At 46.7% G+C, this 70,677-nt stretch overlaps 5 protein-coding genes across 6 annotated transcripts; 2 read left to right on the plus strand and 3 right to left on the minus strand.

The window, feature by feature from the left end:
• Nucleotides 1–16,420: 16,420 nt before the first annotated feature.
• LOC120688692 (nascent polypeptide-associated complex subunit alpha, muscle-specific form-like) lies at nucleotides 16,421–20,299 on the plus strand. The gene is made up of 4 exons (XM_039971081.1): nucleotides 16,421–16,839; nucleotides 18,343–18,912; nucleotides 20,109–20,184; nucleotides 20,288–20,299. Exons 1-4 carry the CDS (start codon nucleotides 16,421–16,423, stop codon nucleotides 20,297–20,299), a joined length of 1,077 nt encoding a protein of 358 aa, XP_039827015.1.
• Nucleotides 20,300–22,963: 2,664 nt separating this feature from the next.
• On the plus strand, nucleotides 22,964–25,474 carry LOC120692430 (transcription factor bHLH18-like). Of its 2 annotated transcripts, XM_039975727.1 has the most exons (5): nucleotides 22,964–23,083; nucleotides 23,296–23,423; nucleotides 23,519–24,079; nucleotides 24,172–24,549; nucleotides 24,638–25,474. In XM_039975727.1, the coding sequence occupies exons 2-5, from the start codon at nucleotides 23,397–23,399 to the stop codon at nucleotides 24,710–24,712; spliced, it is 1,041 nt and encodes a 346-aa protein (XP_039831661.1). In that variant the 5' UTR covers nucleotides 22,964–23,083; nucleotides 23,296–23,396; the 3' UTR covers nucleotides 24,713–25,474. The 2 variants fall into 2 exon arrangements, with proteins under 2 accessions (XP_039831661.1, XP_039831660.1); XM_039975726.1 differs by having other exon boundaries at nucleotides 23,073–23,423.
• A 1,607-nt stretch (nucleotides 25,475–27,081) lies between these two features.
• On the minus strand, nucleotides 27,082–31,095 carry LOC120691279 (lariat debranching enzyme-like). The gene is made up of 10 exons (XM_039974319.1): nucleotides 30,943–31,095; nucleotides 30,672–30,788; nucleotides 30,310–30,467; nucleotides 29,729–29,850; nucleotides 29,389–29,582; nucleotides 28,551–28,733; nucleotides 28,346–28,464; nucleotides 28,101–28,240; nucleotides 27,710–27,808; nucleotides 27,082–27,536 (listed from the first exon to the last, which is right to left on the minus strand). The coding sequence occupies exons 1-10, from the start codon at nucleotides 30,946–30,948 to the stop codon at nucleotides 27,439–27,441; spliced, it is 1,236 nt and encodes a 411-aa protein (XP_039830253.1). The 5' UTR covers nucleotides 30,949–31,095; the 3' UTR covers nucleotides 27,082–27,438.
• Nucleotides 31,096–31,407: 312 nt separating this feature from the next.
• On the minus strand, nucleotides 31,408–32,077 carry LOC120691280. Its single transcript, XM_039974320.1, has one exon. It carries the CDS (start codon nucleotides 31,975–31,977, stop codon nucleotides 31,657–31,659), a length of 321 nt encoding a protein of 106 aa, XP_039830254.1. The 5' UTR covers nucleotides 31,978–32,077; the 3' UTR covers nucleotides 31,408–31,656.
• A 1,472-nt stretch (nucleotides 32,078–33,549) lies between these two features.
• LOC120692682 (FIP1[V]-like protein) lies at nucleotides 33,550–47,692 on the minus strand. The gene is made up of 9 exons (XM_039976058.1): nucleotides 46,842–47,692; nucleotides 44,859–45,091; nucleotides 42,015–42,144; nucleotides 41,863–41,931; nucleotides 41,637–41,780; nucleotides 41,095–41,196; nucleotides 40,721–40,992; nucleotides 38,175–39,804; nucleotides 33,550–34,917 (listed from the first exon to the last, which is right to left on the minus strand). Exons 1-9 carry the CDS (start codon nucleotides 47,562–47,564, stop codon nucleotides 34,345–34,347), a joined length of 3,876 nt encoding a protein of 1,291 aa, XP_039831992.1. The 5' UTR covers nucleotides 47,565–47,692; the 3' UTR covers nucleotides 33,550–34,344.
• Nucleotides 47,693–70,677: the final 22,985 nt, after the last annotated feature.

Here is a 70,677-nt window from a genome sequence, read left to right on the forward strand (position 1 = left end):
CCCACGGGTCCAGGCCTTTGACGAATCCATGCAGGAGCAGCTGCGGTGCGATGACGTGGACTTCGTTGACGAGCGAAGGTGGCGAGCAGCAATCCGAAATGCACGTTACAACCAGGCGCTCCGGCGCTATCATCAACGGTTCATGCACAGTAGGGAGCTCCGGGCTGGCGACCTCGTCCTCAGGCGGATCCTGAACCGAGCGGGGCTCCACAAACTCTCCCCCAGCTGGGAGGGGCCTTTCAAGGTTACGGAGGTATGCCGGCCCGGATGCGTTCGCCTCGCCACAGAAGACGGAGTGCCGCTGCCCAACCCGTGGAACATAGAGCATCTGCGTAAGTTTTACACCTAGGCAGAGCAGGGAAATAACTTTTCCTTTGTAATAAGATAGAGTCAGCGTGCGGCCCAGAGCGGTTGAGGGCCACCCTCGTAAACCCGACCTCTGGCACCCATCGCACCATCGGCTAACGCGCGACTCAGAGCGGTAGAGGTCCGACCTCATAAACCCGGCCTCTGATATCCATCGTGCAAGCCATGAACATCGAGATTGCAAAGGAAAGAATTTCTCCTAGTTCTATCTTTGTGTCAAAGCTAAATTACGTATTTCGATTCTCGGAATTTTCGCCTTTTTCTAACCCCCGCGGGACCTCCACTCTTGCTGCTGCAACTAAGATCCGCATTGAGCTGCTGGACTACCGTACAGGTCCGGACCCTCTTGCTGCTGGAGAAGGGTCCGGGCCCCTAGAGACCTACTCTGGGAGCGGGTACTTGTTTCCTGGGGCGGTTCGGAGCCCAGTGTAGCCGCTTAGCTGGTTCCGTACCCAAAAGCCTGCACTCTCCACTACCCTGTAACGAGTGCTCTAGTACCTGGAGCCGGGTAATTAGGGGCCCGGACCTCGTCCCAACTCAAGAGCTGGCTTCCTAAGTCCAACACGGCATGTCCAGCACTATATCTCAAAGCATCGAGCACAGCAAAGTGGCCTCACCCACTGCTGCGAAGGGTCTGGGACAGTGGAGCCAGGTCCGGAAAGATCGTGCTGTTTCCTGGAATGGTCCGGAGCCCTGCGTAGCGCTTTAGCCTGGTTCCGACCCTAAGCCTACGCACTCCACCACTCTGTAACAAGCACTGACCAACCTGGACCTGCGCATCTTGAGCCCCGGACCCTGTACCAGCTTGGCACTGGTCAGGGATAAGTCCCGCGGGCCTGCTACTAAGCTGTGAATTTGAAGTGGTACACAGGTTAAGCCGCCTCTAGGGTGGTAGCCAGCCTCAAACCATTGAACCTACCTACCAGGGGGTCCTGGCATCCGCTTCAAAGCCTTCATGCAGACCAAGGTCTGGTTTCAATGGTAGACAGACTCAAAACAACTAAGTCTATCTCCCAGGGGGCCCGAGCATCCACCTTGTCCCAGACACCATGAATGGATTCTGCATGCGCCAAACAGCTAAGTTGCAGTGTCATTGCTACCATATAAGCAAATTTGATTCTTCTCTCTGTAGTTCTGTATGCTACGCAGGGAACAAGACGCTTGCTCGTCTTACAAACTATGTGACACCTGTGCCCAAGGAGGTCCGGAGTATCTTCTACGGCTCACGTGGCAGACAGGTCCAAACAACTGAACCTATCCGCCAGGGGGCCAGGGGCGCCAGGATGCCGCATACCGCAAATCAACAATCGACAAACAGCTAAGTTGAAGTTTCTTCTATTTCAAAAACTTTCAACTAATACAATGTTTGTTACATAATGCAAAGGAAAAAAGATACAATCCCCAGCCTAAGGGTCCGCAGGCTCTCGCTTGAAGTAGGCGGCGACGAAGTCAACGACCTCCCGCACGCTGTCCTGAGCGGCGGCCTCCGTCTCTGCTACAGGGCCATCGACCACGGGCGCCAGCGAGATGGCCGGGTCGTGGCTCCGGAGGCAGGTCAGGATGTGCTCCGCCACCATCCGGATCAGCTCGCGGCCCTCGGTTTCAAGCTGTCCAGTAAGGACCGGCCCCAGGCGCTGGAGCCTGTCCGAAGCAGAGCTCAATACTGGGAGGGCGTCAGCTATCGAAGCTGGCGGCTCCGCCACCTGGATCGGGCTCATTCCAAATGGCACCAGTGCGAGGCTCGCTTCGGCCGCCCAGTCAGCAATCCGCTGAGCTCCAGCGCGCTGGTCTTCCTGGTGCTTCTGGACCACCTCCCGGACAGCCTCTTGCACCCGGGTGTCCAGGGTCGCTTTGGCCACCTCCACCTCGCGGGACCTCTCCTCGAGCTCGCGGGACCTCTCCTCGAGCTTGGCCTCCCTCTGCTCCACCGATGCCTTCTGCTTCTTGAGCGAGTCTCGCTGGCGCCCGAGCTCCTTCTCTATGCCGGTGGCGTGAGCCTCCCGCTTAGCGAGGGACTTCCGGCCCTCCTCCAGATCCGCCTCGTCGGCAGCCAGCTGGCTGGCTCTCTCCTGCAGTTGCTCGCGCCATCCCTGCAGAGTCGCAGAGAAGACGTCGAGCTCCTGCCTCCGGAACTCGAGGTCCTCGCTGCGAGTCTCCAGCTCGGACTGTTGAACTGCGAGTTGAGCCTCGAGGTCGGACCGCTGAGCAGCGAAGCCAACAACCTCCAGGGTGAAGTCCTGCTCCCGCTGCGCCAAGGATTTCTCCCGGGTCGACACTGCGAGCTCTCGGTCAAACACCTTCTTAAGGCTGGCTCGGTAGGCCTCTTGGTCCGACTTGAGCTTCGACCGAGCTTCCGCAGCGCGGGAGGCTTCTGCTTTCGTGTGCGCTTCCAGGCGGGTGTGCCAGTCGGAGAGGCGCTGGCGCTCGCTCTCCAGTGCAGACCACTCCCGCCGGAAGGCCGCCTCGGCGGAGGAGGTTGCCTCTTCGATCGACCGCCGAACTCGCAACAGCACCTGAGGAAGCGGAGTCGCATCCTCCTCCGGGGATTGGAGCTGCAGGAGCCGTCTGCCAAACACCACCTCCAACTCCTCCTCCGCAACAGGACCGGAGCTGGAGGTAGGGGCTTCCGCTGCGGCACTTGTCTCCGGCGCCTCCGCCGCCGCCGAATCGGGCGCGGCCGGACCCAGCTCCGGCGCCCCCGCTGCTGCCAAGTCGGGAGCGGCCGAGCCCAGCTCCGGCGCCCCTGCTGCTGCCGAGTCGGGAGCGGCCGAGCCCAGCTCCGGCGCCCCTGCTGCTGCCGAGTCGGGCGCGGCCGGACCCAGCTCCGGCGCTCCTGCTGCTGCCGAGTCGGGCGCGGCCGGACCCAGCTCCGGCGCCCCCGCTGCTGCTGCCGAGTCGGGCGCGGCCGGACCCAGCTCCGGCGCCCCCGCTGCTGCTGCCGAGTCGGGCGCGGCCGGACCCAGCTCTGGCGCCCCGCTGCCGCCGAGTCGGGCGCGGCCGAGCCTAACTCCGGCACTCCCGCTGCTGCCGTAGCGGACGCGGCCGCATCGGGTGCCCCCTCCACCGAAGTGTCAGGAGCGGCTGCGCTCTGCACTGGCACCTCCACCACCGTGTCGGGTGCGGCTGCACCCAGCACCGGCGCCACCGCCGCCGCCGCTGCTGCACTGAGCACTGCAGAGTCTGGAAATGGCATGACAGTCAGCATCGCATCATGTGCCACGAAGTAAGCAGCAGGACGCCGTACCTGAGGGTCCCGCACCTGCTGCCACCGTCGCTGTCGATGCCGAGGTCGCCGCCGCCCGGGCACCTGCTGATGTGCCAACGGTGGTAGAAGAACCGCTGGGGCGGGAAGCCCTGGTAGCAAAGCAGAAAAGCCATCAACAAAAACAAACAGAACACCAACACAGGCAAGGAGAGCAGGATGACACTAACCCAACAGTACCGGGTACCCAGCGTCCCCGGAGCCCGGGCCTTTTCTCTTGTGGCTGCTGCTGTTGCTGTTGCTGTTGCTGTTGTTGCCCGTGCAGCTGCAATACAGGCGCAACCCGGGCCTGCACCCGTTGCTGCTGTTCCTGCGGCTGCGGCATGGGCGCAACCCGGGGTCGCACCTGTTGTTGCTGCTGCCGTCCGTGCGCCTGCTGCCGCTGCTCTTGCGGCTGCTCCTGCTGCTGCTGCTCTCGCTGCCGGCGCGATGAGCTCCTCGGCGGCGATGGTGGTGGTCCAGTTGCGCTAGAGGACCCGTGGGGGCCGGCAGCCCGGGAGCTACCTTGGCCTGCGCCTTCAGAAGATCTCTGGCGCTTCGCGGCGGGCTCCGAGACCAGGGTCCCGTCGCCCCGGAGTAGCCTCCGCCGGCCTGCGTCCCCCGACGACGCACCGGAGCTGCTCTGAGCCTGGCTAGAACCGGCCGCGGCCGCGCTGCTAGCCGCGGCCTGTTTCCCCTTCGTAGTGACGCCGGACCCCGCAGCGCCCAGCGTAGCCTGATCCCCGGACGTGCCAGGGATCCGGAGCCCGCGGTTCGCGTCGCCTCCGGTCTGGCGTGGGGCCAGTCCCCCGTCGTCCAGAGTCGGCAGGGTTGCCAGCACTGCCACCCTCGCGGAGTCCTCGCAGAGGGGGACTATGCCCTGCGGGGGGATCAGGTTCTCCGGGATGAAGGTGTCTCCCGTCACGTTCCGCACCAAGACCTCCAAGGCCTCCTGGGTCAGGTCGCTTCCCTCCCCGCGGTGGGTCCTGCTGCAGTCGTTGAGGCCGGTGAAGCTCCACGCCGGTCGTGGCCGCTGCTTCAGGGGGGCGATCCGCCGCTTCACGAAGTCGCCGAGCACGTGCCATGAGGTGAGGCCGCTCTCCGCCAGCGACCTGATCTTGTCCAGCACGGAGTCGAACTCCGGCTGCAGTGACGGCTTGGCCCTCCAAGATGCTTTGTCGGTGGCGGGCCCCGCGGTCGGCAGGGCAAGGCGCTCGTTGGCTTCGGTGGTGGCGATCACCCAATCCCTACGCCACTCCTCCCACCTTCCGCCAGCAAGGCCGGGAATGTAAGGAGTCGGCAGGTCGCTCCTTATCTGGAAGTAGTACCCTCCCACTTCGTCCCTGCTCCTTCCGGACCTCACCAGAATGAAGAAGTAGCGGAAGAGGATGACGCAGGGCCGAACTCCTACGAACATCTCGCATAGGTGCACGAAGATGGACGTCAGGAGGAGGGAGTGCGGTGTCAGATGCTGAAGTTGGAGGCCGAAGTCTTCCAGCAGCAGCAGCAAGAATGAAGAAATCGGCAGTCCCACGCCGGCGGAGATGTGCGAGGTGAATAGCACGAACTCCCCGGCGCGGAGGTTGCCAAGGGGAACCGAGCCTGCTCGCACGCCCCAGCCGGTCTCCTGAGCACTCCACCCAAGCAGGCGGCGCACTGTGTTCAGTTCTCCCTCTGTCTGGAAGCGACGGGGATGAACAAGGGACGCCATCTCTTGGTGGGTGAGGAAGGAGCTTGTGTAGGGGGGAGAGAAGAGCGAGGAAGGCTCGGAGGCAAAGGGGCGCAAAGGCTGGAGGAAGAAGACGAATGCGGGAAAGCAACCGTGGAATGCGGTATGCCCCGCTATAAAGCCTGACTCAACCAGCGCGCCCCGGAACCGTCGCCGGAACTCAAGCGACGCCCGCACCCGGAGTTAGCCGCCCAGTCCATGACGTGGGGGCCCAGGCCCACCTGTCAAGGAGGGTGGGTAATCAACGAGGGTGCGAAAAGGCGGGATCCGAACCGTCGCCCACGCGCGTAAAGCAAGGCGGAAGCCGAGCCGACGTGCGCGCATTAATCGTAGGCGCGGCCGAGCTTTTCGGGAGCTGCGCCGGTGGTAAATGATTCGTTTACTCCGGCCGCAACAATGCCGAGCGTCGCGCGTGTGACTAGGTGAACCACTTATCGTGGGGCCCTTAGTCAGTAATCCGTTGCGACGTGATGAGGCAATATCCAATCCGACGGGTGGTCAAGGCCGGTCGAGACCCCTGCAGAAAGGAGCTTCAAGCTATGCAGAGCCAAATCGCTGAAGTGGCCCCACCTGTGGGTTCGTACCTCTCCCAAGGTGGGCCCGGGGGCCACTGTCGGTACCCTGTAACAGGGATACCCACTCTTACTGCAGCAAGACAGGACCCGCGTAGTTACCCGTAGCTGCGCGGGAAAGATGGAGTAGCCAGGCCCCACAGGCCAGGTTTTTCCCTCACCAGGCCAACGGCCCCGGACCGTTCCCCGCCTGAGGATGGGTCCGGTGACGCCACGTGTCTACACAAAAGGGAAGCTCCGAGCTGACCGCCGGGGCCTCGGACCCCCAGAGGGGTCCGGAGCCTCCTGCGCCCGTCCGGACTCCCCTCACCGTGTAGGGGTCCGGAGCTGCCACGTGTCCCGGAGACGTGGGGTTGTGCGCGAGTCTTCCGCAGGAAGACTCGCCCACCTACCGCATTTAATGCGATGGACAAGGCGTGCTCTGCCACCGCGGTACACAAGACAGCCTTTTGACAGGCCCCGCTACGCGCCGCGTATTACCAAGGAGCACAGTGGAGCCGCCTGAGCCGCGCCGCGCAGAGCCCGTCTGCCGCATTAAATGGATACGACGGCCCGGCACTTTTCCATCATGCCGCCTACGCTGCTCCCTACATAGCCGCTCAGCTACATAACAGGCGATGCTACTAGCTGCGCCGCGCTCCGTCTCGACAAGACAGCGCCAAGACATGATGGACGGAGGGCTCCGGGAGCAGGCGAGCGAATCCAAGAGAGAGATCTCCCTCGCCTACAACGCCATAAGGTGTGAACACCTCGTTATTTTATATCGCATCGTTGGGCCCACCTGTTGGGGATCCAACAGCCGTGTACGCGCCCCCTTGAGATATAAAAGGGAGGTGCCCGCAGTGCACAGGACAATCTCCACAATCCAGACAGGCTGAAACTCTCGCACCTTCTCACTCTCGTGGAAGGCAATACAACACACAGTGGACGTAGGGTATTACGCTCCGGCGGCCCGAACCACTCTAAATCCGGTTGTGTTCATCGAGTTCTTGAGGAAGATTGATCTAAGACTAGCTAACCCCCGAGTACACACCCTCTGGGCTAGGGCGGGTGCCTTCCGCCACCCGGCTGTGGTTTGCAGCACCACGACACAAAGTCAAAAAACTTTCAAAATACAGAATTAAGAATCCATAGTTAGCTGAATTCTCGATTCCAAAGGTCATTGACTTTTAGATTTCCTAAAATCGAGCCTTCGAAATCGGCCAGAAGCTGAAACAAACGGCCTGTTACCGCCAACCCGCCGCCGCCTCGTTCGATGCATCTTTGCGTCGGCTTGCTAGTACTGATCTATCCAGCACTGTCGGACTTGCTAGACCGAGTGAGTGATGCCGGAGGTGCAGCCGGGGCTGGCAGAGCACACGGACACCACGCCTCTGTGTCCAGGCGAGGCGACCATGATGCATGTAAGCATCGTCGTTCAAGTGCCGTAGAGGCACGCAGCTGACTCATCAATTGTGGTCGCCTTCTCTTCTACATGACTCCTCTCCACGTTCATCCTTGTCAGGAGTGGCGCGCGCGCAGCATGTCTGCCTGTGCCTGCACTGCACTGTTCGCCCTGGGCTGGGCGATCTCTCGTCCAAAAGTTCTGCACGGCGCGTGATGGGTGTGTACCCACCCCGCGCCAAACTTGCCGCCGAGATGTCTCGTGATAGATGAACGCTGAGCCAGCCCAGCGGAAAGATCGACCAGCTGATAGAACCAGCGCTAAAAATGAAACAATAATCATTCACACTATAAGTTTCCAGCAACATAAGATAGAACCAGAACTATACCATTGCTCTAATGTGTTTTTTTTAGAGAAAAGGTTCCCCCGCTTTATTTCATAGAAACAAAGCATCCACAGTTTTAAGTTCGAGCAACAGAACACCACAACACAGCGCTGGGTCAAGGGGGTTCAAAAATTCGATCATCATGACAGCTACCTATTACATCCACCATTTGCTCAGCAGTAACCGCTACATCATGCAAAGGTATTGTTAACTGAACACTTCTGGAGGTTGCCATCCCAGCAGATGGAGCCGAAGAAGACACGGTCGCCACCAGGGAGTTCGACTGCTGTGAGCTCATTCCCAGAAGAAGTGGTTGTTGCAGCTTGTTGTACAGGGACTCCAGGACATGGTCCAGCATCGCCAAGTCTCCATCCTTGAACAGAATGCGCCAATTTTTTAACGTGTTCACCATTTTCCTTATCACCACTTATTTGTCCAGCCACTTTTTGCCCTGAAAACACATTTCATTCCGAGTTTTCCATAAGCACCACATAAGCGCGGCCAAGCAACAATTCATAACTTTATATCTGTTATTGCTGACCCACCAACGAGCCATAGGTTCAAAGTTGCTACCCAGATCAATAAGAAAGATATCATTAAGGTAAGGCCAGCAAATTTTTGCCACCACACAATTAAAAAGACCATGCAGACTGATTCATTATCAGTACAGATAACTTTTACTTGAAAAAGCACCATGCCCATGCATAATCTTCACTAGAAAAAGCAACATTTTTTAGTGTCCCATAAAATTTAAACACCACATTAACAAAAGCAAATGATGCACTAATCAATATTCAACAACGAAAGCATAAAAGAAAAGAAAATGCATGAGATGGCTTGGACGCTTGAACCTGCGGCAACATGGCCGAACAAGGTAGAAGGGGCACAGGCTGGGCGTTGGTGATTGGCGCTGCCATCCTCTACTTGCTTGCCAGCACGCTACATTTGGACTTTTTTTATTTAAGCTACATTTGGACTTGGGAGTAGATGGAGCTGAACAGCATGGAAGAGCAGGGGTGCAGGGCGCCAGCGCCGCAACCAAAGGTGCGTCGCCAGTGCCACAGCTTACGCGTCGCGAAAGCCGATCAGAGATTGGGAAATGGAACATTGAGCAACGAATCGCCGGATGAGTGACCGGCCTGATGCAGTTTGAGGATGATTAACCTGGGCTGTAATTATTTTGTAATAGTAGTTGGGTTTAATTTGGGAGTTCTTGGCACGTGGGGGGCTTGTGCAGTCGCACAGTCCGCACGTGCCTCGGGACGGGCCTGGCCCTAATAAGTACCGTCTTGCTTGCATGCCAACTTGTTACCTTCTTGATCAGTCTTTGTTATAGATTCAAGGGTGGTCAGCAATGCATGGTCACTTTTGGCCTGTTCACCTGATTTCCTTTTGGCACATGCATCAATGTTTCACCGGGCAGCAAGCACGAGGAGGGCAACCTCTTGCCAACTTGATCAACCCTGCACTTGCATTAGCTCTGTTGATTGCCATGCTCCCCACTTGCGTTGCCATCCTCATTCCCCAGATCACACTTGAACCCAAAAATCCCCTCCTAATGAGGTGTTCATGTGGTGTTAAATGTCATTGTGTCAACTAGAGCAAAATAGTGCTGCAACTTGGTTAACACAACTAGCCAAATTGCGCTAATAAACAAAACGACCTGCCAAGCCGGCCTGCCAAGCGGAATCGGTACGAAATCCAGTTGGCCTGACACACAAGCATCAGTATCATCGCCGCCAATGGCATACCTATTCCCCGGTTGAATATTGTTTCGCGTATAGATTTATGTGTGGATTCTGACCATAGAACGAACAACAAATCTCGAACGTTGCTGACACTTCAACGAACGATAGATGCTCCAGCTCACCAGCTGTGTACGTGCAGTTAGCACTTCAGCAAATCTGGCATCCACGGGGCGCGCTTAGAAAATGGTTCAGTTGTTAACCAGCGCTCGGAGATCTCCAAGATCTGCTGCACCTCTTGGACTCGCAGGGGGGAATCTTAACCAAGAGCTCTGATGATGCAGCTTTAAACAAGCCAATCTTGGGTCGCCCCGGAGATTAAATTATATCTAATACAGTAAAGCCTCTTGTAACCTTTGCATTCTTTAGTGTCAAGTGGGCTGGTTGAAAGTAGTGCATGTTGCCATTGGAGGTATACAGAAAGCAAGTACAATTATGCTGCTTATACTAGCATATCTGGCTGCGCTTAGAGTAAATGACATGTTACGTGCAGTGTAGATGATGCTTTAGGTTTGAGCGCACATGTTTAGAGATGCCTCGTGCATTCCATTGTCACCTCACCTTATAGCCGTAGCCAGCATCATGGATCATGTGTGATGGGCTTTCCTAGCTAGCTCCAAAGCATCATGGATCAACTTGGAAGGAAAGCTAACGGAAAATAATGTAGGAATCTAGCTTGGAGATGCGCCTAAATTGTTTTGAACGAGGAAAAAAGAGAGGTACCAATCTTTGTGCATTAAGGGCCTACATAACTAGGAGGAACTGTCCTATTAACCCATGTTGCCGCACATGCTAATTAGAATTAATATAAAAATGAAATTTATAGTTAATATCTATCTCACGCCTCTTTCATCTATTAAATATTATAACACATACTCTCAAACACAAATGTATTATTATCTAGTTGCAATAGATTTTATTTTGCATCCCACCTCTATTTGTATTTGATATATATATTTAATTGAATCATTTATTTGTGAATTGGTATTCTTATATCTTTCATCATACATGAATACATGGTGACACACATCGTGGGTAGTACTTTTATACAAATAATAATATAAATAATATATTTATAAGGATATAAATAGTAATTTAGGATTTTATATAGATGCACTTTTATTATAATTACATAATTTAGATTCAGATTTAAGTGTTACTTTAACTTTTAATGATGACATAATTAGATAATTTATATGCAAATTTATGGGGTTATTTGCATTATTTTTGTAATGGCATATGTGGGTAATTTACACAAAGATTAAGGAATTATTTTAGATTTTTTATAATAGTAGGGGTGGGTAATTTAGATACTTGTTTAGGGAGTTACTTTAATCTATTTTTATAATGACAGAGGTGAGTAATTTATTAGGAAAAATAACAGATCTAATGACTATTATGATTAGAGTTGTCAGATTGATGGCCAGATGCTTCTAATTTTTTTGAGAATTTCACAAACTTCTATATTTTTTGTTCGCAAAATTGAATAGCCAGTCATTTCTCTTCAAGTTGATGGACGGTTCACAGTGGATCTCACATGTTAGCATCGAGAAAGGGGATTATAAAAGCACTTGATGCCACTTTTTAGAGCATCAGCATGTGAGAGTACACTTATTAATCATGTCTCCATACACTACTTTTAATCTTTACGAGCTAAATTTGTTTGGTTTTCTACTCAAATAATTAAACCATCAAGCAATTGCACTCACTCATTAACCTACTTGAAAAGTACTAGTAATGCTATCGTTGCATATTGTAGTACTCGCCACCAGCTTGCTGACATGCAAAACGTTTATCAATTCTACTCTTTGGCCACAGCAGGATCGTCACGTACGTGACCGCATTATAATGGCACTTTCCCTGTACTCATGTGAGAGGTACTCAACTAAAGGACTTATAGATTAAACAAAAAGATCTGCACATGATCCTGTCAATTAACAACTGGGCAGGATTAGCGCTGAAAGCTCCCATTTCCTGGCTGTCTAAGCTACTCCAATCTCTAACCTAATTATGAAGTGGTCCAGCTGGCGAAGGCTACAGCTCGTCGATCACGTCTTGGCCAAGTGCGCGTGGCACATATACGCATATAAATACATGAGAATTGTTAGTTCTCTGGCAGAAATACTAGCAAATTGCTTCCCAGGCATCCATTATTGGATCTCAGAGATTTGACTAGAATTCCAATTGCCAGTTGTTGCTTACGCTAGGCGACAATATCCCGGCTTCGCTATGCTTCAAGGTCTTACTACACAGGTGGAGATATGGAGTTTGTTGTCGTTTGTCCTTTTCGATAATGTGCCGTTCCACGCAACTTCGCATCTATAATGATGTTTATGGGTAATTTAATTAATAAATCAGCTTGATTTCAAAAGAGGTTATGCATATCACCGCAGAAATTAATTTAAAGAAACATCGTTGAAGGATTTACCTTGAAAAATGCACCGCTAGGGGAAACTAAATATATGAAACAATCTAATTTCCAAATTTGAACGGGGGAGAAGCCCGGTTCAGCTCGTCTACGTATGTCTTAGGCTCTTGGCTCATGGTTTTATTGGTCGTCCCATACTCCCATGCATTTCATAGATGTGTGTCTAAATCAAATCATGGTTCATATATATATATATATATATATATATATATATATATATATATATATATATATTGCTTAAGATTTCTTTACATAAGAAAGACACAATTTGTAAATCACATTGGGATTTGCTTCAATCATTCTTGATAATATATACTTGTGCAGGATATGGACATCTAAATTCTCTAATAAGAATACTAATTAAGATGGATATCCCCATGTTGCAATTGAGACTAAAGAACGCTAAAATGTGGAAAGGTTATAAAGTGAAAGTGATGTCTACCCATAACCATCCATCAGATAGCATACAATATGTTGGTTTCCTAGTACAATTTTAAATCAGACCAATAGAATTCCTTTTAATTAGGCCAAAGTTGTTTCTTTTGCATGTATGGATCAACTTTGTCTGCCCTATCAAGAACCATATGTGATCCCAACTTTTGCTAAGCCCTTAAATGACATATATATGGTATCATAAAGTGTAATCTGCATCATGTTTTTGAGCTACAGCTAGATATTTGAAGAGGGCCAGAAATTTTTAAGCAATAACAAAATATGTCCGCATTTTTAATACGGAATTAATATGGAAAAAAGTTCAACTTACTCCCTAAAGTATATATAGACAAAGTCTGAATAACCCCATAAACTATTATTTTGTTCAATTTACCCCCTAAACTATGTCGTTTAGTTCATTTTACCCCATAATACAATCTGTCTTTTTTTTATTACTCCATACACAAGTTGAATTTTAGTTTCAAATTTTGCAGGGTAGTAGTGGATATCACAGCGAATTGTTATAATTTTTCATCATTATTTTTATATAATTTTGAACTATATTGATTTATTTATTATTAAATATCCTAACCTATCAAAATAATGATAAAAATATGATGTATTTTTTTCTAACATGTGTTATGGTGTGTACTACCATCTTGTAAAATTTCGATTTAAAACTTCACATATACATGGAGAAATAAAAAAGATAAATTGTATTAGGGGGTAATTTGAACCAAAGAGCATAGTTTGGGGGTAAAATGAACCAAATGATAGTTTAGAGGTTAACCTGACTTTAGCTATATTTAAGGGGAGTAATTTAGACTTTTTCCATGAATAAACATAAGACTTGGTATATTGTTTCCAGGAAAGAGATGCCAGACATGCCTTAGAAATATGATGTCCACATTTTATTAATAAGGACTAAACATAAGACTTATCCAGAATATTTTTTATTTACAGATAAGAGGTGCCAACAGACATGGTTCAGAACTCCTTATTTTTTGCTTTTCCGTCCAGTGCATTTTTTTTAGGCCAGCACATCCAATTTCACAAAGTGGGTCTCCTTTTGCAAGGAAAAGAAAAGGAAAACATAAACGTGCCAGTACTCGATTTATACCTTGAAAGACCCATTGTTTCCCTATTTTATGAGAATGCCAGAATAGCTACTATAACAAACTAATAGTTGGGGCTCCAAGTCAAATCGCGGCTGTGGCTTCCTTTGACCCCAAGGGATGAAGGGAGCAGCCCCTTGCTGTCCTAACAGCAAGATCGATCGCCGCTTACGTGTGATCTACACCGCACTACAGCAGCCACGTCTCCAGTGCCATGAGAGAGAGTCCCTTCAAGATTGCTCCCTATGAGCTTGCAACGCCCGCTGGTTGCTTCCATCCAAATTTCCCCACGGGTGCCGAGCGCCAACAATTCCACCCGCACATGTGCATCCAACCCAGAATTTCTCCCGGAAATCCCCGACCATGTGGGCACAATCTCCCAACCATTTTTAAGCCGGGAGCCCGGGAGGCATCTCGATCTCTCCCTCCCGCCGGCACGGCGCCAAAAGGTTGGCAGTAGGCAGTGCGGTGCAGTGCAAGGCTGCAATGGCCAACCAACGTAGGAGGAGCTAAGACATTGGATGGATGATGGATTGGTTTGGTGCTGAGATACGGCTGCAGATAGCGAATCCCCTGCAGCGATTTTTTTTTTTTTTTTTTTTGAGGAGGCGACGACGAACTCAGGAACCGGGATTCCTGGAACTGTATTTTGAAGCCTTAAAATCCTATTGGGCAGTAGGGGCCATCGTCATGTGACGTCGCATATGTGTGTCTTTTCTAGTTGGTTGGTGTTGATATATACTACTGCAACTATTGGATTATCCGAGTGTTAAGCAATCCTAAAGATAGACATGGAAATAAAATAATCCTATTGTACCACGATAGTTGGATCATTTTGGATCCTTACCATATACTCCCTTTATTTTTATTTACATGTCGTATTAGATTTATCCTATTTCAAACTTAACAAATCTTAATCAAATTTATAGAAATAATAATAATATTTACAATACCAAATTTGTTTCGTTGAATCCATCATAAAATATATGTTGATAGTGCATATGTTGATAGTATAGTTGTTTCTACATTTTCTATAGATTTGATCAAATTTAGTTAAGTTTGACTTCGGACAAACCTAATATGACATGTAAATAAAAACGTAGGGAGTACTCTAGGTGGGTAATTTACACGAAGATTAGAGGATCTTTTAGATTTTTTTTATAAAGGTAGAGGTAGGTAATTTAGATACATGTTTAGAGGATTACTTTAGTCTATTTTTATAATCGCAGAGGTGGGTAATTTATTAGGAAAGATAATAGATCCAATGACTATTATGGTTAGAGTTGTCGGATTGATGGTCGGATGCTTCTGATTTTTGTGAGAATTTCTAGAACTTATATATTTTTAAGTGTCTATCTAGAATTCTAGGTGGTTTCACGTGGAGGTTTCTAAGGAGCCTCCGGTTATCTATACTATAAAAGTCGAAACAATTGAAAATGTTTCTCACTAAGATTAGGCCCACCGTACCCCTCACGGAGGCCCCATTTATCATGCCAAAAAGCTTGACGAAAGGGAGGGGGAGATTGGTTTCGTCCATGTTTTCCACCAAAATCCTATTACTTTTTACACCAGCAATTTCTTATACCCACCTCTTGTACCCACGTATTACTTTCCTTTAGCATACACATACTTTCCTTTGCACATACATTGGCCCCATAATTCACGTCATTTTTTCTTTTGGAAGGACAATAATTGACATCATTATCTATGGAAGGAAAAGAAAGATGTGTATTATTTTTGAAAAGAAAATAAATAACATCATTGCTTGATGGAAGAAAAATTAAATATGTGCCTGTGGCATGTATATTTTCCCTAGTTAATAGTAAAATATAGAGGGTATAAAGTGTACTCTCTCCATTTCAAATTATTACTTATTGCTTTAGGACAAAGCTAATTTTTTGTGCATGGGCAAATATGTAATTTTTGCTTGCAGGTAAGAGGAGAAAATAAGATTTGATACTGTAACTAGTATTGCTGATTCGATTGGAATTTGGATGACGATTTCTGCACCAAAAATAGCAACTTGGCATTAGAAATCAATCGATGTAGTGCGATAACCAACAAAACACAGACGTCTCCATCCTTCCCTTTCACAGAAGTCAATGAACTTCAGTGACAGCCCCACTTAAGTATGTGCTCGACTGATGCAACGATGTGAGGCTTCAATTCTTTGAAACAAACCTATCGATATCCCATTCCCATGCAACAAAATCCAATAGAAAAATTGGATTTCAAAAGGAAGGAAAACTCAATCAAGTACTGCATCTTCTAGAATGCATGGAAACACTTATATCATAGTTTTTCATTGGCATCGAGATCTGAACAGTTTTTTTTTTTGAACGACGGCACCAGACACAGACAGCGTACGCGACGTGTGCATGTTAGCAATGAATAAAACGTCGTTAGAAAGCCTAGATTTTTCTTTTTGAACGGTAAATGGCAGGTGCTTTGCCTTTGCATCAAAAGGAGGAAGCACATTACAGAACCAAGTTAAAATTTGCAGAGGAAAGGAAATGAAAAGAATAAAAACTGTACAAAGCAACAGACGAAGCATCAGAAGAATTGTGGACTATGACGAGTCCGGGCAGAAGAAGCAGCTTAGAGCTTGTATAGTTGTATGGAAGGCTGGAAGCATGACAACATTGTCTGAGAAATGCAACATGCAGAGGAGCGAGATCTTGCACGATACAACAAACTTTGCATTAGCATATCCCAGACACGTCGCTCTCCTGCAGTATATTTTTCAAAAGCGAAAACTTTGGCGTCGCGCTCGCACAAATCTAAAACTTTTCATGTCGGCACGGACGGCCATGGTACGCTGCAAACTTTTGATCCAAAAACCTTCTGGATCCATCAACCGAACGCCAAGACCTAGTGTACCCCCGGTGAGAAAGTCACGGACTTCGCACACACGAAATCCGGTGCTGCAATCACCCTGTAAAGTTCCGGCACCGGTAAAGTTTCCTTTTGATCGAGCCCCAGTACGACCGGGTCCAAAAGCCCCGCGGCCCTGCGGTCTGCGGATGGCGACCGCGTGCGGCACAGCACAGCAGAGCAGAGCAGAGCTGGGCACCCCCTCCTCTCTGGGCACACACGTGACGCGGCGAGAGCCCCGCCCCGCCCCAGAATCCGGGAGAGCCACGCCGCCGTCTGAACCCGTGCCGGGCTCGCCGCAAGCCCCAGCCAGCCGGGAAAACGTGCGCCACGCCGCGCCCCCCTCGGCCCCCAACTGTTCGCTCGTGCTCGAGCCCACACGCTACCGCGGCTATGGTCAAGGTCAAGCCACCCTCCCCCCAGCCAGCCGTACGCCCGCGTGCGGTGCGGCCCCCCCGCGAAAGGCACACGCGGGGCCCGTCATCCCCACGATTTTTCCTCCGCCCGGCCGCGATCAGGGGAGCGGCTGCGCGCCCGAGAGTGGAGACGGGAGGCGCGTCGTCGTCGGGTTGGTGCGTGGCTGCGCCTGCGTGCCTCCCCTCCAAGATTGTGGCGGAACCTGTGGCCACGGACCCGGTCGCACCGCCGGTTCCCGCTGCTTTCGGTAGCGTCGGCTGATTGATCGAGCCGGGGCGCCGTGGCCCGTGGGGTGGCTAGTCCCAGTGCCAGATCGATCTCACTCACAGTCACAGGCTCACAGCTGCTGTGTTTGATCAGTAGCCCCGGCATGCTATCACAGTCCATCACGTATCCGGCCGGCCGGTACAACTCAACTTGGCTGCCTGTCATGAGAAAATGGGGAGTGGACTGGAACGGGAAAGGGACAGTCACTGCACTCCGCTAGTCATCAGGGGAGGAAAAATGGGGCCAGCAGCCATAGGCTGTGGATCTGATCTACCGGTTAATTGACAAGCTAGATCAGTTCGCTACCCAACTAGCCGGCCTTCTAGATGACAGGCACTTTTGACCGTACCGTGCTGTAACCTCATAATTGGAGTGGAAGAATTTGGTACAAGCGGGATCTTTAGGTCGTGTTTGGTTTCTACAGTGATTTCTACATACATGTTTCTCGGAAAAAAAATCTCGTATGCATGGAGTACTAAGACCCTGTTTAGTTTCCACCCTGTAAACGCAAAAACGTAAAATTTTGCGAAGGAATCTTACTAATTTGAAGTACTAAATGGAGTCTATTTGCAAAATTTTTTGCATGGATGAGCTGTAAATCACGAGACGAATCTAATGAGCCTACTTAATTCATGATTTGCAACAGTGATGCTACAGTACCATCCGTTAATTATTGCTTAATCATGGATTAATTAGCATCATTAGATTCGTCTCGCGATTTACAACCCATCTGTGTAAAAAGTTTTATAAATAGACTTCATTTAGTACTTCAAATTAGCTAGATTCTGTCGCAATTTTTTTTGCGTTTACATGTAAAGGGAACTAAACAGGGCCTAAATGAAGTCTATTTGCAAAACATTTTTAGGGATGAGTGTAATTTTTTGAGACAAATCTAATGACGGTAATTAATTGATCATTTGCTACAGTGACGCTACAGTACCACCCTCTAATCACGCGGTCAAAGGTCTCATTAGATTCGTCTCGCGATTTACATGGGGGTTGTAGATGTGGTTTTGTAATTAGACTTTATTTAATACTCTAAATTAGTGGTCAAAGAGCCAAAAAATTTCGCGAAAACTTTTACACACCAAACCAAACACGGGGACTCAGATGGAGCTAGAGGACAAGAATCACTTTTTTTTAAATAAACAAAAGGATATAGCAATGTTAAAAACTGAAGGCATGTGGCTGAGAAACGTGTAGATGAGATGTTTCACTTACTGTTGACCACATTTTGGTTTGGACCGAAGATGGTGAAACGTTTGCGCATGCTCCTTAACTTGCTGAGACTGACTTCAACAGCAAAATTGCAAATCGGAGAGGCAAATGGGAATTGCCTTTCGTGAATAGTAGTTAAAACTGTGCATTTTTTTAGTCTCTCCAACAGTTGGAGAGGCAAATGCAGTCAGACACTTCCGCCGGCCATTCGGGTCCTCTGCTCCTCGTGCTCCTCTGCTCCCCGCCGGCCATTCGGGTCCTCTGCTCCTCCGCGCCGCTTGCCGCCCCCATGGCCACGGCCGCACAGGGGAGGGGCTGTCGTGGCCGCCGCGCGCCGCCGCGTCGCCATCTACCACTGCCTCGCCGCGCTGCACCGCCTCGACGGCGACGTGCACGCGCTGGCCGTCGCCCGGGGCCTCCTCTTCACGGCCTCCGGCAGCGGCCGGGTCCGCGCCTGGGCCGCGCCCGGCTGCTTCAACCGCGACTACCTCGACGTCAGCCGCAGCCGCGTCCCGGCGCTCGCTGCCTGCGGGGGCACGCTCGTCACCTCCCACAGCGGCGGCCTCTCGCTCCTGTCCTCCGCGCTGATTGAAGCTCCTCCGCGCCGCCCTCCACGCCGATTGAAGCTCCTCCGTGCCGCCCGCCGCCGATCTCCAGTGGGCGGCGCCCCCGAGCTCCAAGTCCGGCCCGCCGAGGCCGACGCCGCCAGCCCAAGGCCGCGCAGCGCGGAGCTCCTGCGGTCCGCAGCGTCGCTCGCCCGCCCAAGGCCGCGGCGGCCCCGGGCCGAGCAACCCCGCCGCCGGGGGCAGGGGCAGGGGCCGGGACGGCGCCTTCGCCATGGCGCGCGGGCTCCTGCTCGCCGTGGCCATTTCGCCCGCTCCGGCCGCCCCTCCATGGTCTTCGCTGCCGCGCGCGAACCTCTGCGCGAGGCCCGCCGCCGCGAAGACCTTCGCGCGAGCCCTGCCGCCGGAGCCTCGGGCCGAGGAGCCCCGCGCTGCCCGCCCCGCATCCGCCGCCCAGGACACGCCGGATGCATTCGAGGAGAGAGGGGATGTATTTTTACATCTCCTCTCTCCTCGAAGGCAAAATGCATCGCGCCGATTCCTTCTCTGTTGGACGCCGATTTCATGATGCACAGTACTCCGAGGTGAGGCAAAAATACGTTTGCACTGTCTGTTGAAGTCAGTCTGAATGTAAGAAAAAAGACAACCCTACAGAAAAATTTCTTAGATTATTGATGTACTATAAGTATGAAAGCATACAAAAGAACGGAATTTATATATCATCATTGCTCTCGCGTGTGCTCGCATCCACAACTGGTCAGCTACTGGCTAGAATTTCTTTCGCCACCAACCCAACGATTCCTTGGGTTTATTTGAGCCGCTAGCTAGCTGGTCTTAAACTATAGCCAAATTTATAAATCTGTGAACGAATATGGGACTCTACAAATAAAAATCTCCGTCGTTGCATACCAATACCATACCAGCCCTAGCTTCTTTGACTTGACCAGCCGGGCAACTTTTCCTTCGGGGCCCCTCACTTTTGGTGGATTCCTACTTGAAGCGTCCATGAATCTTCCTCGCGTAACCACGCAGCAGCAGAGCACACGCATAACCATAACGTGACCGAATGGATTCACCATGTGTCCATGTGCTCCTCAATGCTACAAGAGTTCCGGTTGCCTAGGATGCCCATGCTGATCTGCTTGCTGGTCTTGGTCAATGCAAATGGAAACAAGTCACCGGGCTGCATCATTTTCTTTGTGTTTAAACTTTAAGTAAGGTATTTAATTCTCGACAGAGCTTCTTTTACACATCAAACTCCCTCGCAAGAGAATTCATTTGCCACTCCAAAAAAATAACAACAACATCGTAGCAAGAATATATATGGCATATCATTTGGCTGGTGAAATGACCAAAATGCCCCTGATTCCAGGATCAATCAATCTGGCCTGCCGATCGAAACTGATTATGTCCAGCCAGTCGACGTCATAAGCTGTATTCTTGTGCCTGTTGGATCCCCATCATGGCGACATGGGCGATGAGGAAGACTATAACTGCTCGATCGATAAGAGCATGGACAACAATGACTGATCCGGATCTGGTACCACTCAGAACGTCGCCTAGCAGCACATCCACTGACAAGGTCCACGGGGCTCCCCTAGAAGATCATAGTGACCATGAAGGGTATATGGGTCATTTCATAATTTTATTTTTAAGTTCAAAAAAATTATTTCTGGAAAAATAAACAAGGTTTCCCAACTACTGGTATCTCTAGAGTCGCCTACTAGAGCATAGTCAGCTCGCATACAGCTACTGCCAGAGTGCCAGGCGATCTGGGCGTGGTTTGTTTATTTATTACTGGGATCCCAAATTCCCAATGCAATTCACATCGCTGCGCGTGTGCATGTGCCTTGAAAGGAGCAGCAACAGACAAGGCAGCACCAAAGCCCACAAACCATCCAGGAAGGTGATGAGGAGGATAGGATTAGGATAACCTCAAAAGCAATAATGAGGATATTATATATAGCATCTTCGTGCGTCTTTGAGTTGAGTTTAATCTTGGGGAGCAGCTGAATGATGAAGCGAGTTGGTTGGATCTGAAGGTCACGCATTCAGATAGACGCAGGGAAGCATGGGTGCCCTTCATGGAGCCTGAGATTGGAGGCATGGGGTTTCTTATCAGGATGAAGCGCCATTATATGTGGCCGCGCTGCTGTGTCACAGGTTACAGATAAGAAGAAAGAGCCCCATTTGATCGACAGGTAGAGCTCCAGCAGTCGTCAAGTGGCTCTGGCTTGTAGGCATGCAGCACCAAATTATTGGTAGCATCGATCTGATTTGAGTTTCCAATTACAGTGTAATTAAGCAGCATGTAATTGCACATCTATATGTATATACGACATACTGCCCCTGTTTTTATTAAAATGTTGTATTAGGTTTGTCTTAAGTGAAACTTGACAAATATAGATCAAATTTATAGAAAGAAATAATAACATTGAATCCACCATGAAATGTAGGTTAATAGTGCATATGTTGGATAATATAGTTGTTGCTATATTTTTCTATAGAATTGATCAAAGTTAGTCAAATTTGACTTAGGACAAACCTAATACTATATGTAAATAAAAACGGAAGGAGTAATATGATTGTACTACTGAATATCGTCAATGAATGTTTTGTTTCAGTAATCATCTAACGAAGCGCTGTTCGGACAGGGGGTTGTGGTAAAAATTTACAAGATTTAGTATTCAGTACAGATTACTAGCTCAACTGAACCATAAGGATTTGCATCCACACCGCAATCAGGCGCGACATAAATATGGTGCAGTTTTGCCGTCCAAATTGGTGGCTCAAAAAAAAAAATTCCAACCAGAGTTCCTAGTTTGCAGACCACGATTTAGTCATAAGGTATGTGCAAAACATATCCTCTAAAAGTGGACAAAGTAACTGGAAATTCGAGTCACCAACACCATATGGCCCGACGTATAGGTGGGTCCCACATCACCACTAAACCCATTCAGAAAGAAAATTAAGCCTCTGCTTACACCATTGTAACAAGTGCAAACCATTGGCCAACGTGGTAGTAGTAAGTAACTCAGCTCTTACCAAAAAGTTGGGAGCCAGATCAAGATCATATATACTTTCCCCAACGGTTCCTTTTAAATTCTGCAAGCCTCCCTCCTTCCCTCCCACGAAATGGCGCGACGACGCACCTAGCTGCGGTTGGGAGTCCACCCCTGCAAATCTTAAAATTAATCCCCAGCAAATCTCCCGCAAATCTCTTGATTAATCCATCGTTAGATCATTTCATAATCCCCGCTTGTCAGTCTAAGTACTTCACATCCAATGGCCCCATGTGAGTTGGGCCCAAGTCATAATCCACCGAGGCATCTTTCTGGCAGACCACAGGCTGCGCTGGCAATAAAAAATATATTCAGACCATTATTTTTGTGCAAATGATGCACTTGCTTCGATCGATCAAACGACTTATTAACCCGGATTTGTGCAGCTTTCAGTTTTTGCGATGAGTGCTGGGCTGAGAAAAAAAAACAATTGCGGTCGGTCGGTTTAAACGACTCCAAAGTACCCATTTTTTAAAAAGGAACAAAGTAGTGCGAGTCTTGTCGAGATATGACTGGAGGTGGATGTTTGATGAGGAAATATCTCCAAAAAGCGGCAACAATGAAATTGTGGTAGTAATGATTGGCTTTCTAATACCAAAGATCATTTTTCCGCCCTCCTTTCTTTTTCTATGCCATGATGTACAATGTTTTGTTCACAAGACGGAGATGCTAGGCAGAAGTTTCATGGATAATTACATGAAGGATGCATCAACAAACAATATTTTTAAGATTAAGGTTATAAACCGGCCTTCTATATCCAACTGCTGGATATATGCAGCGAAATCAACAAACAAACAAAGCAAGGCAAACTGGAAAGGGATGAATCATTCGAGTGACATCTACAGCATGACTAATAAATAAGTAAATAACCCAGTGCTCTGAAGGCGAAACAGCAACTACGAAAGACGACAAATATGTTCAACATGGTAACTCCTGTACAATCCCTGGACGATCTGCACTGACATCATCATGAAGTCACGCCATATCAAATGGACATCGCCTACTTGCCCGGATCCTGCGCAATGCAGATGCAGAGACAGAGGCCAATAAACTAGGCAGGTAGAGCAGGGGGAGGTGGGTCCTTGAGCCACCATTTGCACAGTCTCCTCGCGGCTCAACGGGACGAAGTTCACATTCAGAGCCCAACCAAGAGGGCTTAAAATAGTCTCGCCCACCCAACCCCAGAGGTTATATAAGGTGGATGGGCATGTCCCATTCTCTCCCAACCCCATTGGTGCTCCGGAAAGGGACCAAGACCTCGCCCCCATCTCTCCAATCTCCACAGGTTGGTCTCACTCTCTCCCATCCTCATGCCCTCATTCCATGATATGTCACACAGTCACACAGAGCAGCTAGCTGAACGAATCACAGTGACAGAGACAGATTCGCTCCTCCTTGCATCTCGTGCCAATGGAGGATTCGGTCTTCGGATCGGTTGCACGAATGCAGTTGCAGTGGTCTCCTCTCTGACCCTTTCTGTTCATGCGTGTTCTGCAGGACTTGTTGAGCTTCAAGCAGCTAGTAGCCTACAGCACTAGCAGTCCTTTGGATTTCGGTTTGGAAGCAGGGCGTCCCAATCCCAAGCAAGAAGTCTGCAGATGGCGACTCAGTGGTTCTCCAACATGGTGAGTTCATCACCAGCCAGCCTGCCTGCTAGCCATCTCGTGTCGATTGCCTGCTTGCCTCCGTGCCTGAATACTGATGGTTTCTTGGTGCGCAGGTGATAGACGAGCCGAGCTTCTTCCACCAGTGGCAGTCGGATGGGCTGCTGGAGCAGTACACGGAGCAGCAGATCGCCGTGGCGTTCGGCCAGGGGGAGGTGGACCAGGCCTTGGCGGCGGCGCTGATGCCGCTGCAGCAGCCCGCGGCGGCGGCGGAGCACCGCCCTCGCAAGGCGGCCAAGGTCAACACCAGCTGGGACTCGTGCATCACGGAGCAGGGATCCCCCGCGGACTCCTCATCCCCGACCATCCTCTCCTTCGGCGGCCACGCCTTCGCCAAGGCCGAAACGCACCAGTTGCCCAGCGCCCCCTACTGTGGCGCGCCTGCAAAGGCGCCCAAGCAGGAGGTGGTGGACGCCGGCGCGACGGCGTTCCACCAGGAGCGCCCGGCCAAACGGAGCTACGACGCCATGGTCGCCGAGGTCGCCAAGGTGCCAGCCCCGGCCACCACCCGGCCGGCCTCCCAGAACCAGGACCACATCTTGGCCGAGCGGAAGCGCCGCGAGAAGCTCAGCCAGCGCTTCATCGCCCTCTCCAAGATCGTCCCTGGCCTCAAGAAGGTACGCACGCCCAAATCCATGGCGACGTGACAGGCCGTGATCAGTCAACTAGCTCCTGTCAACTAACTGATTTGAGGGGGCGTTGCTCGCAGATGGACAAGGCGTCAGTGCTCGGCGACGCGATCAAGTATGTGAAGCAGCTGCAGGACCAGGTGAAGGGCCTGGAGGATGAGGCTCGCCGGCGGCCGGTGGAGGCGGCGGTGCTAGTCAAGAAGTCCCAGCTGTCTGCCGACGACGACGACGGCTCGTCCTGCGACGAGAACTTCGTGGGCACTGAAGCTGCAGGCACACTGCCGGAGATCGAGGCCCGGGTGTCGGACCGCACGGTGCTGATCAGGATCCACTGCGAGAACCGCAAGGGCGCGCTCATCTCCGCGCTGTCCGAGGTCGAGCGCCTCGGCCTCACTATCATGAACACCAATGTGCTCCCTTTCACCACCTCCACCCTCGACATCACCGTCATGGCCATGGTGAGTCAGCTCAACCACTCTGTCTGCCATGCATGCCACCTTCTTCTTCAGTTCACATGTGCTAATTCATCTGGTGTTTTCTCTGCAGGCTGGTGACGACTTCTGCTTGTCTGTCAAGGATATTGTCAAGAAGCTAAATCAAGCGTTTAAATCATCTTTCTGAAGGGTTGAGCTCCTGATCAGACAAAGCTTAATCTAGGCCAACTTTTTCCCATCAGCCTCGAGGATTCGAGGCTAATGGTTAGGTTCTTCCTTGCCATGCTTCCGAAGAGAGTTGCTTGCAGTCCCCCCACAGTGCCCCCCAAAGATAGCCATTTCCACTGGTTTTTGCTGCATGGGTGCAGATGAATTACCTAGTTACCTACCCTATCCTATTTTCTCTCCCTCCATTTTTACATGGTTTGATCTTGTCACTCCATGTTTTTAGGAGGGAGTAGAGTGTAAAAAAAAATCAGAGACCTGTCTTTTTTCTAGGGCTTGTTATAGGCCGGGGAGTTTGACTTTTACAAAACCTAATTTTTCCACCTTTTTCTTTCTCCCCTTTGCCAGTATGTTGCCCTTTCACCTTGTTTCTTCCATGAGAGGATAGTGTTTTTCAAACACAAATACCTACCTTTGCCGTCCTCTCAATCCTAGTCACACTGCTCCCAAAAAAGCTTCGATTGTGGAGAAAATGGTGCCATCTTTTTTCAGCTCTGAGGGGGACTTTGCAAGCCTTGATTCGGAAGTACAGTAGGGGTGCCTCTTCCTTTGTTTTTTTGAGGGTCCAACAAGTTGGGTTAGCCGCAACTTGATGGACCCTTTGCTTGTAGTTTTTGACATGTGAGTTTTGTTGTCAGTTGTCACAGGATCGAGATGTAGTTGTGCTCTTTGTTTACTCGCATACAAGCATAAAAATAAATAAATGTGCTCGGTTGTTACCTTTCGTGGCTTTCTTGGTTACATGTCATTTAAGCTTACTCAAGACATGTCTTTTGTTATTGTTGAGAAACTTTGCAAATTGTTGATGGACTGCGATTGTAAGTAACCAATCTTTATGTATTTCTTTCTCAGTCTTAATCGATATCCCTATGTATAATTTGTCCAGAAATTAATAGAAAATTATAAAAAAAGGACATTAAAATAAATATTAACTTTACAGTGTCCACTTAAATGCGATTCATTATTATCCAAACTTACCACTATATGAAAGATTATAGGAAATTCTTTGGACTTGTGAAACCGCTGTTCTTAGCCCTCGCCCATTTACCCCAACAATTCATCTCTTTGTTCTACATGACTACTAATGGTGGGAGCTTGCTGAAACCAACAAATCTTCAGATGACAACATGATTGCCTAATTTCCATGTGAACTCCATCACAACTGCAGCTACGGAAAATAATACTAATAGGACAATCTTATATTTCTGTATCACAGCACATCACACCTAAGTGTCTTGACAACTAAGTTGTTTAGTCAACCAAAGCCTACCTAGGCTACCTTTCTCTGGTGGTAACAATTAAGACTTGTTTATTAGCCAAAGCATCTGATCTCATCCCACTCCACAGATTTCTTAAACCCACACTTGCAATCACTAATCCCAGCAAGTGGGGTTCTGTAACCCATGCATACAAATTTATCTGCTTGTGAGACAATTTACATGCATGATTGAGGTGGCAAGATCCAAATCTTTTTAGGCCAATGGGCTTGAAACAATCTTGTAGCTTGCCCTAGGATCCCAAGCATTAGGTTATTGATGAAATTTTCCAGCAGTCTCTCTCAACCCCCATCACTGATAGAGATGTTGTCCCCCCCTGAAAATTACCTGCTCAACCAATTGCAATCAAGTCCCTAATTATATGGCCGGTGGAAGCATAATTCTGCATTTCTGCTGCTGAGAAACTAGTAAAAAACTCTCCAGAAACTGGAACAGTTCAGCATAATTTTGTTGGAAAAGGAAAAGAAATTAAGCAATCATGATAGCTCACCCTGGTCAGAGAAAGATTTTGTGGGAGGAGACCGGAGAGGCCGAGTAAGGTGATTGCGCGTGGCATAATGGGAGGCGTTGGCAACAGCATTCGTTGAGGGCATGAGCAAAGCAATCAGAACACTGGTAGAACGGCGCCAGGTTGTTTTCAGACGTGTAGTCGGTTGCAGGATTAGCTTCAGTACAATGCATGGTCAAGGCAAATAATGTCCATGTCCATGAGTTGTTTCTCCTAATGTGATATTGTGATCTGACAAAGTCATTTTAAGCTTGATAGTGTGATCTAAGAAAATGATCTCCAACAGGGAAAACACAATAACCTCCTGTACTAACACGTAGGTTTTGTGTCAAGGAACAAAAATAGTGGGAACTGACTACTGCAGGTTAGTTTCAGCCTACTACTAAAAAAACGGTGAATTACAGCATTCAGTCATAAACTACTGCCTTACCATGATACTACAAGTATGGAGATGGATGAAAATAAGTAAAGTCGACAGAGACATTGTTGATAAAAGAAAAGGTCACCTTGGGAATGAGTCGTGACAAGCTTTTGCGCAACATAAAGTGATCCAAGTACTGAGCAATCTTCTAGAAACGAGACTAGGAGTTACACATGCATGTTAGAACATATGGTTTTAGGAAGTTGAACTCGATTTTGCTAGTAGATGTCATTTGGGTTAACGTTTTCCACCAAATACACATGTTTTGTGAATTAGCTGAACAATCAGTGCGAATGTAGTTCGAACTTTGAACGATACCAACAATTCAACACCGAAGAAAGTTTGCATTGGGCTAGCCTGCGAGTCCACAGACATTCTCCCATAACCAAGCAGAGACAAACCCATCCCTCAAGGCAAACCCTGCAACTGGGACGGTGCAACAGAACTTGTCCAACTACTCCGGCTCATTCACTCATCGTCGTCTATTCATCTATGGCATCTTCATCTTCATCCGGTAGTTCTATATCTTCATCATCAAGCGTGTTTCCTGGCTGAGAGCTTGACTCGTTTCTATCGACCTCTGTAAAACAAAAGTTAAAAAAACACAAATTATCAGAAGCTCGAGAGACCAAGTAACAGTATCAACTATCTACGGAGGAAAACAGTACCAAACACAGCCAAAACTTTGCTAACTCTAGCCTTTACAAATATGAAATACAGTACTTATATTAATATAACAGAAATGGCATTAACCATTAACAAAAGACACCCCCTCAGAGTTAGATGAGTCCAGCAGATATGGGAGTTCCAGAAGCTGGAGGAAAGACTCAGTTTGTAGATTCCTGCAACTTCCTGTGTATAAGAAAGGAGAAATGTTTTAAGCACAAGCCAGCAGTTTGATAAGAAAGGAAATAGATTCAAACATTTTCTGAGTTATATGCAGTAATTGTTGAAAGATAACTGGAAATGCTTAGTCACATAAAATTTTTCTGCTAATTGCGTCTTTCAATAGAAAGGCAATAGCGTCAAAAGGAAATTCATGATGCACCAAACTAAAGGACTGAGAAATTTGACACAATCAAACGTTTTTAATAGAAGCTGGCTTGTTTACAACTCATAGTTAAGATGTGAATATCAAACTTACTTGTTATGGAGGAATTGGAGACTGGATTGGAAGGATTGAAAGATGGTGCAGTCTGGACAAAGTCAAACGGCTTAAACCCTCTAGTATTCAACTTGTTCCGAATCCATTCTCGGTCATCTTGAGTGTCAAGCTGCTCATCCCTTCAGTAAAGTAATTAAACAACTCCACATTTAGCAATGGCAAAAAAAAAAACTTTCAGAGTAGTGACTATATGCTAACAAACAAAGAACATTATATACACCAACCGCATAGTAAATCGCCTTCGAGTTAAGGGGAAAATGCTATTGAATCTTCTTGTTATGGCAAGCCATTCTTCATCGTACTGGATTTCATGTGGTCCTGGATTGGATGGAATGTCTATAACCTGAAATGGAACGGTCAATCTCAGAGACAAACATATAAACAAAACTTTACTCATAATATAGCAACTATCCCGAAAGGAAAGAGAACCTGCAAAAAATTCCGGCCAGGAAGGCACTTATCAAGGGCAAGAAACTTCGTTGTAGGTCCATTCTCTCCATGTTGGATGATAGCCGGGAACCAGCAATGCAAATGTGCTGAAAACCAGTAGGGCGGTTTTAGTTTGTTCAGTAATTCAGCTGCAGGTTTGCTACCTAGCGTTCTACTGTTAACCTGAAAATAAATGGACATTGACAATAGTATAATATACAGATGCAGCAACATTCCAGATGATATATGAACATGAGTTAGGTAAGAATGAAATATGTATTATGTAAGAAAGTGAATTCATTCAAACTACACAACGAAATCAACTCAAGACATCTTATGAACAGAAACCACGTATGCATATACAGTAATCTACTTCTATCACACTATTGCCTTTCCAAATAAGAATAAACTAAATTTCTAGGCCCTGAGTAAAAGAAGATAGCAAAGTTGGACCCAAAGGAGATGTCCAGCGTCAAGCCAAAGGCCCAAAACAAAACCAGGGTAATCTACAGGAAGGGGGTGGAGCTCAGATTAGAGAGTTGTCCAGTTATCCCTGGTAAAGGAGTCAAGGCTTGAGAAACAGATGGGTTGGCCAGGTTTCACCTGGTAACTCTTGGCAAGATTTATTATTCATAAAAATGCAAGGACCAATACATATTCTAGAACTAACAGGGTGTTTTGGACTTTTGGTTCTCAGAACGAATCATACAGTATTCTGGCACACTAACTTTGAATCTGTCTTGAGACATTTTCACAAAGTTAAATGTCATTGGGGAAATCATGATGCCACGCCATTAAGCTTTAACATAAGGCATTCTCTTAAGCCAGTTGACATTACCTCTTCTTCAAAGTGCTTCTTCGCGCGAATGAGCTTCTGCCAGTTCCCATACTCAGTAATGCCCAGAGGCCAATCATGTGATAAGAATATATCTAGTGGCTCCTTCAAATGCATGAGCTTGAGAACATCGTAATGCCTAACATGGTACACAGATCGTATAGTCTGTTCATTGTATGGAGGCCTCTCATAGTGTCCTGCATAGGTAGAGGAATGAGTGAGTGCATTACAAAATTTACAGTTGGGTCATTCTTCATCAGGCTTCCCTCCTTTGCTATCTTCTAGATGCAAAGGCTAAAGAATAACAAAACCAAAGCATCCATGTAAAATCAAATAGACTTGCCTGAGTGATAATTGTGTTGCTTATGTATTCCTGACAGTCCACCAATTCGGATGTTTCCAAACTTAACAACACCAGAAAACCCTAAAAAGTATATGTTAGGTGCTGCCCATCCTCCATAGTACCTGATAGTAATAAGAGCACAGCACAAAATAGCAGGCATTACACCATGAGCAAAGAAACCCATCAAACTTACGTGCAGTATGGAACAATTGTACTGTTAATCTCCTTGTAATTAATATCTACATAAATTGTCAGTTAGAAGCAAAAGAAAGCCTATTCTAATAACAACCAAGAGTGGGTTCAATTCCTGTACATGCCAGTGTTTTAATCTGGTCCATACACTGAGTACAGGCATCCTGGAGACCTGAACTAATGGACTATAGTGGTGGCTACTGAATACCATAGTTCCACAATAGTCACCCAATACTTGAGTTACGTTAAAACATGTTCATAATACTAAATTCAGTTTGCCCAATTCTGTGAGAGGCAAGTCTAGTTAATTGCAAATGAACATGGAGATATGTTAACAAAAAACTACAGGAAAACGAAAACCACAAATTATAGAAACAGCAACGACTCACAATTCCCACAGATAATTAGATGCTTCATGATTTCCACCGATAAAGATGGTTGGGTATGGAGCAACTGCTTGTCCTGAGTAGTACTTCCAAAATGAGTTCATGGTACGATACTTTAGTGGGACGTTAACACACCGTAAATCATCTGTATTCCTAACAGCCTGGAAAAAAAATGCAATGCCATGTTAACATCTAGAGTACTACAGTACCATCAAACGTTACTGAATATCATAGACATTTCCGTTTACTGCCATGGAAAAAACAAGCACGCGAGATTTTGGTCAAACGCATCCAATATGCCATGTCATGCAAACGTCGAATTACTCCGCAGAACCGCACCACAAGTGAGGACGGGGAGCACGCACCTGGAAGTCGCCACAGCAGAGGAGGAGGTCAATCTTGATTCCCTCGGCCTCCTCGAGCTTGCGAAGCGTGTCGTAGACGATGTCCAGCTCCCCATGCATGCAACCCTCCACCGCGATCTGCACGGGAGCGCTCGGTGAGGCATTACGTCGAACACCTAGCGCCCGCGCGCGGAGAACAACAACCTCCGAGCCCCCAGCCCGGAGCGGGCGGTGCAGCGAGAGTATTCCAGCGGGAGTTCAAACGGATAGGAGAAATCCAGCGGTCTCTTACCTTCATCGCAAGCGGACTGGAGCTGGCGGGAGGAAGCCGGCGAGCAGCGGGCGGAGCGCCGTTGGGGGGAGGAGAGTAGCCGGCGGGGAGTCGTGTGGGGACGGACAAGTCGCGGGTCCGCGTGACGGTGGGCGCTTTTGGGATGGTTTTGTGTTCCCCGCGGCCCAATTAGAGTTCGGACTCGGACTGTTATGGGCCTCAGCTCAATCCAGTAGTTGGATTCAGAAGGCAGAACCGGGTCGGTGTCTGGATGAGATTAGGCCCATAACTGTAAAGAGGATCCGTTGACTTGTCAACGGTGTTATTCTGCTCTGACACTGCCACAATGGCGTGGCGACCAATCACGGAAGGGGATTCTCGTCGCCGTTGCTCTCGAGTCTCGACGTGCTGGTGTTGGTTTTCCGATCGTCACGGGGCTGGCTGATGAGGTACTGAACTTTTTTTTTTCTTTTTGAAGAAAAGAGATCAGCCAAACTCATTCCAAAATAACACGTGTTTATTACAAGATTGATCCGATAACGACAACGGCAGGAGTCTACTTACAAAGATTTTGCGAAAGGAAGGATATGCACAGATCAAAATAGAGCAGGAGCAGTAGTTAGCTACGACCTTATGCTATGTACATACTAGTAGTAGTGTTCGACAACACGAGAAAGAAGCAAATCCTTCGCTTTGATGGGGGAACGGCATGCATGCGTCTCTGCTTTCGATCGTTCAGGAAGACAAGCAGCTGAGGCGCAGCGCCTCGTCGAATTTTTCTTCCAGCTCCTTGTTAGCCGCCGCCGCCGCCGGCGGCGGCGACGACCTGCAGATGCCATCGCCGGCGTCGCGCTCGCGCACCATCTTCCCCTCGGCCCACACCGCCGGCGCCGCCTCCCGCCGCCGCTCGAACATAGGGAGCGATCTCAGCGCGCTGCTCAAGCTGAGCCGGCGGAAGGCGCCCGCCGCAGCAGCCTCCTCCTTGCGCGGCGCCGCCTCCGCCGGCTGGTGGAGCTGGTGGTAGCTCAGGAACAGCATCGACGCGCTCGGCGCCATCGCCTGCCTGCCTCCCTGCCTGCTTTTAATCGACACGGATCGATTTGTACTCGGACTGATCGCGGTAACGAGTTGTTGCCGGCTCGGGGGGCGGGTGGGCGCCGGGCAATTTTATAGACGCCGGATTGCGTGGGTGTGGGCCAGCGGGTGGTGTGCCGGGGTTTTGGGGGGAAACCCGTGGGCTATCTTGGCTGGCTCTCTCTCTCTGCCGTCTCTGGGAGGCTTTCAGAAACGGGAGCCAGCGGCTCGTGTGGGGTACGTGCCAACCCGTGGGAGGAGACCGGGTGCGCGGGCGCCAGTTTTGCTGCGGTCACCAGGGGAAGGATATGGCCGACGAAATCATCTTGGAGTTGGAGGACCATGTGACGGGGGATCTAACCTACTTTTTTTTTTTGCAAAACAGGAATCTAACCTACTTAGTAGACTGGTAATATTTACTGTTATACACAATTGAGTGAGCGAGCAACGGTGCAAAATATTGCTACTCATCACTAATCTGGATAAAAAATGCTAGTCCTGAACGGGGCTGCTGCCGGTGCCGGGAAATCCTGTGCCGGCACATGCCGCCGTGGTGCTGGGCGCAGAGCGACGGCAGCTATTTGTCTATTTCTGGGTGATCCACGGGGGCACGCGGTCAGGAGGGTGGGGCTCGCGGTCAGGAGGGTGGGGCTCGCGCCCCGCCGTGGGTCGGCTTCTGGGCAGGCTTCAGGCACGCAGCGGGACCGAGCCAGGCACTTTGCCCACAGGCCACTGGAGCACACGATGATTGGGCAGGGGCACGCTGCGAGAGAGCACGAGCAGGTGCAGGGGGCACGCCGCCCCGTGGATTGCAGCGCCGGCGCGTGCCGAGGCCACGGCGATACAGATGAAGTGCTCAACTGAGCTGAACCAAACATTAAACCTCACCTCGAACTGAAGTGAAGTACCACGGTCAGGGAGATGAAGATTTGCGAGCTTTCTTTCCAAAAAAAAAAAAGCGAGCTGCGTGTATACGACCACGATGATTTTGTAATTTTGTACTTTGAGGTGACCAGAGAATGCTTGCATTGTGTGCACTTGAATTATGTCACATCAAAAAGAATTTTAGTATTTAATAGTATTAAATAAAGTCTAATTACAAAACTAATTGCAAAACTCTAAATCTAAACTGCGAGACGAATCTAATGAGGTATATTAGTCCATAATTAGCGAATGGTTACTATAGCATCACTATAGTAAATCACTATAGTAAATTATGATTTAATTAGGCTCGTTAGATTCAACTCGCAAATTAGCACCCATCTGTCAAAAAAAGTTTTATAAATAAATTTTATTTGATACTTCTAAATGGTAAAATTTCTTTTGATGTGACAGGAGCTTAAAAAAAAGTTTAGGAAACAAACAGCGACCTGCCAAATTTATTGTATCACGTGCCGCGATCAAAAACGCATTCAGGAAACAGAATCAGTATGGCATGGGACGTTTTGGCCAGGACCAGAAGCAACACTAGCAAAGCAAATAGACTCGAACTTGCAACAGCCAATCTAAGAACACAACAGATAGCAAGCAAGTAATCTGCAGCGCCAAATTTCAATCAGGTTAGATCGTGCGATTCTGAACTCTGTATGATTAGCAAAATTCCACAACGAACCAATTACATCCATCGCTAATCTACATTCTACAAGTAAACAATCCTATGCTTCTGCCTACATGTATATATATTATTGCTCTGACCAAAATATTCAGTGCACCATGCAGGACTACACTACAAACTCCCTTGGTGCACACAATAACCCATGCACGCCAGTTGTATATGTTTATAAGAATGTACATGGTTAGTGAGATATTAAGCATACAAATTAGTGGCTATATCAGTTCTGAAATCTCTAGCTCTTTATCTCTAAAACCTATTGCTTCTGCAGCCATATCACATAGGAAACATCCAACCACCACAGGTCCACAGCTTGTAACTTGCAGCAATACAAGATTGTTACAAAATCCAGTGCTTCCAAGCCACCTGGCATCTGCACTATCCGGAGAAGTGGCCTCCAGCTTCAAAATGTAGCTCATGCCGGATCCAGGCATTCAACTGGGAAACTCCTGAGGCAGCTGCTGCTCATGACAGCCTCAGGAACTATCCAGAGTACAGTGGCACCAGTGCCACACATTGAGGTCACCGGAATTATAGCGGGAAATGGATGGTGTTAAGTACAGTATCCAGTTCCCAGTCACAAAACAACTATGTAAGTTTACACGTACAGGTACAAGTTAAACAGTGAAACCATACATCAATTCAACTTTCAATTTTAAGAGAAAAAACATGGCCAAGTGCGAGCATCTGCCATGAAATCTGAAATTTCTTCAAGTGGACATGTCCTTCCAGTTCAACTAACTTCCAGAAGTCCATCTCCTCTTGCGTGCTGGCCGCTCTGGCTTCACTTCCATATCAGCAGCAGCAGATTCATTTTGGGGAAGCTGCACTTCATTATCCACCTTTTTGCTTTGCGGTGCATCCTTCTCGCCAGGCATGGGAAGTTTGAAACGCTCACTTCGTCTCTTGAGCCTCTCAACTGTGTCTAGATGCCGGTCACGCCCTTCAGTTATCTTATCAGATGTCTGCCCAGTATCAACACTGCTCTTGATATCTGAATTACCAACTGCAGCAGAAACTTCAGATTTACCTAACTCATCGGTAGTAGGGGCTTGAACATCAGCTTTGATGTCTGAAAATGTCTGTGTACTATCATCATCTATATTACTATATTCTATCTCCTTGTGGCTCGTCCATCGCTCCAACTTAGAGCGACCCCTTCTAGAATCCTCATTATTTTCATCATCTGATATGGCCTCTTCTTCCACTTGATTCACCAATGAATTATCTGGTTGAGGATTCTGACTTTTCTTGGATGCGGCCGCATGACCTCTACTGTTCTCTTGCTCATTCGCCTCTTTTGCTTCAACCTATACAGAGTTATATTTTCATAGCTGTTGAGTGGCAAATATGACCAAAAGAGGATTTTTAAAAAGTATAAAGCAAAAGTGGCAAATTTAATTCATAAGAATCTAGTGCTCATTAATTACAACAATCATGCTTCATGGCTTTTATTCAGTACACATATTTGCTGACCACAGACTTAAAAAAAAAACTTGGCCGTTGGGGGAAAGACCTCAGCCTTCAACCAGCTGAGAAACCCTCCGAACCCTGGCAGTGCAAACCCTAGGGCTACTCCATAACATGGACCGAGACACCGTTCACTGGGCTGGAGACGCAATGCAATGGCAGCCGCCACACCAGGTCAGCACACTGCCACTATTTTATGGGTTGCCGGCGAGGGAGGTTTTTAAACCATCCCTTAAATTTGCTCCCTCCAGGAGTTATATCCAGGCACTGGAATTGCTACTCAGGTGTCACATTGTCAGAACCACTAGGCTAATAATTCTTTAGATCTGACCACAGATATAATCCCAATGAATACACATATGGATCAGGCTCACTACTGACCAGAAAAGGACAGTTGCAATAAATACAACAAATTCAGAGCTATGAAGGGAAACTTCAAACAAATCTTAAATATGTGATATGCGTGTATACTTAAGAAATCCTGGAATGAACAGATATGCGATAAAGACATGCATGTTATTCAGTTTGAACAGAAGTATTAGTGGTTCAGTCAATAAATGGATGCATCCATCTTCTGCCTTCGCAACAAATTCAACTGCATGACAAACAAACATGGGAGTAGATAAAGCAAGGCACCATTCAACATGTCTGTTTATATTGCCTGATAGAAAAAAGGGGGGGAAACTAATGTTCCAAAAATTATACCAGCAAACAATAGAAGTATAGAACCCATAGGTTTAGTGTGTGGTTTAACTGTTTAATTTAACCCCACAGGGGTAAAGATCTTCACTCAGCCACTAAAAATATTAGATAATAATGTATACCTGTCCAGTCTCCACTCATAAGTCTCACACAATGTTGATCCACATGGATACAGTCCCACTCCCAAGGTGACTCTTTCGTCATGATGGTCACTTCTACTAGAAGCATGGATATTGGTTTATTTCTCTGCCTTACTTAATTGGTTCCTATTTTTCTCCATTTTCTGGGTGAGGTGCAAAAGTACTCCTTCCAAATTAGTCTAATCTTCTGCACCTTACCTGATTCATCAGTATCCAGAATCCTACAAGTTCCATGACAAAGGAGCGAGAAATAGAAGCATGCAGCACCAAAGTTATTTTGTGAAGCCTAATGATGATTATTTTTTTTTCCTTATTGATGCTAGCCTTGGATGGAGCAACTCCTAGAGAGCCCTAGAAATTGCAGGTTAGTTTAGGGTTGTATAACTAACATAGAAATCTATTAATTTGATACATAAAGGAACATAATATAGATGGTCTACCAGGCTAGTTCACATGTGGAAGAGTTAAGCTGTAACCCTGCCGCAAAAAAACAAATGTTCAAACAGAGGGCCACTAGTAGGTTTGCATTCCTAAAAAAGAACTATGGTTGTTCATACCTTATTGAAGATGCCATCTTTGTACTGACTACAAAGTGGAATCAGAAGAGACACTCAGAGCTCACATGACAGCAGTTATTGCTTGTTTTCCAGCAGTTAGGCTGGCTGAAGATATTAGCATTCTGACATGACGCAACAGATGGATGCAATTCATACTCTATGTACACATCTTAATTTCTCAGATAGGTCTTGGTGAAATAGAAGCATGCACACTCAAATCCAGAACGGTAACAAACAAGCACGCCCATGACTGGTCCGGCTTGGTGAGCTATATGCACATTTCTCAGTATTGTAACAGCTATTACTTGATCTCAGAGTAGTGCATATATGATTTCAGTTTTCTTTTCAAGTGAGCTTACTGGATGGATCCCTAAAAGGGCCCTACATAATTCTTTACTTTTTTGCGGGAGTTCAATTTACTAGTGTACATATCACTTGCTTTAGGTGACTTTATGTTATGACCGGCAATGTTTATCATAGGAGGCGCCAGGGATGAACGGCAACGACACGCCCACGCTCGACGCGCGTCGCGACGCACCCACGCTCCAAGCGGTTCAAGTTTACATTCATATTTTGTAATCTGTAGTTGGTTGTGAAAACTAAACTATATATTTGTAACTCTGTACTTAAGTCAGTTAAGCCTGAGATCAATCTGGTCTCTCGCGCAACACGCTCCTCGCTGATCACCATCCGCCAGGACGGCGCTGCAGCCTCGCCGCCGCCGGGACACGAGTCCCCATCCTCCAGTCGCCCACGCTTACAATCAACGCAAATCGAGTTCTGACACTTTACCATTTCGTGGTTGTAAATTCATATAGTTATTGCTATTCGGTTGTCCCTCCCCCTATACAATATTAGTAACCTGAACAGGGTACAGCCAGTTGATGGTAAGGCAAGCTTATTTTACATGGGAGTCTTCAATGTTGAAAAATGAATGATGCATAAAATACATCAAGGTATCCCATACCTACTAGGCTACTACTCCCTTCGCCATGAAATATAAGATATTCTAGCAAAACACTAACATGAAATATAATGTCAATTGATGGATTTCAAAGACGGCTTGGCTGTTTGGGTGATGCATGGTTTAAAGGGAAACGTTGCATCTCATTAACTGGTAGCTATTAAAGAGGATGGTTAGAGCAAAAAAAAAAAGGCATCTTTGCATGTCATTATTTTGAATGCTCGGATACTTTATATTTCAGGGTGCAGGGAGTACTCTATCGGCACAGTGCTTCTTGAATTGAAATCAACATATAAAGTGTTACTATTTTGTTCTTAAAACTAAAAAATATCGGGAGGCAAAGCATGGGCACTGTACTACTAATACAAATTATGCAAATCCAAGTAAAAACAGGATCCTAGCGCATTGGAAAATTTTACCTCTTTTTCAAAAAAGATAACCTATAGCTTTATGCAAACAATTTTATCACTGGCCAGATTACTGAAAAACCACCGACTTGTCAGCACTCAAAGATTTATGTAAACAGTCATCATAAGCACTGTAGAATAAAACCCCTAAGTGCTTATCAAGAATATATATGACCGATATATACTTTTCACTTAATGATCATACACAGAAAATTCCAGTTTATCTATCTAATTTATTTTTCATATTTCTTGTAAGTAGTAGGTGCATTACAGCCTGGATTTCTAATGGCTATGCATGTAGGAGTCATGTTCCAAATAATTTCGTACCTTCCCGGTGCGATGGCTTTCATGGTCTTCACGTCTCCTTTTGCTCGATCTGTGGAGATCGTGCTCACCAGGCTCTGAACTTCTGCCCTTTCTTGCACTCTCCCTATGCCTATCTCTACCCACGTGGCGAGCATCAGAACTACCAGGTAGACGATTATTGTTTTGTTTTTCTTGCCTGGAGTTCCTCTCACTGTTTGAGTTGTCATCACGTGGATGTCCATCAGAACGCCCTTTATTCTGCATGCTATTTTCTTCCGCACCCTGACCTCTCCTTGAAGGTTCATTTTGCCTGGTACGCTCTTGTGTTTCTTTGCTTAATACCGAAGATCTCAGTTCATCCTTCTTCCTACCACCACTGACTAACTTATCATCCATAACCCGACTACCCCGACCAGTTCCTCTTCCTTCTTCCCTCTGAAGGGTTGATGCATTTTCATGTTTGGGTCTCTGTCTGTCCTCCCTCTCTCTCTGTCGCCAACTGTCATCTTTGTGTTTGGCATGATGACGATCATCAGCCTTCTCACGCATTCTACCACTATCATCTCTTCTTTTGTGATCAACTCCGTCATCCCTCTCTCTTTTTCTTCTGTTATTATCATCCCTTGCTCTACAACCATGCACGTCTTCATTTTCAGGCTTCATTCTCCTCAAGTTCTCATCGTCCTTATTTCTCTTGATATGAGAATCGTCCAAACTATCACGGCGATTCAAAACTATATCACCACGCTCTCTTTGTCGAGAGCCCCTCCAGTCACTATCATCCAAACGCTTACGTGAATGAAGATCTTCATCTCTATCATTCCTATCAGTGGGCCTCACCTTATTTCTATGCCTTGCACCAACTTCAGCATTGTACTCCAGCCTCAAATCTTCCTCTTTACCTCGTCTGCTGTGAACAGTATCTTCTCTCCTAGGCCAAATTTCTGTCTCTCTTACCCTATCATAACTTCTACTCCGTATGTCAACCCGATCTCTGTTTGCATAAGACTGGTGGATATCTTCCCTGCCTCTGGGAGGCAAATGTGACCTTTCTACATCTGGTTTGCCATCTCGAGAAAACTCACCTTTTCGGTGGAGGTTGCGTTCTTCCACATCATGATGCCTTCTTACATCATTTACTTTCCTTGAGTGCCTATCCTGAAGAACTTCTTCACCAGATTCAAGGCGTTTCTGCTGATCTTTGCTGCTACCAGACCTCCCTTTACTATTTTCACTAGTCCTCAATTCATCAGGTTCACTGTAATTGTGTCCAGCTGGTTGCTCAACCATAGATACAGGTTTCTGCTTTTTACCAGAGTGACCCAAGTTATCATCCTCATTTGTATCACTAGGTGGGTCTGAGGTAGCATCATCACCATCCCCTTCAACACTATCAACCAATGCGAGCCTATCATCATCATCATCATCATCATCATCATCATCAAGGTGATCTTCTGTACTCAGCTTATCTGCCACATCAGCAGCAGCAACAAGTGACCCTTCTGAGTCACCCTTAGTTTCTGGGTCCTCAATAGGGTTCTCTCTCCGTGAATCATGGCATCTCTTTGAGGATGATTGACGAGGTATTACTTCATTGGAGCTTTCAATTTCTTGGATAGATTTCTGACCCAAGGACCTTCCTTTCAATGACCTTATGACAAAATTTTGGGGACAAGTGTTAGAAATATACCTTAACAAATGAATGGCCAAAGGCATCAACGTAAATATTGTTTGAGAGACATTAAAATGAAGCAACTCAAGTTAAACAAAATTGGATACTATGTCAGCTACGACCCTGCAAAATTCAAACCTAATATTCAAATTTTATGAGGAGAGACATATAAGACAATTTCCATTAGGGAGTAGATTGGAGTTTTGAACCACTTCAAATAGTTTAGGGGAGTAAAATGAGCCGTAATTTTGTTCAGAGGGTCAAACACATAGAATGAATTGTTGGCGGTAGTAAGATGTCTAGTTCCTACTTGTCCCTACTTTTCATTGATTATAGGACATATAGCATCTAATGAAAGAACAATTGTAGTTACAGCAGAAAATCTTTGTTCTTAAATCTAATAGACACAAAATTTGGAAGGAGAAATTATGGCGCAGGTTCTTGTGGAACAGCATATTTACTATGCTCCACCCCCTGATTAAACACTGGAAAACAGGAAATTTACCATAATAAGTCTCTAGGTCACAAAAATACTGAACAATTCACCAGGTTAGTTCAGGCTCAAATTTTAGATTTTCAGTTGCCCAGAGCCCCAGACTAGTTCATTCTTTTGGCTTCAGATAAAATGTAGCCATCACCACTGTCCCAGCTCGATAATTGTGCGTCCAGTCCCTCCCTCCAAACAGCTCAGCAATGTTACAACAGGCAGCAAAGCTGATCATTGTGTTTAAATATAACACTGGATATAACACTGCCTCCCACATAGCACAAGGATCAACAAAGAGGTGCAGCACGTGCAATGACCTCATCAATGAAATTTACACAGATGGAATCACAAAAACATGAACTAAATAATGTGTTATCCAGTGTGCATATAAGTTCGAGTACGCCATACCTAGCTCCACGAGGAGAACCTCTTGTTTTGGAGCTGGGAGACGGAGCATTGACATCCGTGGACAACATATCACTTTCAGATGAAACTGGTAACTGCCTCTTATGTTCTGTCTTTATCCCCAAATTTGAGTTATGTCCGGAATTATTGGTCATATTTGATGGATAGGGCTTGTCCTCCTCAACATCATGGGCTCCTTTATTACTTTCTTGAGAATTCTTCTCATTTTGGTCCACTGTATCATCATCCACTGAATCACGGCCCTGGCACACAATCTGGAAAGCAAGGAAATGTTAAGCGTGGATAATGAATATCTAGTCCAAACCCCCAACATGTTTCAGAACAGATGTAACATGGATCAGATCATAACAATTTACCTCAATAACAGAATCTGAATCACGCATTCGATGTGGGCGTGAATCAGCAGATGGAATCCGATCTGAGTAAAGCATTTCAACTTGTATAGGTCTCCCTGTCATCTGAAAAGCAAACTCGCATTACTGCATAATGTAGACAGGCTGGAACAGAAAAATTAAGAAAAATAAACAGTATGTGTGTGCTAAACTTCAAACATTAACACTCACATGCACGTTCAAGGGGAGAAAAGACAATGGAATCTCTATTGGTTTTGTAGATCAAGCCCACACGTGCTAGTAGTTAAACAGGAAAAGACTCATAGATGAATGGCTGTTAATGACATAAATTCATGTTTTCTCTGTTACAGATAACTATAAAAATGAAGCACTGGACTGATTGCGTGGAACAAAAATATCAATATGTGACATACCGACAACAGGACATACCAATACTTGGAAGTGATGATCTATCTTACACGCATAAACTATAATATATCAAGCAAGAATTAAAAGAAAACATGAATCAGACATAAAAGTTCCAGAGGTGGAGGGAAACTCAATACCACTGGAGTCCGAATGTTTGCAGGACCCCTTCCTTGAGCACTGAAATCCGTATGCCCATTATCCGTTTTATTGCGATTATCAACAGATATGTCTGGATGACCAGTAGCCGCAGCTAGCTCTGGTGGCAAATCTGGATCATAATCCTAGATGCAAATCAATAAAACATTATTCATCATCACTGCAAATAGAACAGGATAATATTTTGCATAATGGGATTGTATCTACCTGTTCTGAGCGGCCACTTTCGTACACCCGTATTCTAGATTGCATTGTGGACTCTATTCGCAATTGGTCCTGATGATATTAAATTTTATTGCTTAAATGCATGGATTTGGTAAACAAATATATGCACTGCCAGATGTAAGAAATGGACTCACCAGCTGCTTACAAAAGTCTTTCCACTTCTCTTCATCAAGGCCAAAGTTAAAAAAGTCTGAAATATCTGCACCAGGGTACTTCCATGGCTTCTCCTCAAATGCAGTATCCACGTCAATATCAAATATTGTCCTGTTTCAAATAATAATAAATATTTGCTATAAATTAATAGTGAATGAGCACAGAACCATAATTAAAAAAATAAATTATCTTTAGACGAAAATAATGAATGTAGTTTAACTGGGATTGCTTCTGAACTCTTAATCTCATCCTAGAAACTAGGACGCAGGCATCCAACACAGTACTATTAGTGATTCTAAGTTTGAGTATCAAAAGTATTACAATAATCCAGTAAGCATATCCCCACGTTCAGTGCTCACTGGTAAGAATGTTCAATGGATTTATATAGTATCAAGTGTGAACGAAAATGTCGCACATGATTGCTTAAATATACATACAGTATTCAAGATATAGCTGTTTCTTAACAGCAGGGAAGGTGATTTTTTTTTAAAAAAAAAAACATATAAAAGTGGTGAAAATTTTGTTGTGTGCAGAAAGAAGCTTAGGTAACTGGGTAAATATGAAGCATTTATTCACCTTTCTATATAGTCCCATGTTCTCAAACATCTGCGTGACTCGAGGTTGGTAATTTATACAAAAAAAAAGCAAGATGCAAACCGCATTCTTGAGTTGCCAAAAGTTTTCGAAACCGATTGTGATGACCCGAATATGGTTCAAGAAGAAATAACGAACCTTTTAGATTGGTATTTTCAGAAAACAGGCAGAGTACTGCCTGAAAGCTGGTCTTTCTGGGGATTTTGTAATCAATTGCTCGATTTTGAATCCACAACAGAAATACAAACTAATCGGTTTCCCTTTTTTGTCATGTGGGGGGCGGCAGTACCAGCGCCGCCCACGCGTGCGCAACGTCGCCAAGGAGGCCGAGTCTAGTGGCTAGAAGTTAGGAAGGATAATATTTGATTGTTATTTCCATAAGTTTAGGAGGTGAACTGCCTATATAAACTCTTGTACTCGGATCCTTAAGGGTTAAGCAGAGAATTATCAATCCCCTAATCTCCCTCTTTCTCTCAATCTCACCTCCTTCAACATTGGGCGGCCAGGGCAAACTCCCGGCGCCCCTACCGGCTTCGGCTACAAACTCCGTAGCCATGGCCCTGCTACCCTAGACGCCGGTGTCCTTGACATTTGGTACAGTGAGGGAAGCACATTTTGGGGAAAAGGGAAGCTGTGAATATATACAATAAGATTTGGGAATCTGAACTAACCAAGCCAAGTACCCCATTAAGCGAACCCCGATCCGGATTCCCAAACTCTCTTCCAACTTACCGACATTTCACAAACTCTAAAAAATCATGGCCATATGGCACATTGGGAAACACAGGTTGTGATAGGGATCAATACCATTGTGTGTGGAACAGATATATCACAGTATGTCCTGAATTAACATAATATGAGTGGGAAGTCTACAAGCTCTGATAAGAAATAAAAATCTGCAGTTCATGAATTCTTGTCATGTGCGCTATGTTCTAATAAATAAACGCAAATTCATGTATTCCTCATTTTATCAAAAATGTCATTATGTTAGACCTGGTTGATCACAGACACAAGAGGTAAATCATCTGCCCCATGCCCACATGAAAATATAAAACTTTCAGGATCAGGCATTCCTCTGTGGAACAAGCTATCCCTTCCACTTGAAATTATAAGGCTTAAGGGCTTCTCCAGTGGCGAGTCGAACCATCGGCAGAAAAGTACACACGTATGCGCAGGATTCTATTTTCCCCATTCTTCTCCAGTGGTATGGGTCCACCTGGTCCCCTTCATCTTGCTGTAGCCGTACATAGGCCAGTGAGTGGATCGATTTTTTTTTATCGTTGATTGCAGCTGATGAATCAATGCAAAGATATGCATCGACTCCTCTCTCTCTCTCTCCTACATGGTTCGAGGTGCATCAGTGGTTGATTCGACTCCTGCACCAGCCACGGAGGACGATGCATCGGTTTCCTTTTCTCACTGGAGAAGCCCTAATTCGTTGAGGACAAACCTTTGACCAACAATTACTCTATTGTAGTGCATATAATTTATGTGACACAAAGCTGATGCCATTAGATTCATATTTAAATAAACTTTCTTATGTGTATAATTTTGCATCACATAAATGAAATATTAATAGAGTAACTCTTGGTCAAAGCCTTGTCCTCACAAAACGAAATACACCTTATAATTTCAAAATGGAGGTAATATTTCTACTAGTTTTCCCACCACAAAAAATATTGCTCATTCATGTGACCTGGCTTTCAAACAACCACCATTAGGTTTGATGGATGAATCAGCCCAAGTTCACAAATGTCAATATAAGAACTTCCCACCCAAAATAGTTCCAGCCTGTCACCTTCCATCTTAATGGAATATCATCTTTATAAACTAATGCCACTCTCCATGGGGTTCTTTGACATAACAGAACTGCCACTACTATGTACTATCATATAAATACGATAGTCACAATGTGTCCAATGTAGTCAGTACGAACTGTATACACCCTATGCTAATCTGTACAGGATGCTCTTATATTGCAGCTCATGGAAGACTCGGTTCCAACAGCAAGTTATAACCTCAACCCCGTCCACTTGGATGTACAAACATCACACAAGTGTTTATAGCTGCCTATTATGGACTTGAGCCATACAATAAAAAAATGGCAACTGCTACAGAATTATGATTAAAGATGGGACAATCAGTAAGACATTCGCAAGGGCAAAAGAATTGAAAATAAATGGGTACGCTGTATTCTGAAGTATATTTATTGCTGCTATCAGTTAACTCACTTGTGAGGAGGAAGTGTGAAATCTAGTCCACCACCAAAACCACGCCCTGAACCACCCCATGGAGAAATTCCATATCCTGAATGGAAGTTTTTATTCATGCCCCGACCACCAGCAGGCCTCCAATCACCTCTTCCACGACCAGAGAAAGGGCCTGAAGGCCCAGGAGGACGGAACTGGCCAGCACCACCAGGAGCCCCACCTATTGAAGCTCCAGGAGCGCCGGGGCGTACATACTGCAATATGAAGAAAGAATCAACAAGGAGAACATAAAATAACTATAAAAAAGTACAACCTTTAGTCACAAGCAAGTTAGGCTAAACTAACTTTTAAAAAAAAATACAGCCAGGAAAGTGGGAAAACAGTTATTGGCATTAATCAACTGAAATAACATGACAAAATTGCTAGTTCATGTAAAAGAAACAAGAAAAAGGTGAGAAGTTCTTGCCCTATCAAATGTAGCTAAATATCATCAGTTTGCTGACATGCAAGTCATGGGAATAGGTGATGCATAAAAATACATATCATGCTGTCAATGAAACAAACTTTAACTGCTATATCGATATTAAGCTGACACTTCTGTTCATATACAGCAATTTGTTTTTTTCCAGTGTAAGAGATATTGTAGTTTCAAGAAACATTGCGTGAAAATAAGGATTCTGACTGTTATATCATCCAATATTACACACCCATTTTGTAGAAATCAACAGTTCCTTCCATAAACAAAAAAATGAAGTTGATGCAAATTATCTTAGACAAATCAAAACCACAAAATTAAGATATTATTCATACATGCCTAAGCCATAAACTGGTTTTACCATATTTAAGCTCAATATTAGCACTAATGGTCATGCAACAATCCATGCGAAACAAAATCCTCAGCAATGTTCTTATGGCATCGCCTAGGCGACAAGGCGCTCCTCTGTTTTGGCCCGCCTAGGCGTCGCCTTAGCCCGCCTAGGTGGCTAGGCGGTGGTGACTCGTCACAACTCGCCTTAACGCCGTAAGAACATTGATCCTCAGTGATAAAGTGTTCACAATAGATTAGCATCAAGCCTAACGTTTCAGCTCCTTGGGACAAAGGCTACACCAACTTGTATATACAAGCCTACAAGGTATAACCTCCCTTGAACAACATGAAGGTCTAAGAGGCTCAGTATGGTTATCATGCTGTTGCCAGTTCTTCTAGGTAAGCAGGGCCATATTTCTGTTGGTAGTGAGGAAAAGGAAACATATCCATCAGCAGCAAATCGTAGTTTTTTTAGTTTTTTGCTTTTGAGGTCAACACTAAAAAACCTAACTTATCTATCAAATTCTAAACCTGCAGCCAGGGAGACTAGAGCACATACAGCACCATAACTTTGAGTAGCCAAAGAGCTAGGTTTTTTAGGACACTGCAAGCTTTGAATTAATGGCAGCTTGGCAAACATGGAGATGCACTTTGAGCCTGACGATATCAACTACTCTGTGCCCCTATCGACAGGACAGCGACGATATTAGTGAACTGGATATGTTGCACACCTCTGTACAAGTGAAATAGTGGCATCATTCTCTCAAAACGGACAGCTTTGTAGTTCGTAAAGCTCATATCTGCATACGTAGATTGAAATTCGATTACTGACTTCCGACTTAGCACCAATCAGCCTCAATATTACCATCATGATAGCTAGTCCAACATGGAGATCACCCGTTCCAAGGGAGGGCTGAGCGTTTGAAGATGCTATATGGAATGGAAGCATCCAATAGAAAATGCAAGATCATTGGATTGTTGCCTTCTTCTCTTCCTTTATATGCTTATAATGCATTTACAGTTACATTGTGGAATGGTAAGCAAAGGATTGTAAAAGAAACTAAAGTAGACAAGAAATTTCCACAAAGTAACACAGTACAACATAAAGTATAGTGAGTTGCAACCAGGTTTGCGCCGTCTCCCTCTGCAGGGGTGGCCAGAGCGCATCGTACGCCTTCTGGGCCCAAGTAACTGACCTTGAACATGGAATGGTGCTGCGGATGGAACCCTGGGCCGCCGCCACTGTACCCGATCCTCCCGCCGGGGGCTGCCACCGCCTTACCAGGCTCGCCACCATCTTTCCGCTCCCCCTCCGTCCCTGCCGCTGCTGGGTCCTCTCCCCAATCCTGCTCCTCCATCCCGGGGATGTGTGGTCCATCGGCGACGATGACGAGGTCCTCGCCGTCCTCATCATCGCCTTCGTCCTCCCCGAGCCCCCGGCGACCGTCAGTCTCGTTGAGCACGATCTGGATGTCGTCCTCCTCGCTATCGCTGTCCCAATCCTCGCTGCCGGCCGCACCAGCTGCCGCCGATGACGAGAGCCCGGGGATGGCCGGCCCGGAGTCGCCCACACCGCCACCCATGAGCGGATCGAGGTCATCCGCGGCGGGGGGCGGCTTCGGAAGGGCAGCAGCTTCATGCTTCCCGGGCGGCGCGGGCGCGCCTCCATCGTCGTCCTCGTCGGCCCAGTCACCGGTCGGGTCGACCCCGGGTATGGGGTCGCTCCCTCCTAGGAGCCAGTCATCGTCGTCTTCCACCGGCGCCGCCGCCGCCGCCGCGGGGGTAGGATTAGGGTTTGGATGCGGGCGGGGTAGGGTTTCGACGGGAGCAGGGATGGATGGTGCGGAGGTGGAGGCGGGGGTCTGCGTGGGAATGAGGATGTCGGTGTAGAGGTCGCCGAACTCGTCATCGTCCTCCATCCCGGCGGTGTGGCGGGATCCGGGGAGGTGGAGGTGGGGTGGAAGGCGGCGGCGGCGGGGATGCGGGAGGAGGTGGACGAGTCGTCGAGTTCGCTTCGGAGCTGGCCTATTTAGAAGGGCTCTTTGGCGCAGTGATTTCTCTTCTTCCTCCCCATGGAACTCCGTCAAACAGAGAGTTTAGGACATTATCACGTTATTACTGCCTTGGTTTGGTACAGTAAAAGAAACCAGCCATGAACCCATGAATACTTGGAAATAGTTTTGGAAGAGTTTTGAAATTTTCAAAAAAAAAAAAACGAAACTCCATGCATACTCGAGATGATTCTTTTGGACCCATTCAGTTGGATCAACTTTAACACTAGCTTTGTGCGTGCTTGTAAGTTGTAAGAAGTATTGATGGAAAGAACATTTTTTATTAGCATTTACTCATGGCTGATAATTAGTGAAAATGTATCCATTTCTATCTAGGGCCAAAAGGTTGTATCAATGGATTTAGATTTTAAGTCATATAAGAGCATCTCCAAGAGCTCTTGTATCTATGGATAGCTAAAATCTTAATATAGCTATTATGTAAAACGAAATAGCTAGCGAAAAAAGGACGAAATCCAACAGCTCCTCTAAAATCCAAAAAGGAATGGTTAGCACTCAACACTAGGCAAAGATGGCCAGCGACACCCTCTGGATAGAAAACGAGAATAGAAGACGAGGTAGATAGAGTTTCTGTTGGATATGAGTTTTTTTGTCTTTCTTTTCTTTTTTTTAGCTAACTCACCCAAGATACAAGAGCTCTTGGAGATGCTCTAATATGGTGTTGATTCATATCAATTGAAATATTGAAGAGAAATGATATGTTAAAGCCGCTTTTGTAGTAGGACGAAGGCCAAAGCTCCCTCGATTTAACTTTTATCAAGCGTGCATGCTTTCGAATATTCTAGCTTTGTTTTTCTAACAAACATCTAATTGAACAATACATAAACTTCATAGTCAAGCCTATTTATCATGGGATCATAATTTGGTTGTAATGGAAAATATAAAAAGAACTAGTTCGTGTTGGAAGCTCCTACACATTGGGCAGGGAAGGGAAGTTCTTTGTAGTGTAATTCTTGTCTTGTTTTTCTTTTTATAACAACATAATAAGAGAAATGAATAGTTAAAATTGAATTTGAATGTCTCGCGAATTCAACTATTCTTTATATTTCAAGTTTAAGGGAGCAGTGTAGGAAATATCTTTTATTCATTTCTCTGAACAAAAGGAACGGTATAACAATTTGATTATGAGGTATGCACTATGACCAAAAGTTTTTTTGAGAGAGTTCATTTTACCACCTGAACAATTCATTTGACCGATATACAAAGTATCGACTCGATTTATTGCTTCAATCTATTCAAGTAAATATAATTTAACCCTTACAAAATTTAAGCATCCCTCCTTATACTAATTGTGTTTTGGGTTCAAATTTCATGTGAAGATACATGTCCTCATGGCCTATGTTAAAAAAGTACTTCGACAAATTGTTGATTATTTACCAGTCATCTTCATACCTTGATTGTTAAAGTCACATGAAATGCCCTGAATTAAATTAATTCTATGACATAGGGTACAATATCATTATCAGGCCACAAAAATTGAATATAGAACATATATAATATGAGGAGCAGGAGATAAGTTTTATCATATGGTGATTTGATCGTATTTTGAAAAGTTTTGGGAGTAAATTAAGGCAATATTTTGTATAAAGGGTTAGATGAACATTCCCCAAAGTGAATTGTCCAAGATAGTAAAATTTACCTTTTTTATTATCTCTAATGGCGTCCCTGCCCAAGGTTATTATAATCCTGATATGGATTGTAGAATGATTTATAAGATGTGTATGATATGGATTTATGTGTTGGTCTTATAATTTTATAAAATTATATGGTCATATACACAGGATCTCATGGGACCGGTAGGATCATACATATAAGATCATGACGAGGACAATAAAATTTGTCAAACATTTAAGTATTTAAGTATGATAAGACAACATTCAGTATGTTCTAAAATTCAAAAAAATCAACCGGTAGGGGAGACCACCCCACGGTATATTCACGAAAGAAAGGAGACCCTTCCTACATAGGCCGAGAAAATCACCGAACTCCTACCCCATCCGTACATAGTGCCCATGAAAATGGACGAACCGTGCACACGGGGAGATCAGCGACCAGGGCTGGGACCAACTGTGCTTTGGTCAAGGGGCGGGCGAGAGGATTGTTTTGGTGCTACGCAGGGTTCGAGCCCCTGGTCGGGTGGCAGGGACAGCGCCTGCCCAACCACTAGGCTATCACCTAATTTGCAGTACAATTTAAAATTCAGTTATATGATAAATGATGTTATTGTTAATATGGGACATGCATAATGTTTGGCACGCTACTGAATAATGTTTAAAATCGGGTTTGTTGCGAAGTACTTGTGCATAGGTGCCCTCAAATTTACAAAAATTTTAAAACCACATCAAACCAACAAGATGGAGCTCCATTTTCAACAGTATATTTCATAGAACATATAATTTTTTTAAAAAAATTGAAGAACCACGAACCTATAGTCTGATGCTACAGTTTGGTTGTGTAAAAGAAAAGGAAGAAAATCGTACGATAGGTTTAATGTAACGTGACATAAAAGCTCCTTATCAATTCTACAACGGATCATCAACCTGTAACATGTAACACGCAGGCTTAATTTGGTTTGGCAAAAGAGTGGTAACAGTTCGATTCCCCTCTCGGTGCAGGCTCATAAGCTCATTATACGGCTCGGGAGTTTTTTTTTCCTATCGGGTTTCAGCAATTTGATTATCCGCATTGCTTTATCAACATCATCGTCACAGCTCGTGCATCCAAAGGACTAATTATTTAGCCGAGTACGAATATGACCCAACAGGCCAACACCACGATGATACGGATACGGAGCTGGATAAAGACAACAGCAGTAGCAATGAACGAGCTTACTAAGCAAGTAAATTGAACTTGTTTTTTAGCCAAGTAAAAATTGAACTTGCTATGCTACCGCTATGCAGGCCATTAGTCATAAAAAGGTTCATCAAATGACTCTTGCATCGCGTAACCCACTGTGTTATTCCAGCTCCAGATGTTGCATGGCAAACACAAGAACGTCTGCACCACTGCAGATATGCTTCAGCATCTTATCAGACTCAAACTCGAATGCAAGGTTTTATCCATGGGTCACTTTTTTTGCTTCGTCCCTTTCTTCAGTTTTATGAATTCGTTTCGTCGATGTACAATACACCCTTACCCGTGTACACTTCTGGAGGTTTACAGGTGCTGCAGCGGCGAATTGGTGCACTCTATCTTTGTCGATCCCAGTACACAGCAGATTATGTTGGGCTTAAAGCAGAAGACGCGAACGGCTGGTGGAGCAGTAAACTGAACCTTGTGGTTGTAGCCCAGCTTCAGAAATAACTCACGGCCTTCACGCCCTGACCTTGCTTTGAATCCTACTCCGATAAGCTTCAGGAACCGGGTAAACATGGCTTCCATAGCAAGGGAAGAAAAGATTCTGTCCAAAAGGGAAATATCTTGCGGAATGGCTATACATTGCGCGCGATGTATAGAGAAGCCATCGCCTGAAGCTTCTTCCCCATTTGCGGTGGAAGGAGGCGGCGAGCCAGGGGAGGGGGAGGGGTGTCCGGTGAGGGGTGGTTGGTGGGGGGCGGCCGCCGGCGAGGTCGCCGGCGGTCGGGGTGGTGGAGGGCGGCGACGAAACTTATTTTTCCGAGTTGCTGGGGCTTCCATGGTAGCTGTCCTTAGAGGAGGTGGTCGGGGACGGCGGCGGCCCAGCGGTGGTGTCGTGTTGGGCGGCGGAGGGCCAAACGGCGTGGGAGGGCCGCCGGCCAGCCAGGGTAGGACCCCCGGTGGGCGGTGGACGGCGGCGGGGTGAAGAGAAGGTGGCGCGGTGGCGGTCGGACGGCGCGGTGGCGAGAAAGGTTAGGGGCGAGGGCGGCGCCGGAGCCAAGGCGGCGGCGAGGAGGCGGGGGCGAGCTTCGTGGGCCGTCGTGGGCCTTCAAGCGATAGATGCGGATTCCATCGCCTTCGGCGATGCCCAGACGCGCCCAATATCATCTGCCTGGTTATGTTGGAATTTATGGGCTTGGCCCATTTAATTTTATTAGCAATAAAAGAATTAAAAGCCCACTAATAAATACTAAGAGCATTTCCAATAGTTTCTAATTTTTTCTTTCCAAAATTTATTGTTTGCCAACTCCCCAAATAAGTATAGGGATGAAAAAAGAGTACATCTCCAATAATTCCCCATATTTACTCCTAAAAATAGAAAAATTGGCCCCACAAAAATAATTTCACAGGGACATCCGGCGACCTATCTGTTCCGCCGCCGCCTGCCGCCTCGCCCTTCTACCGTCCGCAGCCTCCTCCAGCCGCCGCCCCTCCCTGATCCACAGTTCGGCACCACAAACTGGCACATGCTGGGCACCCCTGCCCTCCCTGATTTGCGCCAGCACCTGACACCTGCCGGCCGCCCCTCTCCTCCCTGATTCAGGCAGCAACAAAGGCGAACGTCACTTGGGCAGAAGGCATACAGGGAGGACAGCACTTGGGCAGGGGGCGTAGAGCACTTGGGCAAGTCCCAGGTGAACAACACTTGGGCAGAAGATCATTAAGCCATGGCGGCTAGAAAATCCCTTTTGCAAACAGAATTGAATTCGTCATCTTCCGACGACGATGATGATTATTTCATCTTGTCTGCAGCTCGAATAGTGCAATCTTTTTCGAATGAAAAAGGAAAACATGATGGTTCTGTCCATGGCCATCAAGTTTTGTATAGAGATCGAGAAGGCGCCACAAAAGGATGTTTCAAGATTATTTGGCCGATGATCCGACGTACCCCCCGCACATATTCCGTCGGAGGTTTGTGCACATTCAATAGTTTGTTGTTAAAATTATCTAGTTAATTCCTGTATGCATTCTTTAATTTGATTTCTTTTACTAATTTCTTTTACTTTAGGTATAGGATGAATAGGGAGCTTTTCCTACGCATAATGAATGCGGTAGAATCATATGATGACTACTTTGTGCAAAAATGGAGTGCCCCCAATGTAGCTGGACTGTGTTGCTTGCAAAAAGTCACTTCAGCATTCCGTATGCTTACTTATGGAGTTCCAGCTGATGCTCCTGATGAGTATGTTCGCATTGGAGAAAGTACGGTACTTGAGAGCCTACGAAGGTTTGTTGTTGCAGTTGTTGATATCTTTGAAGATGAATATCTAAGATCGCCTAATGAGGTTGACACAACACGCTTATTTGCGCTCGGGGAGCAAAAAGGGTTTCCTGGTATGCTAGGGTCTATTGACTGCATGCATTGGGCATGGAAGAATTGTCCAATAGCTTTGTAGGGTCCGTACAAAGGTCATGCGGAGAAGCCCACTATTATTTTAGAGGCAGTTGCTTCTAACGATCTATGGGTATGGCTTGCCTTCTTTGGTATGCCTGGTTCGCATAATGATATCAATGTTCTGCATCAGTCTCATCTGTTTGCGAAGCTTGCAGAGGGTACAACTCCTGAGGTGATCTATACCATTAATGGGCATGATTACACATTGGGATATTATCTAGCTGATGGTATATACCCATCATGGGCTACTTTTGTTAAGTCCATCTCTCAGCCTATGGGGAATAAGAAAAAAATATTTCACCAAAGCACAGGAAGCAGCAAGGAAGGATGTTGAAAGAGCTTTTGGAGTTCTTCGATCAAGGTTCGCCATTGTTCGAGGGCCAAGTCGTGTGTGGGACACAGAGACTCTAGGAAATATTATGAAAGCTTGTGTTATTATGCATAATATGATCATTGAGGACGAGGGAGCCGTTGACCCCAACGAGCGCTTCGAGTACGGTGGACAAAATGTGGAGCCTTCTCATGAGAGTAATCGAACCATCGATGAATTTATTGATGCACATAAAAGGATTAGAGACAACGAAACCCATCACCAGTTAAAAGAAGACCTGATCGAGCCCTTGTGGCAGCATTTTTCGGACAAATATTAGTTCGATTCACTGGTCAATGTATTGCTCATGTACTGAAGCACTATTTTATTACATCAGATGGTACATCACCGTACAACTATACGCGGTAATGGGCAGTGAAGCGCCACTATCGCGAGGACAACAACTACAATCCAAACAAGAACATGAAGCACGAAGAAGTCATCAGAGTCTTGCGCCATACGGAGCTCCTGCGGGTGACCCTATCCACAGGCAAGGTTGGGTGCAGAACGGAACCCCTACTCAACGTACGCAGGAACAAAGTCTGGATCTTTCTCTGTAAAAATTAGGAAAAGGGTGAGTATAAACGTACTCAGCAAGTCCAACCACACCCACGGAGGGGGGTATAAACAGAATATAATGCACAGGATAAAATCAAGGATAAGGCTAGGGTTTAATTTGCGGAAAGCAAATTTTCATGCATGAGTTTATTTGAAAGAACAGGATTTTCAAAGCAATTATCTTGACATGTAGGGTTGATCCACTCATGATCCCAATTATAAGTTGCTACCGGACTCCCCGTCTGCCGTAGCACACGGCACAGCTGCTGGACACTTTCCAAAACAACTCATGCCAACCCATCCATTCCCAGAAGAAACACTAGTTGTGTGACCAAACCGTAACTCGCCCAGTACCGTGGGCACAGCTATTCGAATAGATTTTAACTCTGCAGAGGTGTGCAACTTTACCCACAAGCGGGATACCACAGCACGATCACCGTAGTGTCGGTGCAGATCACAACAGAGCCATTACCCGCCTTAGCTAGACCTGACTAGCCACCATGGGATCCACCAAGGGGCAATTGACCAATCTCTGAGGTTTAACCGGGGCATAAGTCACACAAAGGTTATCCCTTCTCCTTAGTCACCCATTGCTCTCAGCTCTCCTGATGGCTATCAGACTAACTAGTGGGGTTTATGCTAAGCCGTTGCCACATACAACGGTCGAGTGGTTTGCACGATGGTAGAGTTAGGCAAGATGACACATCAACTCGGTCCTTAATTGTGACAAGATGGATATCTCCTAACTCTGCTCAACCACACAGGTAGGAGCACACCTTTTGGCAATTCACACAGAAGTGCCATCCATCTCATCCTTCTTTTGGTTTCCAAAAATTTCCACATTTTCCCTTCGCACACACTCACACATTTTTCTTTTGTAAAACAAGTTGTACTATATTCAAGGTCCTAAGCGTTCTAGCAGCGATTAACATCCAAATAGAATAAATCATATTCAGACATTAATCTAGGTGGTCAAGGAATGGTTATAACAAATCAAGGGGCGGCTATCCAACCGGGTTTTAGCAGCAAAACAATATGCAGTTTTGAAAACAGGCCAAAAGTTTGTGTTTATAAAACTGGGACAAAATATGCATCAAAGGATGAGATTGAACTTGCCATCTTCAAAGCCTTCCGGGAAGTCCTGATCGAGGTACTGTCCTTCGGGTTCGGGGTTGTGGTACTCGTCCTCGCACACTTGCTCGCGGTACTGCTCATCGACGGGTTCTCCCTCGTTCACACCGTGATCTACGACGCACACAACAAGCACACAATAAATAAATAAAAAGAAATAAAGGCCTTATCGTTGAGCTCGAATGGGGAACAATTAAGATATAGAGATAAGAGTAATATTTCTGGGCGGTTTCTAATGGCGCGGCCGAAACTATATTAGAAATGGCGTGGTAAAGTTTCGGGGCAAACAGAGGATTTTTGGCTCATGAAATGACAGGCCGAAGAGGGGTTTAGGGCTAAATGGGGTTTAGGGACCTCTTTGTAAATAGTTTTGAGGGTGGAAGGACTTGATCATAATTTCTTGAAATATCTGGGGCATACTAGAAAGGTGTAGGGGTCTATTTAAAATTAAGTTTATATGGTGGAGGGCTAGTTCCCTAAATAAATAAAAGTGGACGGGCCTTTATTCAAAAGTGACATATAAGGGGGGAGGGACTCTTTAAGAAATAGAAGGAAGGGCAGGGGGTTAAGGGGAAAACACCCTTTCTTCCTCCTCCCCTTCGCTGGGAAACAGAGGAGAGGGCTGAGGGGGCGCCGGCGGCGGCCTGGCCGGCGAGCCAAGGCACGGTGGCGGCCGTGGGGAGGGAAAAAAGGGAGAGGGAGCCACTGGGGATCGTTTCCCCCACTTAATTTGGGCGGAAGTGGTTTGTGGAGGCTCCGCCACGGCGGCGGGTGGCGGCGGCCGTGGTGGCGCCACTGCGGGGCTGGGGCGGAGCTACAACGGCCGTGGTGACGGTCGTGGGAGTGGGGAGATCCTGTTGCGCCCCTTACCTTGGGCGGAGATGGCACGAGGAGGTGGCTCCGCGGTGGCCGGTGGAGACAGGCGGCAATGGTGGTGGCGGCGGTGCTAGGGAGCTGGAGAGGGGCTAGCGGCGGCGGTGAGGTTTGTGGTGGTGGAGAGCTCGGCGGAGGGGGTTATTTATAGGCCGAGCAAGGCGGTGAGGAGAGCGGGGCGCGGTGGAGGCCGGCGAGCTCGGCGGGCGGCCTTAATGGCGCTCGGTGTCGCGGCGGCGCGATTCGCGGCAGCACTGGGATGACACGACGGCTCGGGGTGGGAAGGACGCACAAGTGGGCAGGTGGAGGGGCCGGCTGCTCGGCGTGGAGCTCGGCGTTGAGCTCTGCTCGAGCAGTGCGGGCGCGAGCGGCGAGGCGGCGGCGCTGTGCTTGACGACGGGCGGCGCGGCGAGCACAGGGCGATGGGGATGGGTCGAGCAGGCGGCGAGCGGAGCAGCGCACGGGAGGGCGTGGCAATGAGGAGAGGGAGGAAGGAGAGAGAGAAGGAGGGAAAAGGAAAAAGAAAAGGGAAAAAGAAAAAGAAAAAAAAAAGAAAGGGAAAGAGAGAAAGAGAGAGAGAGTCGCGGCGGATTTCACGGCGGCGACCACGGGGTTGGACGAGCACGCGCGCCGGTCGGCGACACGCAATGCATTGCGCGAAACGAGGGAAAGAAAGAGATGGGACGACGATTGAATTCTTGTGTCGGTACGGTGATTTTTTGGGAGATTGGGAGCTCGGGCGGGTAACGATTTTTGAAACGGGTTAAGCTCAATGATGAAAAGATTTTGAAAATTATTTTTAGCGCGTGATTTATCTTGGAAAGATTTTTTGGGATGTTACAAATCTACCCCACTTAAAATGAATCTCGTCCTCGAGATTCGGCTGGTCCCTAAAGAGGTGGGAAAACTCCTTCTTCAGAGCATCTTCGCGTTCCCACATAGCTTCTTCTACTCCGTGTCTGCTCCATTGCACTATGCAAATCCGTACTTTTGAGTTCCTTGTTCTTTTTGTGACGGTGTCTAGAATTTTGACCGGTACTTCCTGGTATCGCAGGTCTGGCTGCAAATCTATTGCTTCCACTGGCACGTGTTTTGTATCGGGTACCCTCAAACACCCTCTTAATTGTGAGACATGAAACACCGGGTGTATGTCTGACATTCCTTTTGATAGTTGGAGTTGGTAGGCTACTTTTCCGACTTTCGTTAGCACTTGGTACGGTCCAATGTACCGAGGGGCTAACTTTACGTGTACCTGAAACCTCCGGGTGCCTCGAATAGGCGAAACCTTGAGATAGACGAAGTCTCCTGGATTGAAAATTATTTCTCGTCTCTTCTTGTCCGCGTAGCTCTTCTGTCTGGACTGGGCTGCTTTCAGCTTTTCGTGGATTTCTGCTACTCTTTCTTCTGCTTCTTTTGTGAGGGCTGGTCCAACTAATGAACGCCCACCTACTTCTGACCACATCAGAGGGGTTCTGCACTTTCTCCCATAGAGAGCCTCAAATGGTGACATGCCTAAGCTTGCCTGATAACTGTTGTTGTATGAGAATTTGGCATAGGGCAAACTTTGTTCCCAATCTTTACCATAGGTAAGGACACACACCCTTAACATATCCTCCATAATTTGGTTTACCCTCTCAGTCTGTCCATCAGTCTGTGGGTGATAGGCCGAACTAAAATCTAATTTGGTCCCCATGGCCTTATGCAGACTTTTTCAAAACTTGGAGGTGAACTGGGTCCCTCGATCTGAAATGATTCTACTTGGCACACCATGCAGCTTTACTATATTATTCATATAGAGCTGGGCTAACTTTTCTCCTCCATAGTTGGTCTGTATGGGTAGGAAGTGAGCGACTTTGGTGAGCCAGTCCACTATTACCCAAATGGAATCATAACCTTTCTGGGTATTGGGCAATCCTACCACAAAATCCATTTCTATCTCATCCCATTTCCAAACTGGGATAGGCAGGGGTTGTAGTAATCCTGCTGGCTTCTGGTGCTCAGCCTTGATCCTTTGACATGTATCGCAATGGGCAACGAACTGGGCAATGTCCGACTTCATTCCATTCCACCAATACTTTTGTTTTAAATCCAAATACAGTTTGGAAGATCCTGGGTAAATGGAATATGACGAGTTATGAGCCTCATCCATGATCATTTGCCAGAAGTCCCCTTCTCTGGGCACACAAATCCTATCTTTATACCACAAGGTTCCTTTATCGTCAACTCGAAAATTCTGTGCTTTGTTCTCTCCGGTATGTTTGCGGGTTTTTATTAAATCCTTGTCCGAACCTTGGACCTTTCTGATTCTATCCTCTAGTGTGGGTTGGACGTTCAGCGTGTGGCTGGAGCCTCGAGGGACAATGTGCATATTCAATCGTGCCATTTCCTCTCACAGATGAGCATCCTTGGGTCCATAAGATTTCCGGCTTAAGGCATCGGCTACCACATTAGCTTTGCCAGGGTGGTAGTGGATTTCCACATTATAATCCTTGACCAGCTCTAACCATCTTCTTTGCCTGAGGTTTATATCTGGTTGGGTAAAGATATACTTCAGGCTCTTATGATCCGTGTATATCTCACACTTGTTTCCAATCAGGTAGTGCCTCCAAATCTTGAGGGCATGCACTACGGCTGCAAACTCTAAGTCATGTGTTGGATAGTTCTGCTCATGAGGCCTAAGCTGTCGGGAGGCATATGCAACTGCCTTTCCGTCTTGCATAAGGACACACCCTAAACCTTGTCGGGATGCATCACAATAGATGACAAAATCCCGATGAATATCTGGTAGGGTCAGCACTGGAGCGGTCGTCAACCTACTCTTCAATTTTTGAAAACTTCTTTCACATGACTCTGTCCAGGTGAATTTCTTATCCTTCTTGAGCAGTTCTGTCATGGGCCGGGCTATCTTGAAAAATCCTTCAATGAACCTCTGATAATACCCAGCTAATCCAAGAAAGCTTCTGATTTCACTAACATTGGTCGGTTGCTGCCAATTGGAAACTGCCTCTACTTTCTCGGGGTCAACTGCTACTCCTTCTGTGGTCAAAATATGACCAAGGAAAGCTACTTTCTCAAGCCAGAATTCACACTTGCTGAATTTGGCATATAACTTATGTACTCTCAGCTTTTCCAACACCACCCGCAGATGTTGCTCGTGTTCCTGGACACTCTTGGAGTAAATAAGTATGTCGTCGATAAAGACTACGACAAACTTATCTAACTCGTCCATAAACACCTTGTTCATGAGATTCATGAAATAAGCAGGTGCATTGGTGAGTCCAAAAGGCATCACCGTAAACTCAAACTGCCCGTAACGGGTGACAAAAGCTGTCTTTAGGATGTCACTTTCCTTAATCTTGAGCTGATAATATCCTGACCTCAGATCAATTTTATAGAAGTACTTGGCTCATTTTAGTTGATCAAAAAAGTCATCAATCCTGGGGAGGGGATACTTATTCTTGATGGTAACTTCGTTCAGTGCCCGGTAATCTACACACAACCTCATACTCACATCCTTCTTCTTGACAAATAGGACTGGGGCTCCCCAAGACGACGAGTTTGGTTTGATGAAGCCAGTTCGTTGTAGTTCTTCCAGTTGCTTCTTTAATTCCACCAGTTCAGAGGCTGCCATCCTATAGGGTCTCTTGGCAATAGGAGAGGTTCCAGGGACAAGGTCTATGACAAACTCTATATCCCTATCTGGTGGCATTCCGGGAAGTTCTTCAGGAAAAACATCTGGGTACTCATTTACTACTGGGACTTCTTCCAAGGACTTAGCATCCATGCTAAAAACCATTGGGTCTGGTCCACTTCCCCGAGTATGGCAGGTCACTTGCTTCCCATCTGAATTGGTTAGGTGTACTACCTTGTCAGCACAACCTATGAGGCCATTGTGTAGGCTTAACCAGTCCATTCCAAGGATCACGTCTATGCCCTTAGACTTAAGTACTACTAGGTCTGCTAGGAATTCTACCCCACTTAAATTGATCCTTATCCGTAAACAACCTAGTTGGCACTTGATGTCACCTCCAGGCGTCCGGGTTAATAGGGGTATTTTTAGTAGTACCATAGGTATTTTATGCTTATCCACAAAGCTTGACGATATGAATGAGTGTGATGCTCCAGAATCAAATAATACTGTTGCCAGAGTTGAGCTGACTAGGAACTCACCAAGTACCACTCCTTGTGCACCTTGAGCCTCCTGCGCGTTGATGTGGTTGACGCTGGCTCTTCCATAAGGCTGCTGGTTGTTGTTGTTGCCCTTGTTGTTGCTGCCGACGGAGACACGATTGGCTCCGGATACAGGTGGCCTAGGCCCATTCACTGAGTTGGAGAAGGCTGATGCAGCAGGCTTGTTCTTGGCATGTGGGCAGTTGGCAATGTAATGGCCTGTTTCATGGCAGTTGAAACAGGCCCTAGCATTGTTGGTGGTGGTGGTAACTTGGCTTGCATTGCTCTGCGGGGCCTTCATGGTGTTCTGGCTCCTGAACTGTGTGTTAGGGGCTGAGATCCTGTCACTTGTGACTGGGTCCTATACTGCATTGGGGCTTGAGATCGTGCAGTATAGCTGGAGCTCCTTGGTTTCTGGAAGCGGTCCTGCTGGCGGGTCTTACTTTCCAGGAACTTACGCTTATTTTCCCTCCTTTCTTCAGCTTTGGCCCTTTCTGTGAGGATGGCCATGTTCATCAGAGTATTGAAGTCTGGGTATATCTGAGGGGTAAGCAAGGTTCGGAGTTCTGGGCTCAACCCCTTCTTGAACATGTCATGATTCTTTTTATCCTTATCCACTTATTCTGGTGCATTGCGGGCAAGCTCCATGAACTGGTAGGTGTACTATTCCACAGACATGCTCCCTTGCTGCAGTTCGTGGAACTCATCCGCCTTACGCTTCATAGTGGCTGTGGGGATATGGTAGCGGCGGAATTCCTTCACAAATTCATCCCAAGTGATGGTGGAGGCATCTTCGGCAGTGGCACAGTAATTTTCCCACCAAGTTAAGGCAGTTCCGATGAGTTGGTGAGCTGCCAGAAGAACTTTGTCTCGGTCTTGGCATTCGAATGGCTCGAGCTTCCTTTCGATCACACGCAGCCAGTCATCTGCCTCTAAGGGGTTGCTGGATCCGGCAAAGGTGGGTGGCTTGGTTCTCAGGAAAGCTGTCAGCTTGTCATTCATGGTCTGTTCTCATGGCCGCTTGTTGATGAGTGCATTGGCTAGGGCTTCCAGTATGAGGGTCTGATTACTTATCACCTAGGCTAGGTCCCCGAAAGGGTGGTGGCAGTGGCACTTCTCCTTGGTTTCCTCCTCCATTCTGGCTCACTTCCTGTTCATTCGGAAGAGGGTCCTGTCCATTAGGCTGTCCTCCCGCGCCAAGGGCTGCAGGGGTCCGATTGCGGGAGGCCCTCGAACCGCTTCAGGAAGCCATCTGTAGATTGGGTAGAGTCTTCATGAGATTGTGATTAAGATTAAGTAATGCTTAAGTTATTTAATTTGTATTTTTGAAAAGGCAGAATCCACCTCCTGCCGAAAAACGCACAGATTAACAAGCACACAGACTAGCAAACAACAAGCATAACCAACTTCATTACTGCATGGGGGGTACAATACTAGGGCAAGGCCAAAACGCATACTACACGTCTGGTTACAAAGGCCACCATTAAGGATACAACTTAAGCCAAAGGGCTGGGAGGGCTCTTTCTAGGGTGGCTTCGGGACGTGCTACTCGCGGGGCGAGCCTTCTTCGGATTGTGCTTCCAGGGGAACGAGCAGTTCTTGCTCACCGTTCTCTAGGTTTCCATTTTCCAGGGGTTGTGCAACAGCTTCTCCTTCAACGGCAGTATACCCTTCAGGGTTCTCGGGTGGGGCTTGTGGGGTCCCAGAAAATGGTACCCATCCTATGATGGGCGTCCCAAGTAGGACATTGTCTTCCCCAATTGCTGGGACTGGCATTCCACTTCTGGTCCATTCTTGCATACGTCGGTCACGGGCCTGCCTGAGGCCCTCCTGGGCAACTGCTTCACTACTGACCGTGATTGCGGCTCTAGCCTCGGCTTGGGTCGCCCATATCTGTTGCATTCTTACCGCGAGCTCTGCTTGCTCGTCCCGGTGGACTTCCTCCCTCAGGATGCTGGCTTGCTCGTCAAAGAGCTGATCCAAGGAGGCTAGGTAGGTAGCCACTTGGTACATGGGGTCTTCTTCATGGTGGAGCTGTTCCAGGTTTCTCCTGCGAGTCTCCCAAACTAAGGTTCTGACGGCCGGAGGAAAGAACCTCATTGGTGTGGGGGCTAGGTGTCCTTCAAAAATCCGGCACAGATAACGGAGCGCCTTCTTGACGACCAAGGGATAGGTGTCTTGGTGCCTAAACCCCGTGGCGGTCACTCTCCATGGTTGGATGTCGGGGTAGCGGTCACTTCTAGCGATGACCAGGATCACCATGCAGCGGAGGGTACCATGGTGCTCGTACTCCCTGCTGTAGTACCTTGGGCGTTCCGAAACGCCAAGGCTCTCCAGGGTGTTGATCAAAAGGCTGGGGAAGACAGGTGCAGCTTGGCAAATGCCCTGGGTCCATCCTTCCTCAGCCATCTGAAAAACAAAGATAGGGTGAACAAGCTTTGCACAAACACTTGGTTACAAAGGGGATAGATGGTCCTAATGTGGAAATGCTTGAAAATAAGGTCTCGATTCTAGGGGTCATGTCCTACGGCCAGCCTACGCCTCTGATACCACCAGAAGCGTTCCCTCATAAGAGAAGACTTAAATGTGATACAATATCAGTCCCAGGAGGCTGATAACACATTTATTACATCAGATGGTACATCACCGTACAACTCTACGCGGTAATGGGCAGTGAAGCGCCACTATCAGGAGGACAACAACTACAACCCAAACAAGAACGTGAAGCATGAAGAAGTCATCAGAGTCTTGCGCCATACGGAGCTCCTGCGGGCGACCCTATCCACAGGCAAGGTTGGGTGCAGAACGGAACCCCTACTCAACGTCCTCAGGAACAAAGTCTGGATCTTTCTTTGTAAAAATTTGGAAAGAGGTGAGTACAAACGTACTCAGCAAGTCCAACCACACCCACGGAGGGGGGGTATAAGCAGAATATAATGCACTGGATAAATCAAGGATAAGGCTAGGGTTTAATTTGCAGAAAGCAAATTTTCATGCATGGGTTTATTTGAAAGAACAGGATTTTCAAAGCAATTATCTTGACACGTAGGGTTGATCCATACAGGATCCCAGTTTATAAGTTGCTACCGGACTCCCCGTCCATTGTAGCACACGGCACAGCTGCCGGACACTTTCCAAAACAACTCACGCCAACCCATCCATTCCCAGAAGAAATACTAGTTGTGTGACCAAAGCGTAACTCGCCCAGTACCGTGGGCACTGCTATTCGAATAGATTTTAACTCCGCAGAGGTGTACAACTTTACCCAAAAGTGGGGTACCACAGCACGATCACCGTAGTGTCGGTGCAGATCCCAACAGAGCCATTACCCACCTTAGCTAGACCTGACTAGCCACCACGGGATCCACCAAGGGGCCATTGACCTATCTCCGAGGTTTAACCGGGGCATAAGTCACACAGAGCTTATCCCTTCTCCTTAGTCACCCGTTGCTCTCAGCTCTCCTGATGGCTATCAGACTAACTAGTGGGGTTTATGCTAAGCCGTTGCCACATACAACGGCCGAGTGGTTTGCACGATGGTAGAGTTAGGCAAGATGACACATCAACTCGGTCCTTAATTGTGACAAGATGGATATCTCCTAACTCTGCTCAACCACACAGGTATGAGCACACCTTTTGGCAATTCACACAGAAGTGCCATCCATCTCGTCCTTCTTTTGGTTTCCAAAAATTTCCACATTTTCCCTTCCCACACACTCACACATTTTTCTTTTGTAAAACAAGTTGTACTATATTCAAGGTCCTAAGCGTTCTAGCAGCGATTAACATCCAAATAGAATAAATCATATTCAGACATTAATCTAGGTGGTCAAGGAATGGTTATAACAAATCAAGGGGCGGCTATCCAACCGGGTTTTAGTAGCAAAACAACATGCAGTTTTGAAAACAGGCCAAAAGTTTGTGTTTATAAAACTGGGACAAATTATGCATCAAAGGATGAGATTGAACTTGCCGTCTTCAAAGCCTTCCGGGAATTCCTGATCGAGGTACTGTCCTTCGGGTTCGGGGTCGCGGTACTCCTCCTCGCACACTTGCTCGCGGTACTGCTCGTCGACGGGTTCTCCCTCGTTCACACCGTGATCTACGACGCACACAACAAGCACACAATAAATAAATAAAAAGAAATAAAGGCCTTATTGTTGAGCTCGAATCGGGAACAATTAATATATAGAGATAAGAGTAATATTTCTAGGCGGTTTCTAATGGCACGACCGAAACTATATTGGAAATGGCGTGGTAAAGTTTCAGGGCAAACAGAGGATTTTTGGCGCATGAAATGACAGGCCGAAGAGGGGTTTAGGGCTAAACGGGGGTTTATGGGCCTCTTTGTAAATAGTTTTGAGGGTGGAAGGACTTCTCCCCCTTCTCCCCCTTCTTCCTCCTCCCGCCGCTCCGCCATGGCCGCCGAGATCCAGCTCGCGCGGGCCGGCTAGCCCAGCCCCACATTGCCCCCTCCGACCACCGCAGAAGCTTCTCCACCTCCTAGTTACGCTCCACGCGCACGGAATCGAACCCAAACCCCCTCCCGACGCCGTTCCCCTCTTGCGCCGCCGCCGGCGAGCTCGGGCTCACCGCGGACCAGCCAGCTCCGAAGGAGACCGAGCCCGACAGCTACCCCAGAAGCATCCACGAGCTCACGCGGTGCTCGTGCGTGCCTTGTTCCCCTACCCCAAGCCCTCCTTCACCTCCAGCGCCGGCGAACCGAACAACCGACCCGCCATCAACGCCGACGAGCTCAAACCCGTGCACCAAACCCTCGAACGTCGACCAGGGTAGGTGTTCCTCGATCCTTTCTCTCCCACGCGCCTCCCCGTGGCAGCCCCGGTAAGCCCTGCACTGCAGAACACCACCGGCAAGATGCCACGGCGGAGAAGGCCGGTGAAGGACCCGGTTGTAATTTGTTTTTTCGTTTAAGGGTGTTTCTGCAAGTTTTTCAGTGTATACCAGTGAACTCCTAAAATGCGAAACAAATCACAAAAAAATCGGAAAAATGCAAACTCAACTGATCTGGATTCCTTGTAACAAGATCTACAAATTTTGTAACATTCACATTTGCAGAAACTCAACCGAATTTAATCTAGGGAAAAGAATAAGAAAACCACCTTATGCATGTTCATGAAGTTTTACCCATCAAATGACCTTGATTTTTGGATATGTTATCACTAATGGAATGCTAAGATCACAGTAAAAATATGACACCAACCCAAAATAGTTATCATGTTAGAACAATCAAGATTCTCTAATCTATTGTTAGCTTTTTCGATTTAATTCAGGAAAATATACACATGAACTTGCTCTAAAAATTTTACTACAGACTTGTGCCACTGAATCCCTGCAAATATCTAAATTTCAAATTTATTAGAGTTCATGTGATATATACCATGATTTATGCTGGTTTAATCAACTTAATTCCTCATATATAGTTCTTATGCTCAGAAAAATCTATATTTATTTCTGGAGTCTCTTTTTAGCTCTATGTTCCTGTCTAAAAATTTTGAGCTACAGTTACGGAGTTTTGCTTTGTTGAATAATCATGCTTGGCATCTTAGGGCTAGATTTACTATTTTTGTTCTGAGTAATCTACAATGTTTCTGATCATTATTTCTGGGCACGATCTTGTCTAGAGTATGCTCTACCTGTAATAAAAAGTTCATAAGCAATACTGGTTAAATGCACCTTGAGAAATTTATGCAATCTCATGCTAAGTTCACGGAATAACTAATATATCATAGTGAGTTAAATCTTGAAAATTTTTTTGGAATATGTTTAACTCATGGCTAGTCTCTGGTAAAAATTCGAGAGCCATATCCCTAGTAAAACTCTCTGTAGAATTAATCTTAGTTACAAGCTTGCTGTTTTTGTTCTTTTTATTACCTCAGTTACATAAGTGAATAAAATCTGGAAAAATTTCAGTGCTGAGTAGATGCTATGAAGTTGCTCTCGTAAAAATTGTAGCACCAGAACCCATATTAAACGTTCTGTACAAAAAGATGAAGTAACTAGAGTGATCTACTTGCATGAATAGTTATAGTTTTTGCTTTATGGTTAAATGCTGAAATCTATACCATAAGTACTTATTTTTGAATCTGGGTTACTTTAGTGTTTCATCACTAGCTCTTTAGTAGTTGTGTTGATAAGAAATAAGGGAAGCATGCTATATGTTGAAATTGAAAAATGGAAACTAAAACCCCCACTCATTCATGAAGAAACGTAGTTAGGTTTACTACTCTATAAATGACTGCCCATGAAATAAACTGTTGAAATCATCACTTAAGTAACTTTTGTTGGACTACAACTTTATCGTGAAGGAAAGAAATTGTTATCCATGAATAACTCTTAATCTTGCATGGCATATAGAAACGGTTAATCTCGCGGACGGTGACTACGAACTGGTGCCCGCGGACTCTCGTGCGGATCAGGAGGTCTCCTTGAACTGTACTAACTTGTCTCAAGACCTGGGCCAAGCCCCAGAAGCTTTTCTGCCGGACAGGGCCCAAGAAGGCAAGCCCCGGAGCATAATCCCACTAATTTTTCCGAATTATCATTCTGCTATCTATTTATTTATGTATGGTAATAGTTGGTTTTCTGCATTAAGTTTTCTAGGCATTGATCGAAAACCTTAGATGCATGATCCATAGGAACCTATGTTTGATACCGGATCTTTGTACCGACTAGTTGCCATGCTAAATAGGTACGGTAGAAGTCGAGTGGTTTCCTGCCTCTCGCGAGCAAATAGGAATTGTACTGACTTTAATTCCTGTTGAAATGTAAGGACAACGGGCGGGGTTGTGTAGTTGTGATACCCCGCTGGTGTAGTCAAAAATGGCTAAGGTCGCGGTGTGTGGCTCATTTTGTTAAGCGTTTGAAAGTACTAGCCACATACCGAGAAATATGGTAATCGGTAAGCTGAAGTACCTGATTGGACCAGCGAGTGGAATGATCTCGCACCCTCCTGGTAGAAGTAGGATTTATATTTTTGTCGCGACGTACGGGTGCAGAGTGGTCGGACTCTGTAGTCGGGGAGGGTGTTCCGGATCCACGGACTGGAAAGAAAGGGGAAAAGTAGCGTGGGCGGGAGCGAAGTCGATCCCCATGCGTGTGGTCTAGGTTCCCCTGGCCAGGTTGAAATTCGATTCGGAATCGTCCGCCTCTCACGGCATGAGATTGCTTAATGATTTCGGTCACATAGAGTAACAAGTGGAATATGATGATGATAATACTGCTGGTTGATTAAATGGTAGCTCTACCATGTTTGAGTAGAGTTAGTTGCAAATTTAGAATGGTTAATTCCACTAGAATCTGGCTAAGTGAAACCTGAAAGTAAGGATCAACACTTAGCGGCATTTTTGGCAAACAAACCCTACCAACCAAAAAGCCTTGCATGTCTAGTTATCGGACTATGTATATCCGGAGACGGGTCAGTCTTGCTGAGTATTAGTATACTCAGCCTTGCTTGTGGCACTGTTTTTCAGGTACTAACTTTGAAGATCTGTTTGCGAGTCTTACTTGGCCTTGTACTCTGCCTCCGGGTTGGTCTGTTGAGTGGGATGGCCCTTCAGCTGGTGCTAATCACCCTCCCGCTGAGTGACGCGTTCGTACGGGCTTTACCGATGCGTCACGTTATCTCGCTAGTTATCCTTGCTGCTTCCGTTGAACATGAGACTTAAATAATTGAGTAGTTGGAACTCCGTGGTACTTTGTTACTCTGAACTTGGTTTGTAATAAATTTTCTTTCCGCTGCAATCACTCTGAGATGTATGAAATGGTTTGTGTTGTAATCTCTGGGCTCACCTTCGTTTGAGTGTTGTCTGCTGATCCTGGAATAGCGTGGCTTTTATCGAGGCTTCACTCGAGGAACTACCAGTGAGTGCCACATTGGGTCAGAGTTGCTTAGCAACAAAGATCAGTGCACCCGGGCCCAGTAGTTTTGGGTGGTTCCGCCACAGTGGCGGCCGTGGGGAGGGGGAAAAGGGAGAGGGAGCCACTGGGGATCATTTCCCCCACTTAATTTGGGCGGAGGTGGTATGTGGAGGCTCGACCACGGCGGCGGGCAGCGGCGGCCGTGGTGACGCCACTGCGGGGCTGGGGCGGAGCTACGGCGGCCGTGGTGACGGTCGTGGGAGTGGGGAGATCCTGTTGCGCCCTTTACCTTGGGCGGAGATGGCGCGTGGAGGTGGCTCCAAGGTGGCCGGTGGAGACGGGCGGCAATGGTGGTGGTGGTGGTGCTAGGGAGCTGGAGAGGGGCTAGCGGCGGCGGTAAGGTTCGTGGTGGTGGAGAGCTCGGCGGAGGGGGTTATTTTTAGGCCGAGCAAGGCGGTGGGGAGAGCGGGGCGCGGTGGAGGCCGGCGAGCTCGGCGGGCGGCCTTAATGGCGCTCGGTGTCGCGACGGTGCGATTTGCGGCAGCACAGGGACGACATGACGGCTCGGGTAGGGAAGGACGCGCAAGTGGGTAGGTGGAGGGGCCGGCTGCTCGGCGTGGAGCTCTGCTCGAGTAGTGCGGGCGCGAGCGGCGAGGCGGCGGCGCTGTGCCTCACAACGGGCGGCGCGGCGAGCACAGGGCGATGGGGATGGGTCGGGCAGGCGGCGAGTGGAGCAGCGCGTGGGAGGGCGCGGCAGTGAGGAGAGGGAGGAAGGAGAGAGAGAAGGAGGGAAAAGGAAAAAGAAAAGGGAAAAAGAAAAAGAAAAAGAAAGGGAAAGAGAGAAAAGGAGAGAGTGAGTCGCGGCGGATTTCACGGCGGCGACCACGGGGTTGGACGAGCACGCGCGCCGGTCGGCGACACGCAGCGCATTGCGCGGAACGAGGGAAAGAAAGAGATGGGACAGCGATTGAATTCGGGTGTCGGGACGGCTATTTTTCGGGAGATTGGGAGCTCGGGCGGGGAATGATTTTTGAAACGGGTTGAGCTCAATGATGAAAAAATTTTGAAAATTATTTTTAGCGCGTGATTTATCTTGTAAAGTTTTTTCGGGATGTTACAATATTGTGCATACATTTATTCAATTTTGGAATTAAATTTTGTCCGAAAATGCCTAGTTTTCTAACAATCCAAAAACCTGATTATGTTGATAGGCTTTCGGTAGCTAACTTTGCTACAACAATCAAACCACCACCTTTTGATGATTCCAACTTCAAACAGCTTGAGCGGCTTATATTATGGTTGACGGCGATGAGATTGATGCATGTAAAAGAGGGGAAACCCGATCAGTTCACTCCAGAGATAGAGAATGCGTTTGATGATTCCGATAACCTCTTTCGAGGTTGCATCATAAGTGTTCTGCTAAAAATCTTGTGGATTCATATATCCGGCTCACGACTGGCAACGATTTGTGGGATGCTCTTGAGGCTCAATATGGAGTGTCTGATGCCGGCAGTGAGTTGTATATGATGGAGCAGTTCCTTGACTACAGGATGGTTGAAAATCGTTCTGTAGTAGAACAGGCTCATGAAATACATACTCTAGCAAAAGATCTCAAAAATTATAGCAAAGAAACTCCATGTGTGTTACCCAATAAGTTTGTGGTCGGAGGTATTATCTCTAAGATATCACCTTTTTGGAGGAATTTTGCTACTTCACTGAAACACAAGAGAAAGGAGTTCACCATGGATGGACTCATTGGGACTCTTGATGTTGAAGAGAAGGCGAGAGCAAAAGATGCCCATGGGAAAGGAGTTGTTGGTGCTTCTAGCACCAACTTTGTTCAAAAAACAATTCGGACAAGAATAAAAAAAAGCCACCGCATAACCAAACAAAGGCTAAGCAAACAACCACATTCAAGAAGAAGAAAAAGTGTCCGAATCTCAAAGGCAAGAAGTCTGCCAACATGATAATTAGCGAGCTTGGAGGAACATCGGGTACGGTAATTCATTACCTACAATTATTTTAGTATTTTGTTCACCAGAGTGGTGGGTTGACACTGGAGCTAATATTCATGTTTGTTCTGATGCTTCTTTATTTTCTTCTTACCAGGCCGGAGGGACTTCCTCCTTGTTGATGGGGAACGGAACACATACACGTGTTATTGGTGTTGGTACGGTAAATCTGAAGTTTACTTCGTGTTGACACGAAACGATCGCACAACAAGGCCGAGAGCTCCGTATGCCAAGCCCGAACTGCACTTGATTCAAACCAAGGCGTGCCAGTCAATTTGACCTATAAATTGTCAAGAAAATAGCAAACCGTCAAATCAAGAGTGTATCGGCTGGATTTCCGAATCACTCTTATGCTGCGTATCGGCAAGGTTCCGCCGATACAGAAAACGACAACAGATCAGGTATAAAAAGCGTATAGTAAAAGCGATGTACAAGGAATCAGCAATGAGTTGCTAATACCGATATGCAACTAGACGACTAAATCTAGAGCCGACATGTGCCAGGTAACAATGTACAAACCCACGAATGTGTGGATCTGAACAAAGCTAAGCTTGCAACTGATCTAATAAGCTTTACAAGGTTTATCGTGATAAACAAGGAGCTTATAGCCGATTAAACAGATCGCTAAGCTGGGTAGGTTGTGAATAGATCTAAATGAGAAAACAGCGATACGCCCGAGATCAAAGCTTAGATAAATTCGGTATATTTTGAATAGAT

Source organism: Panicum virgatum, chromosome 9N (genome assembly GCF_016808335.1).
Source record: "Panicum virgatum strain AP13 chromosome 9N, P.virgatum_v5, whole genome shotgun sequence".
NCBI lineage: Eukaryota > Viridiplantae > Streptophyta > Magnoliopsida > Poales > Poaceae > Panicum > Panicum virgatum.

Coding starts and splice junctions, on each gene's coding strand:
- LOC120688692 (XM_039971081.1), top strand. CDS start 16,421: ATGGCGACCGCGTGCGGCACAGCACAGCAGAGCAGAGCAGAGCTGGGC. Junction 16,840..18,342: donor GGGAGGCGCGTCGTCGTCGG/GTTGGTGCGTGG, acceptor TCTCTCCAACAG/TTGGAGAGGCAAATGCAGTC. Junction 18,913..20,108: donor CGCAGCGCGGAGCTCCTGCG/GTCCGCAGCGTC, acceptor CCCTGATTCCAG/GATCAATCAATCTGGCCTGC.
- LOC120692430 (XM_039975727.1), top strand. CDS start 23,397: ATGGCGACTCAGTGGTTCTCCAACATG. Junction 23,424..23,518: donor CTCAGTGGTTCTCCAACATG/GTGAGTTCATCA, acceptor CTTGGTGCGCAG/GTGATAGACGAGCCGAGCTT. Junction 24,080..24,171: donor TCGTCCCTGGCCTCAAGAAG/GTACGCACGCCC, acceptor CGTTGCTCGCAG/ATGGACAAGGCGTCAGTGCT.
- LOC120691279 (XM_039974319.1), bottom strand. Junction 27,809..28,100: donor CTCCAATTCCTCCATAACAA/GTAAGTTTGATA, acceptor TCTTATACACAG/GAAGTTGCAGGAATCTACAA. Junction 27,537..27,709: donor GGGGGTGTCTTTTGTTAATG/GTTAATGCCATT, acceptor TTTGTTTTACAG/AGGTCGATAGAAACGAGTCA.
- LOC120691280 (XM_039974320.1), bottom strand. CDS start 31,977: ATGGCGCCGAGCGCGTCGATGCTGTTCCTGAGCTACCACCAGCTCCAC.
- LOC120692682 (XM_039976058.1), bottom strand. CDS start 47,564: ATGGAGGACGATGACGAGTTCGGCGACCTCTACACCGACATCCTCATT. Junction 40,993..41,094: donor ATTCAGATTCTGTTATTGAG/GTAAATTGTTAT, acceptor CTTGCTTTCCAG/ATTGTGTGCCAGGGCCGTGA. Junction 34,918..38,174: donor AAAGCCATCGCACCGGGAAG/GTACGAAATTAT, acceptor AACTCTGTATAG/GTTGAAGCAAAAGAGGCGAA.